Source organism: Centrocercus urophasianus, unplaced genomic scaffold (assembly GCF_019232065.1).
Source record: "Centrocercus urophasianus isolate 14NV4802_14NV808 unplaced genomic scaffold, USGS_Curo_1.0 seq_20, whole genome shotgun sequence".
NCBI classification, from domain to species: domain Eukaryota; kingdom Metazoa; phylum Chordata; class Aves; order Galliformes; family Phasianidae; genus Centrocercus; species Centrocercus urophasianus.
This window is the reverse complement of record NW_024884756.1, coordinates 1,087,090-1,158,676: the sequence shown is the minus strand read 5'-3', so window position 1 is coordinate 1,158,676 and position 71,587 is coordinate 1,087,090. Positions and strand designations below refer to the sequence as shown.

General features: G+C 46.8%; 1 protein-coding gene and 1 pseudogene across 2 annotated transcripts; one reads left to right on the top strand and one right to left on the bottom strand.

Moving 5' to 3' along the window:
• Positions 1 to 14,342: 14,342 nt before the first annotated feature.
• On the top strand, positions 14,343 to 44,592 carry TWIST2 (twist family bHLH transcription factor 2). 2 transcript variants are annotated; one of them, XM_042822698.1, is made up of 2 exons: positions 14,343 to 15,082; positions 43,895 to 44,592. In XM_042822698.1, the coding sequence occupies exon 1, from the start codon at positions 14,564 to 14,566 to the stop codon at positions 15,044 to 15,046; it is 483 nt and encodes a 160-aa protein (XP_042678632.1). In that variant the 5' UTR covers positions 14,343 to 14,563; the 3' UTR covers positions 15,047 to 15,082; positions 43,895 to 44,592. The 2 variants fall into 2 exon arrangements, with proteins under 2 accessions (XP_042678632.1, XP_042678631.1); XM_042822697.1 differs by having other exon boundaries at positions 43,766 to 44,592.
• On the bottom strand, positions 17,491 to 70,042 carry LOC122162217 (annotated as a pseudogene).
• Positions 70,043 to 71,587: the final 1,545 nt, after the last annotated feature.

Sequence of the window (71,587 nt, the reverse complement as noted above, 5' to 3'; positions counted from 1 at the left end):
GAAAACCGAGCGTGGAAAGCCCTTAGGATGGAAGAAGTCCTGGGTGAGGACAACTTTAGGCCTGTCTCAGAGAGGAGACAGACCACAGTATGGCTGTACCCCACGGACCAAAGTGTCCCCACACAAGGATATCCTCTCCTGCGCTGTGCACAGCCAGCGGTGGATGTTACCTCCGCATTCACCTTGCTACACTAACAAAAGTTTTGGGAGAAGCTTCCTCTTCCTTGAGCTTTCATTTTGAAATGAAATACAACACGGAGACGCGCTCAGTAGGCAATTGGCCGAGTTCCTATTTCCTATGGAATCCCACCAGTTCTGTGGATAGAGACTGTCTTTTCACACCCTTTACTAGCACACAGTGATTTTTTATCTAATTTGATTACTGGTTTGTCTTAAAGGAAAGCAGTGTTTTGCTCGGGCTTTCCTTTCTCTCCAGTGAGGCCTCATGCTCCCTGAAATACTCAAAATCGCTGACACAGTAAGCTCCTCCAGGAATCCAGAGTCTTTCCCACTGAGTTACAAGCTGCCAAGGAGGCTATACTATAACAAAAGAAGTTTTTATATCCTCCTGTAGGCAGAGTACTGGAAAATACCATGAAATGTACATTATCTGAACGGTATTTGTTGATGGCTCGAGTCAACTTATTTAGGAAATTTCCAGCTGATATGTAAACACGTCATGGAGAAGGACAGAGACAGCAACTGTGATGCAGGCAGCATCTGAACTCTCTTGGCCCCACTCCTGGGACTTAATATCTTAAAAACCTTGTCCACATGAGTCAGTGCAGCAAAGGAGCCAGAATTGCTTTTGTCACATTTGGTAAGTGGCTTGAAATGCAGTCATGGACTGGACAGTGACTTGAAATGGAGCTGGATGGAACATCTCCATCACAACGGAAGTGCCGTCATCCACTAGGGACCACGCAGGGACATTGAAATGCAACTGAACCATCACCAGCAACAGATTTGTCAACTTGAAGCCACCTTCTGAGAGTGAAGAAGTGTTGGCAGATGATTTACAGACTGAGGCAGCACCACAGTAACAACCTGGCTGTTCTGGCCCCATTCCTTACAGGCACCCAGTGATCATGGGACAACCCACGACCCTTAGACAGCCAGGAGTCCTGTACAAGTGGCTTCATAAAGCAAACATACCCCCTAGACCTGATGTCCATGAAATGGGAATAAAATGTTCTTTTTTCAAGAGTAATCAGACTGTGAGAAGAAGTTGCAGCCTCAGGGTCTTTCAAAATCTCTGAACCAAGACATGCTACACTCCTCAACCACTTCTCCCTCTCTTCCTGCTGCAAAAGGGATGGGTAGAACCTAATTCAGAGATGGTGATTCTGCCTTTTATCCTGCTTTCTTTTTGCTGGAGGATGAGTGGAGAATTGTTTAAAGGGTCAAATAAAAAATGGCACAGGAAAATGTGTAAAAGTTTGAAAGAAGTGAAAGAAACAGATGGGAACTGCAAAATATTAGGTAAACATCAGTGAGCTCTAAACACATATAAGAGCTAAAGTGCGAGAGCTTACCGTAAACAGGAGGTCAAAGTGATCAGACCACGATGGTTGCTGCACCTAACCGTTCCCTCTAAAATGAAACATAAGCAGGCAAAACAAAAGACTGGCAGAGGATTTTATTATTGATCAGCCCAACTGATCAATCCAGAGCCTAAAGATCAGGATGAGTGAAGTCTCACACATGTTTTGCAGACCTCAATCCCTTTGTATGCACAACAGGTTGCATATTAGAAAAAATTTCTTCCCAGAAAGAGGCATCATAACAGGCTGCCCATGGAGATGGGGGGGTCACTGCCCCTGGAAGTGTTCAAGAACTGTGGGGATGTGGCACTGAGGGACGTGGTTTGTGGGCATGGTGGGGTTGGGCTGGGGTTGGACTTGGGGATCATAGACGACTTTTCGAGCCTTTATGATTCTACCGTACAGTGGTGTCTTTGAACAGAAGCTGGTGGCACAAAAAGAAGCAGGGATCTAGACATGAGTTTGGGGCGATAGAGGTTGGGGGCAAACCATACCAGCTTCCTCTCTTTGCTTCTTTGAGTCTTAGACTGCAGAAATGATCTGAAGACACCAAAGAAGAGCAAATCTGAAAGTAAACTGGTGGTAGCGTGATTCTCAGCAAGCAGCTTTCTCTTGGGAGAAGGCAGCTCTTCTCGCATATCTGTTTTGCAAACTCTCACAGTGATTTTGTAGCCAGCAAAGTGTCTGTAAAAACAGCACCTTCTGAGTCATAGGAGCTGCCAACTCCTATGCAGATGCGTGTTCTGGAGCTGCAGGTTTGGGATCACTCTGAGACAGGGAGCTGCATCACCCCCTGGCTCCCGCCTTCCCATGCTAACCAAAATCTTCCTGCAGAGTCCAATTGCTGGCACAAATGTGGGAACAGGAAGGAGCCCTGTGAGATATTCAGGTCTCAGCTCACATTCTGCAAAGTAAAACTGGGGCTGGCCAGACCAGCAAGCAGATCTCCCCACCCCCTCAAAAAAACCCTTGTGTGGTGCTTTCATTTGAAACTCTTCATGAATTCAATTTCATTTCCAAGAGGTGGGGATAAAAGGCGAAAGGATCTGTCATGCATGAGTGCTCTCCACTGCCTCTCTCTGATTTCCTCTGCTCTATCCCTCTTCTGCTGACAGGGAGACCCTTCTGAACAGAAACCAAAGAGGAGTAAAGCAAAGGTCTGAAATAATTTGTTATTCCCCATGTTTGATTCTAAGCTTGGGAGTCTTTTACGTAGCTATTTCAAAAGTGGGAATGATGCTCCTCATGAAAAAGGCTGAGGATTCGGGAGGGGTTCCCCCCTTTTAAGACGTAAGAAAGAAAAACACAAGAAGGAAGATCTCCTCCACATTTCAAATTTCATCGTTCCCTTCGTTGGGAAACGGAAAGAAAGTATAAATTTATTTCAATTACCAAACTAAAAAATGTATCATCATTTCACTACTTCCTCTTCACTTTGAAACACCGATGGGAAAACACAGAAAACTGGAACTTGTGAAAAACTATCTAAATTTTTGTCTGAGATGTATTTTCCAGCAAAACCAAAATAAGGCTAAACAAATCTTATCAGCGACGTGTTTTGATCCCCGCTATCCAACTGTCTCTTTATTTGTAACCCAAGAGATTTGTATCTGGGTCAAGTGTCCGACAAACTGGCCTCCACCCACGAAACAAGATTCAGCCTATCATTTCTCAGGTTAGAAATGCATTTTGCAAACTCTCTTTGGGTCAGCGATTAGGCAGCGTTTAGGGCCAATTCATATTCCATACGAATTAGTGGGTCCATTTCTGGTGACAACAGCCAAAATATCAAATATACGACAAAACTGGCCTACTTAATGATATTTAAAACATATGGCACGACAATATTCTGCACATTTCCATAGCTTCACGTGTGTGCGTTACTGATACGCTTCACATTATAATGAAAATATTAGTACACTTTGGATTGCCATCTCCCTCCCCCTTCCCCTTCCCTCCACGTGGAAGGATTTCGTCATATGTCTGCTCCAGTCTGACTTTGTTATTCATCTCTGCTGAGTGCCTGACAGATGTTGGCTTGTGAATTTCTAAATCAGTCTGCTCTGGACTTGCATTGCTCCCACTGCATGGGGAGTTTTACCCCATGTGTGCTGGGAGAAATGCAGTCTGCCTACCGCTGCCTGCAGTTGGATTGATCACTATGGCATCAACATCCCTTGAGAAAGTTCCTGCATTAAATGCCTTCATCTGGTGACCAAGGGATTTAGGGAAGGACCTCAGGGCTAATAGATGGTCATTGTGTGTCATGTTTCTATGCACCTTCATTGTAGCAAACCCCACCCTACAAAGATTTCACTTCAAAATCTCTTCCCATCCCTCTCCACGAAAGCACAGAGAAAGAAGACTGTATTTAAAAAAAAAAAAAAAAAAAAGGAAAAAAGCAGTCACACTTTGAGGTTTTAAAAATTATTCCATCTATCTGTGAGGTCAGACTGAGGATTCATCTTTTGCAATAGCAGCAGTGAGCGCTGATGCCTGTGGCCTTCTGCTTTCCCGCAAATCAGATTTCTCATGCTTGTGAAAACTTCCCTTGGATAGTTCTTAACTTCCTTGAAAACAAGTTATTTAATTTTCAACCTTTTTTTTTTTTTTTTTCCTTTTTGCACTCTTAATCATTTTTCATCAAAACAGCTGCATATGCTATCATCCAAAAAATCAGATTCCACTAAAAATATCACCGAGCTCTGGTTGTAAAGCATGTAGCAAAATGCTGACTTTTCTAGCTTTGCCTCATAAACCAGAAGGTATGTGTCCCACCACCCCACCACACGTTGAAAAAGTGCTGCTTCTGTTTTTGGTGGTGTTGATGTGGCAATCCTGTCTCTTTGTTAGCTCCCCGGGTTATTGAAGCGAGGCTGAACCAGGGTCAGTGCTGTTCTTCCATCTCATTCTGGAGCAGGTCCTCCTCAGGCTTAGGCTGAGAGAAGAGCTTTCTGAAGAACATGGTTTAATGGACATGAGCTCTGATGACTGTTCGTATGTCTGTGTGTAGCTTCTTGCTTGCAAGGGACGTTGTATGGAAATGAGGTGACTTCACTGGAATTTATTATAAACGTCTGACCTGCCTCCTGGTGTGGTGCCAAAAAATAAAGTGTGACTAATAGTATTTCCCCAGTCTTATTGTGGATCTGTGCTGTCCCTACTGCAGAAGGAAGACAGAAGACAACCAAGAAGATCTGGAGAAACAGAGTGAGACGTTGTAGGGTGACTGATGGGGGGAATAAACCCTTGCAGAATCATCAAGCAAATTCACAATCACTTGAGCAGTCTGAATGAGTGATTTCATCCCTTCCTGGTAGCCATGTCCCCGTGTGCAGTTCCCAAGGGCAGCCCTGTAATGGCATCCACAACCCATACGTGCCAAGTCATCAAGAGATGAAACCAGAGCAAATGGAGAGCCAGACCACAGCAAGCCACATGGGCTCATCTGCCAGAGCAGGCTCACAGATCAAGATCCCTTGAAGAAGCTCCTCACCTCCTGTTGATAAAGGGTCCTAGGAGACTGGAGGTTCTCCGAGGGACTGCCCAATCCTTTCAGCAGTTGACAGGCCAGCTGTCCTCCTGCTTGGTTGAGATTGGCTCTACCTCCAGTTGGCTGCATCTCCCATTCTATTCTCTGCCATCCTCAAGAAAATTACTTATCTCACAGCTTCACCCATTCCACTTAGCCAAGTGAGCAACTCTGGGAGTCTTCAGTGGAATTCTTATCAGAGCCCTGAAACAACTATGACTCAGTCATGATAAAACTACCCTAAAATCCCACTAGACCCATCTATTCTTGGAGCCAGTGGTAACGTCTGCAGCTCAGCTAGGTCCCTCTACTGCTAATTCTTTCTAAATGAAAGGCTGCCTAGCAGCATGCTGAAAATTAAAGCTTTGATGCCAACACACAACTCCCTGGCCTATTATTGCTTTTTCAGATATACTCCACTATATCTAAATTCTGCAGATGGGTTCTGTCACGAGTGCAAAAGCAATGGTTTCGATGTCTTCCCCACAAATGAAACGTAAGCCAGCTTATAGAAAGGATCTTCCAGTTATATTTCCTCCATGTGTTATTTTTATGTATCATCCAGGGAAGTGCAACTGGAGAATTTGAATTTAATAAGCGTGGGGTATGGGGGACTATTAAGTCTTCAAAGCACAATCAGGCAACAGCGATGGATCAAAGGCCTACAAAAATATTGCAAGATATTATTGGCCCTTTAGGAGACTGAGATATGACAAATGCCTACTGGATTCATACTTCAGCTCCCTTGGGAGGCCAGAATTATTGAAGGTCGCTGTAAAGCCTGCTGAGAGCAACATAAAATTTTCTGCTGACTTTGCAAGTTGTGAATCAGACTCCAGGTCACCTGATAGATAATATAGTGGAACTGACAGTAAACTTTATCTTTGCCAAAAGTGCAAAATAGAAGGAAATGAAACATCACAGTAGTGTTGATGCTAGGGAAAAAAAAAAAACAAAGTTGCAAAGCTCAATTGATAATGAAAAAGCTGGGGGAGTTGCAGGCTGAAGACAGGTATATTTTATAGCTCTCCTCCTGCAACAATTAAATGCAAGTTAAAAGAAGTCTTGAGGAAAATGCAGGAAAATGTAATACTTTGCAACTCACAACAGGCTGCGGTATTCTTCCCTGTGGCAAAGAGAGCTACCTTGCAGTACTATTTTTCTAACTGAAGTATTTTGGGTGGGTGGATTCGATGATTTCTGGAGGTCCAACCCCTACAATTCTGTGATTCTGTGATTAGATACCATGGAAGGTAGATGACATCCATAAGGCCGCAGTGCTGCCCATATCACCTAAACAGGGGCTGCTCCTGGAGAGAATCTGAGCACATGCATCACCTACTTGACTTCAACATAGTGCCTTACGTGCTTGAAGCTGAGCCATAGGTGATGTTGTGCTCATGCTCAGTAACGTGACCAATCCTGTAGAATTTACTGGTGTATCCAGGCCTGCAATGCATCTTACAGCTTCATCAAAAGGAACATTACCCGAAGTTACTTCTCATCTGAGATGTTCAAGGTAGGTTATGCACAGCTGCAACGGAAAAATTCCATTGGAGTACTATTGGAGCACCACATTCCACCAGCTAATCCCAACACAGCAAGTATTTACAACCTGATCTAGATCAATAAGACTTGGTCTGTTCATTCAGGATACTCCAACAGGCAACACGGTCCGCCCAGATAGAGGTTGTTACTCTTGAGAAAACAAACCAATGCCACTAATTCATATGTATTTTTATGACTGCTTATTTTAAATTCTACAAACCTTCTGAGATTTTGTTTAGGTTGAGAGTTTGTCATCTAATTGTTTTTGAAATAAATGATTGGGCTTTCCTGCTTTTTCTCAACAGATCTCAATAGGAATGCCAAGCTTGGTTTCCCATGGATAGGCAGAGGATTCCAGAAGTGGAACCTGATCTTTTGAGGTCCACTTGAGTTTTTAAAAAGTTCTCTTTCCTCCTCAAAGTTTACTCAGGTGCTTGAGACAAGCAGGTGTTAGTAAAGACAAAGAAGTTTTAATCAGACTATGAAAAATAATGTTCTCCCTCAGATGAGCAGTTTTGGTTGAATGTCTTGTCTGATGCTCTATAGCTACTCAGTGACACGTGCTTCTTTTTGTTTCTTTTCCCACTAGAAGCTTTCAGCTTTTCAGCAGTAAATGAATTACTGAAGGGAAGACAAATCGACTGATAGCTAAGCAATTTCATCAGGATACAGAAGTCCAATGGGCTTGTAGGATTAAAAGTAAGATTTTTGGCTTTTTATCTCCACTTGTGAACATGGACACAGCAATTCTCTTGCTGCTCAGCTGCTGTGGTTTGTTAGTACGTGGAGACACAAGGATACTAAACTGAAGCACATAGAGGTAAGGGGGTCAGAGTCAGGGTGCTTGGTTTTCCAAAATAAATTGTACTTTCTAAGGAATGCTTCATGAAATGTTGCTCTTTTTGAAAGTCAAACATTTTTTTTTCCCTCTGTGACCAATTCTGTCAGATTTTTATTTATTTAGTTGGTGAGAAATTCACCAGTCATCCACAGGGTTTTCCAAGGTAAAACCCCTTCCCTCTTCTTGGCCATTTAAATATATAAAAGCAAAGAAAAAAGAGAACTGTTCCAGCTTAACTGAATTTTTAATTGGTTATTGGAGATATCCTTACCAGATCTTAGACAGTAAACCACAGAAGATGTTCAACAGCATCAACCCGTTCAGAGTGTGAGCCACAGCTCTTCTGAGGTTATGGGTTAGGCTCATATTCTTCAGACTGAAAGTAATAAACATGTATTTTGTCCTCCTGCTTGTGGGAATGTCACTAATACCTAGAGCTGCACAGAGAACATGGAGAAATACTGTTGGGAGAGAATGGAATAAAAAGTTAAAATGTGATTGAAAGAGATGAATAAGAAAGGAAGAGTGAATACAATTTTTGAGCAGAGTTTCCAGGATAGGGAAGAGGTTAGGCATTTGTTTTTTCCATCAAAGCATGGAAGAACAGCTGTGTTTTGGCTCACAGCAATCTTTATAGCCACCGAGGCAGAAGGTCTAAGTTTCTCTTTAAAGTGGATGAATATTTAGGGGAGGTTCAGCCCAATTTCTTGAATTGGTCCAGTGATGGCAAAGACCCAATGGGTAGAAACCTTCCTTTCTGGTACAGGAAACCAAGATCCCATCTCTAGGATACCACTACCATGTTGACTGGGAGTGGGAACACTTTGAAGGAGGGACTTTTCACTATTGGGAGCTGTGATGAATGACCTGCCACTCAGCAGTGACCCATCCAACCCATCAGCAATTGCTGCTAATGAGCTGTCCAGTCTCCCTTAGCCAGAAGACACATGCAATGTGATACACGGACTCGATTATGGCTTAAACCCTGGAAGAAATGATTGGAGAATTACAGTGTAGGGGGATGAGGAGTGAGGACAGATGTTGCCTGTTTTTATCTGGGCAGAGGAAGGCTTGAGGGTTTACAATCTCACATATTAGCAAAGCCAAGGTAGAATTCAGAGCTGGCCAAGAGTCTACAAATGGCTTAACTGACCCTATTCTCTTCAGAAAAATTTGGCTTTCTACACTTCAGAAATATTAAAGAGTTTCCTCTTGTTTCACCCTTACACTCAAAATTGGAATTTTCTAAATTCTGAAAATTCCCCAAGTCCTAGTGGGCTCCAGCCCAGCTGTTTCTGGGGCTGTGCTAAGGCCACCAGCAGATGCATCCAGAATCCTGGGAGGGGTTCACCTCATCCAGGCAGAGATTTCTAATATCTGTCTGTGTCCAAGTCCATTGTTTTGGCTTCCCTTCTACCCAAAATCTGAACTGCCAGATGATGGCGGTTAAATTCTAGAGGCAGCTTCAACAGTTAAAATTTGTTTGGCTAAAGCTCAGGGCTATTAATCCCTCCTCGCTGTGTGCATATCTATAGAGTGATACATCCAGGCAAACAAAGCTACTTCTGGATCTGCCTTTCTGCATGTCATGTAGTTTTTTGGGGCACAACTGTACAGTTAGAAGGCATTTCTCAGCAACAAGGAGGCATGTCACACATCCCCATGAAGCAGCCTTCAAAGACTGTGGTTAATCCTCAAAAATACTGAAGTTCAGGAGTACCAGCAACAATGCTTTGGACTTGGTTTTCACACTGGGATCCTGCTGACCTGTTCAGAGAGGTCTGTGGGGTCTGTGGAAGACGGCTGAAAAAGTAAGCCTTAAATCTTCCTTATGGGATCAGTGCCTTCCTTGCACTGCTTCTGCAGTTTCACAGATCAAAGAAGACAGCAACGGGCTGGCCTGGTGCAGTCAGCTTCTGCAGACATCATTTGTAGTCCAGAGGACAGTCCCTCTCTCCATGACCTGGAAATGGAGATGGTGTCAGTCTCCCTACACTAGCACCAGCCTGGACAGACTTTTCCCAGATAATAACCTGCATTTTGAATTGCTCAAGTCAACCACAGTTTCATCTCAGGAGCAAACCCAGACTCCATCCATGATCTGGAGCTGGAGAAGCTATTGAGCAATGTCAATAATACCAGAAGCCAACATCGATGTTTTTATGAATTTACCTGCCTCAAAATGGGTGTTGCAACCCAAAAATTGAACAAAGCCTGACCCTTTCAGCAGCGCCTGAATGCTGTTGGAACAGCCAGATTGGTTTTGGATTCTCTCTTGCTAGGAAGTCCTTTCTCCCCTTTTTAATGAGCCTGGAGATGTGGGAAGAAAAGGCCAGGCAAACAAAAAGCTTAACGTGCTTTGATTTTTCCACTTCATGAAAAAAATATTTTCATTTTTCCTAGCCCAGGTTTTAAGCTACAGTTATTGCTGCAGCAGCCACAATTAATATTTCACCTTCCAAAAAGAGGGAAAAAAAACTGTCTTCCCTGTGGATTCCCAGAGAGACGTTCCGCTCTGATCTGCAATTAGTGGTAGCCTCGGGTAAACGATCTAAAATAGAAATGTTATTTTTGGAATTGTGATAGCTACTACTTTTTACTCCCCCAAATGCTGGTTCTTTTTTGCTCTGCACTGTCATTAAAAATAGAATCCACAATTGCATTGCCACTGCGTTTCGGTTTCTTCCTACAGCAGGACGCACACTATCTTCGCAGCACTACTGACATAAGAAATTACACAGATTTCTAATCTTGCCAGCAAATGGCAATCAGACTTGAGACAGCGAACCAAGTGTTCAAGGCAGAACTGGATCTGGTCTGAATTATCCCTATCCCACTGACAATGGAGCGTGGACTACCAGGAGCTGTGAAATTGCCCTCTGTCTGACAGTGCAGTGCGTCAGTCCCTCACCCAAGGTCTGTTGAATCCACTGAAGATCTCTTTTCTTATTTCAGAGGGCATTCAGATCAGAAATTTAGCATATATGTCACTGTACACATCTGCTTGTGCTCCACAGGAGCTGACTCAGATGCAACCCTCCTATCCGAAGCACACTGTAGTGCTTTGCAGAAACCAGATCGAAAAAAGCTATGAATTACAACGCCATTCACATTTTCTGAAAGTTGTTTATGATTTGCATGCATCATTATTACACTGCAGACCGTCTGTCCTGGGACTGTGAACAGCAAATAAAGCAAGTTCTTTATAGTCTGAGAGAAAGAAAGACAAAAGGCGAGTATTTGGGAGATGCAGGGCTGGGTAGCCATGGATAATGCACATCTGTCCCAGCATTTGGGGTTGGTTGTTCTTCGGAGCGTGGCAGGAGGGATGTGAGAGCTAAGTTATGCTTTTGGAAGCATCGCTCGTGAGGAAGCATGATGAGGGGAAAACGGCTCTTGTGATCCATGTGCTTGACCAAAGCTTAGGCAGAGCTACTGGCTTCATAAGGGGATGGAAACTAGGAGATGTACAACCCTTTGGTACATGTGCATGTCCTTCTCCTTCTATTTTCTGGGCCCAGGTCAGCCTCTCCTTCACCCCTGTATGCCGATCTGCTGCTTAGGGGTTTTATATCCAAGAAAGCAGAAAGAAAGAACGGGCACATCAGCTGGTAACAGTTCAGAAACAGATGTACATTCCTGCACAAAACTCCAACATTAGCGGATCCAATTACTTTGAAACTGTGCTCTGCTCCACAGCCTTATCCCTAAAGCCTCACACTCCTTACCTCCTGCCTCTTATCTCTGCTGTTCTCTTGCTTCTTTGCTTTTGATTATAAACTTGTCACTGCGGTGTTTGTGCTTTGGGGAGCGTCCATCCACTGTACCTAGCCACTTTTGCAGCACAACAATAAGGAAACTAAGTCAAGAAGCAGAAGTACAAGATGAAACACGGCTGCCCTTGTGCAACGACAGCACGGGGAAGATGCCTGCCCCAGGTCACATTTACTGGCTGCACAAGCATCAAGGAATTACACCGTTTCTAAGTCACATCCAAGAAGAGAGAAAAAAACAGCTTAAGTAGGCCTGGCTGCAGCAGGGCCATCTAATGCTGCTTGCAATTTGCAGGTAGGAACAGCAGGAAAATCCAGGTACTCTCCTCTGCCGTGCAGAGGGGATGAAGGGTGATTTGCTGACCAAGCCCTGCTGTTGGGATAGCCTGGACCACAGCCTTTATATGGTGAATAAGCACTTCCCCTAAAGCCCAGTCTGTATTCACAGTTCTCCTTTAGGATCAAGCTAGTGGAGCTGTAGCAGCATCACAGTGGATGTCACTGTTTAAACAAAGTGTTAAACGTTCACCAAAGCTTCTTATAAAATGTAGTTTAAACCAAAACTTCTTATAATGTAGTTTTAATTCTGTAACTCTTTTCTTCCGTGTTGAAGCATCCACCATCCTCTTCCCCCAGAAGTACCCTCATACCATGGGACTGTGCCACAAGTCCCTCTGATTCTTCCTTCCTCACGCTTCCCCCGGCTCTGTGCCCATGCAGACCGTGGCTTTGGTCTGCTCCAAGGAAACATCTTTGCCGTGTTGTCAACACCACTCCTAGCTCTGGCACTAAGTGCTGCTACAGGGCAGACGTAAAGAGAACACACATCCACAGCAGTTCTGGAGCAATGCTAGCTGGAGCCGGGCTTGCAGACCTGTAATTACAACACAACAACATTTCACCATAAATTTGTCCTAGTGAAGCCCTTTGGATACTAAAAAGCTTTGCACATTTAGAGGCTTTGCCCCCTTAGGGAGAAATCCTGCCTTGCTTTTTCATGCAAGCAGTCCTTCGGGTTGTTCGAAGGAGCCAGGCAGGGGGCTGGGGCTGCTGTGTATTTATTTAATGCAGCCGTGGCGTGCAGGATGCGGAGGAGCATGGGGCCTCTTTCGCTTGCTCTGCACTGGAAGCAGCCTGGAGGGGCACAGATGAGAGCACAAGGAGCAATACTGCAGCCCGAAGCCCAAAGTGTGGTGCCCAGGAGCTGGCTGTCACCGGGGTGAAATGGTTATGCAAGCTGCGAAGTGCGCGTTTTGGGGTACAACCCCGCAGTCTGCCCCAAAACCCTTCTGTCCCCCATCCCCAGAGGAACTAAGAGTCACTGGTAAGAAACCTACTTGCTCAGAAAACCCTGCCTTTTGTGTTGGAAGGCGGAGGTGCCCCTTCATACTTCGGTGACGATCTCCCTGGCTCTTTGTGTGATGTATACTCTTAATATTTGCAAATGATCCCATGCACTCAGAAGACTTCTAAATACCTCCAAACTGAGCACCGCTTACTAGCAGTTCTTTGCCCTCCAAGGCACAGTTATCATCAGGACGTTCTTACTGGGACCACGGTATCGACTGTAGTTTATTTCACACACTGGGCTGCCGCTCAGCTTTCCCAGCACAAATGCCATTTGCCCTGACTCAGCCGAGAGCTGCGTCTGCCCACAGACCTCCAGGTCACGACTGCAGAGAAGTGACCAACCCTTGGACACGTCCGCAAGCACCGAGCCCTTCTCAAAGCCTGGCTTTGGGGTGTGAGTGAAGGCACCGTCCTGCCTGACCCAGCAGAGTCTTAAATTGGATTAAAAATCTATTTGCTGAACTGCCTTGCTTTCCGACTTCTGTGCTGCACCTGAAAACCTTTCCTTTTGAAAGCAAACACAGGCTCTCCCCAGGGGCTGCCTGGGGAAGTCTTTCCACTATAAACATTACCTACCAGTAGTGGAGTCAGCCCCAGGCAAGCCAAAATTCCTTCTCCGACCAAAGAACACTTTCCAATCAAACCAGACATTATTTTTTCCATTAATGAGTGTTGATACCTACTGGAAAACTCCACAAAGAAATCTACTCCAAACTAATTCTTCTGATACAACATCTACATTTTACGAGTTTCTTTTGTTTTTCTTTTCTTTTTTTTTCTTCCGAATTTATTTTATTTTCCGGTGCCGTATCGAACACAGGATTTTTGCTGCTCAGGAATGCATCTGTTCCTGCAATCTGGGCTTTAGCTGGAATCAGAGGTCCAAATCCGAATGTGCCTCCACAGAAGCAAGTGGAGTTTTCCCACATTTTCCCCAGTGTGCTGGAGAGAAAAAATAGATCTTCATCTTCTGTTCAATGCATCAGAAAGACAGCCCCCCCCCCCCCCTCCCCGCCATGATGTATATACTCTATATGCCACAATTTCAGCTGTGGGGTAGGCTGTAGGAAAAGATGTCCTCCGAGGTTCTGCAACACTCGCTTCCCAAAAAGGGCTATGAGTAGAGGAATGGGGAGAAATGTGGGGAGAGCCACGGCAGGCAGGCGGCTGCCTGTCCAGGGCGTGCAATGCAGGGTGTTCCACAAGCCAGTGCCTGCTTCTTGATGGTGCAGAATGGTCTTCCCAAGTCCCCCAAAGTGTAGGCATTGCACCCAACCCTCTCCCCTCCCAGTGTCCTTCTGGTGTCACCCGTGGGGCATGCAGACAGATCCCCCCATATGTTGGGGCATAAAGGTTGTCCCCAGAGCACAGGGAGCAAAACTGGGGGTTCTTGCTCAGTGTGGGAACCTGGGGAGCACACAGGGAAAGGGGGCAGAGGAACTTGAACAAAGCACGGTGCAGTGGGACTGGGGATCCTCCCCCAAATCCCCATGTTTGTGGGGTGCTCCCCAACCCTGCGGCACAGTGAGTATCTCACAGGGCAGGGGTGGGGGGTGGTCGCGAGTTATCTTTTATTCGAGGTGCTTTCCCAAGATTTTAGTTAAGTGTAACATAAAACTGTGAAAGTTTAGCAGGGGAAAAGCTTTCCTCCCACTGACCTGGCCGGCCAATCAGAAGGGAGCCCCGCACCTCCCTCACTTCTGACAACTATTTAGCAACTGAGCTCAGCTAAAGTTTCCAAAAAGTTAGAATAACTTCCTCTCTCCAAGACCTCAATTTTTTGCACAACTCCGTCCTTGAAATAAGAGCCCTTCAAGCAACCTGGAAAACGTTTGGTCAGCAAAAAAAAAAAAAAAAATCCTCCTGTTTTTCCAAAGGATCTGTCTCAGGAATTTAAAGCACATTTAAGACACACACACTCACATAACATAAGGAGGGGGGGAAAGGCTCTTCCCCTCCCCTTCTTGCAGAAAGCATGGAAGAAAGCTCCAGTTCTCCTGTTTCCCCTGTGGATAGCTTGGGGACCAGTGAAGAGGAGCTGGAAAGGCAGCCAAAGAGATTTGGCAGGAAGAGAAGATACAGTAAGAAGTCCAGCGAAGATGGCAGCCCCAACCCAGGGAAGAGGGGAAAAAAGTCCAGTCCCAGCTCCCAGTCTTATGAAGAACTGCAGAGCCAGAGGATCCTGGCCAATGTCAGAGAGAGGCAGAGGACTCAGTCGCTCAACGAAGCTTTTGCCGCCCTGAGGAAAATCATCCCCACGTTGCCCTCTGACAAACTCAGTAAAATCCAGACCCTCAAGCTCGCGGCGCGGTATATAGACTTCCTCTACCAGGTGCTACAGAGCGACGAGATGGACAGTAAGATGACGAGCTGCAGTTACGTGGCTCACGAGAGGCTGAGTTATGCCTTCTCAGTCTGGAGGATGGAGGGTGCATGGTCCATGTCGGCCTCACACTAGCCACCGCCGGAGCGAGGCCAGCACAGCCGCCAAAGGGTAAGGAACCACGGGGCTGGCAGGCAAGGGGACACTGGGATGGGAACGTGAGGATGGAGGGGCCAAACCTGTGGGAATTTAAGAAGAGAAAGTCCCGTGTGGGCAAACTATCAAATACATGGCAAGTTGTTGTTGGGAAAATTGTTGTCTCGCTGCTCCGTGAGGGTGGGGGGCAATGAAGGGGGGAAGCATCGCTGCATGAGGTTTGCCGGAATGCGGCTGCTTTGGGGAAGGGTTGGAAGACAGGCTGACAAGGGGATCCAAACCAGCTGCTGCAGCACACGGAGGGCGGCTGCGCCCCAGGCACCCTGGGTTGGTTGCATCCTCCCCGTGTTGGGGGCATGAGGTGTTCCGCAGGACCCTGCTGGGGCTGGGCGATGAGTTCGTCCCGCTGCACCCCAGGTTGGGTTTTTCTTAAGAGAAACGAGCTGCAGATGTCGGCTGCCCCCGGGCCCCTTCCCCCTTCCTCAATAAACTCAAACAAAGATAGAGGAGTCCTGGGGAAATTTTCATCTGGTTTAGTTTCCCTTCCTCAAAGTGCCGGTCAAACAGAGGTTGGTGTTGGGCTTTTGTTGGCTGGAGCGTAGTTTCTGATTTACTCTCGGAACTAAACTCTTCCTCATCGTTTTCCACGACGAGAAAACCTCTTCCTCTTTATGTCGCCTTTGTAATATTTGAGGAGGAATGAACAGAAAGGAAAGCAAAACCAAACAGCTCTTAATTACGCTCTCATCCCAAGCTAATTAAGGCGAGCAGCTCTGCGTTGTGTCAGCCGCTCTGCGCGGGGCCGCCGCTGCCCGGGGCTCGGTACATGAAGCAGAGCTGCTATCTCACTGTGCCCAGCACATGCTGCTTGCTGCTGCAGGATGCAGGCAGCTCCAAAGGGAAGTTTACCCCTGCAATGTGGTGATGCGAAATACAATAATTTCACCCTTTGGGGAAGCAGCTCCTTGAAGATGGGAGGAAAGCCTTACCCCACCAGCCCACTGGGCAAGGTTTTCAAGGCAAACTCATTTTGTTTTAGCGGTGATCAGTGGCTGATTTAAAATCCTGATGCAGCCATGGGATGTTATTTGGAAAAGGGCTCAAGCAGGGCTTACGGGTGGTGCAAAAGGGTTGAAACCATTTTAAAAACCACTTCAAGCAGGCGCTTCCCTCGCGCCCCAACGCAGCCTGTCTTTTGGGGCTGTAATTAAAGTTCCTCCTCGCTCACACAGAGACCTCCAAAATGTCAGGCTGAAAAAGAGTTGCTCTGCCCATTGCACGTTTTGCCCTGCCTGTTGTTTGGCTTTGCTTAAGCAGGTAACGCTGCTGTCGTGGTTGTATTACAAGTGTTGCTATTTTTGCATTGCTGTGCCCCGATTTCAGCTGCGAGAAGCCTAAGCCGAGTCACTTTTAAGAAGTGCAAGCTCTCTGTTTGTAAAACTGAGTGTCTTTTCCCATGCTAATCTGGCTAAAAGGGCTTCAGCAAATAGATTAACAAAACATACGCAAAACCCAGGCTCCTTGTCAAAAACAGATGTAAAATGTCCCAAACACATATTTCTTCAGCAGTTTAGATTGGCTGAATACTAAAGTGCTGTGATGGAACAATGCATTAATTCTGTTGTTTCCTAAACGATGTGCTGCCATTAGCCAATGGCTTTTTTTAAACCTATTATCTAATATATATCCATTCCTCTGTATCGTTCAATGCATTAGTGGCAAACCCTGAGTTTTTCTACCCCCACTTCAGACTCCTTGTCAGTGCAAATGTTGTTAACAACGCTCTGACAAGGCGGGCTTTGTATGCAGATGCTCAGAGACTCTGTCCCTGAATAAAAGAAATGGGGAGAGACATTTCTGGGCTGCTTTGAAAACCTGTGTTGTCAACCCAAATCCCACAGCGTTTTTGCTTTCTTTGGGGTCAATTCACACTCGATGCCTTCCCCACTCCCATCTTGGTGGTGAGCAGTGGATTTTGCTCAGCACTTGGATGTCTGGGGGGGGGTCATGGCCGCCCCGAGCCCCCCAGCTCCCTGTGAGCCTTCCTCCCTGTCTGTGTATGCGTGCACACGCGTGTGGTTGAACTGTTGAAAACACTGTTGACAAATGGCCTGGTGTAGTGCGGTGCGGTGTCAAATTCTGTCCTCTATGGTGACAAAAAATTATGTCCGCCAGCATAAAAAGCCCTGATGAGATCCTCAAGAAATGCTTCAGAAAGCCGGGTGGCGTGGCATAGTCTGTTGCATGTGCCTGTCCGGAGCAGAGGTATTTTAAGGGACAACAGGGGATGGCAGAAAGTCTAAGAAATGGCTGTCTGAGTTTGGGAGCCGTTCGTGGGGACTGAAGAGTTTGGCATCTGTTAGTGAGCCCCGTTCTGCCACCCTCCATCTCGGTGGGTTTGAGAGACGTAGGAGAGGAAAGGCTCAGTCCTGGAAGAGGCGGTCATCCGGCTGCAAAGATCAGAGGAGATATTTGATTAGAAAATCAGAGTCCTGGGAACTGATATAATGCCACCTGGCCGCTGCCAGTGCCAGTAGGTTCGTGCTGCTCACTGTGGTGCCAGAAGAGGTTTTCCTGCTTGCTGGCCCTAATTACAGGCAGCTCTGGTAGTTCCAAGGGAAGCAGGCGCAGCTCTGCCCTTCAATCACTGCATAGGTAGTGGGATGTTTCAGCAGATGTCCAAAGCTTGGGACTTGGTGAGCCTCCCTGCCCACCTTCCCTCCTCACTGCCAGCACCTGTGTCCCTTCCCTGCATCCAACTTTTCCTTTCCCCTTGGAAAGCCCATAATGCTATAAACCATCAAAGAAAGAAAAAAGAAAAAGAAAAAAGAAAGTAGGTTTCCCATTATTCCACTTGGTAGGAAAAATCGTGTCCAGTCGGGAGTCGGGGAGCATCAGCAAAGTGCAGAGCCCACACACTTGTGGGTAAGGGGACTCTGCCATCAGCCCTCCCTTCCCCTCAGAGCCTGTGAGCACTTTGCCATCCCTGGGCTGACACTTGCAGCCACAGCACCTTTGCTATCAGTCTGCTTTGGGGAATCCACAGATAGCACATGCCTGGTACTGGTGCTCTTGCAGATTTCCACTGCTGTTTATAAAATGTATTAAACCCGAGCATCCTATTTCGTTTCGTCCTTAAAGAAGCAAACAGATGTTATCTCTGCTGGCCTTGGGAACAAGCTCATTCTATGGTTTATGAGAGCAGGACAGTTAGCTGGGGGTGCTGTGACACTGGAACTAAGCCCTTTTTGTCCCAAAAGCCCTATTTTTTTTTTATAAGCATCCTTAGAAAATGTAAATATATTTCCTTGACGGGAAGGATTGTAAAATTTGGTATTTACATTGATAGGTTTAAAGTGGTCTGGGTCTTTTTTTTTTTTTTTTTTTTTTTTTTTTTTTATCTCAGTGCATTTAAAAGCTCAGCAAAATGCATTTTGGGTCTTCTGTTTACGTTCGTGTCATTTCTTGGGAAAGAATAAATCTGTCGGGCAGCGAACAGCAAACACACAGCAGTCAGCCAGAAAGCGCTCGAATTCAGAGCCCCAGGAAAGAGAGGATGTGAGGAAAATCCTCCATTGAGCAGGCACGCGAAGGCAAACCAGCCACATAAATTAATTAATGATCATAAGGAGTTAGAAACAGGCGCAGAGGAGAGATGCGTTGGATTAAAACTGAAGGATTGCTACGAGGAGCAGTAAAGGCAAATTTTAATTTAATCCACTTGAGCCACTGCGGTGCTGTCCGTCTTATTAGGAGAGATGTGCCTTGAAGGGTCACTGAGGAAGCAGAAAAGGCACGCGTTGCTGCAAAGCGGTCCTCGTTTGTCTCCAAATCAGTTGTCCTCACTTCGCGCAGAGTATCTCTGGTGTTAAGAGCAGACAGAGCTTCATCGTTAAAACAAAAGGGAAGGGATTGCAATGCTTTCCGAATACCTCGCTTTGCATTCCCCTTTCAGTGTTTGCTGGGCTTGTTTCATAGTTAGAGGTGGTGGTAATACATCAGACTTGTGGATCGCAGCAGCGATGAGACAGATCCTGTGGCCCCAGATTAAATCTCTTTCGGGGACGTTTCTTGTCACTTCTTCCTGCTAGCAACGTAATTATTTTTATAGCTTCAGCCTGGGAAACATTTCCACGTGATTCAGTACATCTCTGAGCCTGAAATCTCCTGCATTTATGTCATGCTGTGAAGCAGTAGGAATAGCCTGGTTGGGGAGCATGTTGGGGAGCACCACCACAAAGCAGAGCACAGAGCGAGCTCTACACACAGCCAGGAAATTACTGCCGCCGCTCGGGGGGAGCACACAATTTTGGGCACTGTTTTCTCCAATCTTTGCAGAAGATTAGGGGAAAAAAGCTGATCCAAAACCTTCTGTGCCACTAAAACCACGCTGGGCCAGGTTCTGAGCTGCTATACACAGTGGGCGATACCATCAGAGATCTCAGTGTCACTCCTAGGAGCCCTAAGCACCAGCACTCATGGTTTACTTCTTTGGCGGATCTGGAAGTGAGGAAAAACCAACAAGTCCTCCAGCTGGACACCAGCACCATCATTCTAATTAATGATTAGTTCTTGAGAATTAAAACAGTAGAAATATTTGCTGGGGAAAAAAAAAAAAAAGGGGGAAAAAAATACCCTAGACACCCTGGCATTTAATTAGATTTGTAGCTGTAGAAGATGACCACTCAGCAGCGACAACTGATCGTACACAAACAACAAATTAACTCAGCCAGCCAATAAATCACGGCATGGCAGCCCTTACCCCATCCTCGTCTCTGTGACCGCTTCCATGCTAACCCAACCTGGATAAACTCTTATTCCAGTGCCTCCCTCACACAGCCCCGGCTTTGCTGGGCTCTGCCCAGTCTCCCAGTCACTGCTGGGTCACATTTTCACTGTAAGCAGTGGGTGCTGTTCTGGCTCTCTGAGATGTGCTTTCTTCTTGTGCTAAAACAGGGATTTCATTGCAGGGAGACTGGTTAAAACAGGGAACTCTCAGTGATTTTTTTCCACAATCTGTCACCCTGAGCTGTCACATCATGGGAAGCAGCACCAGGTGAATGGGAGCGCTCAGGAGGGTGTGAATGGGACTCCTTCCCTGCAGGAAGGCAGTACCCCCTATACAGTCTCCTAATAGAAATATTAACAAGCAACTACTCTTGAAGTCCCACTGTTAAATCTGGGTTTCAAAGTGGTTTACAGCCATCGCATCGCATAATTTGGGATTACTTTTTGGCTTCCACACTTTGGCATCTTGGAATGCACTCACATTTTGTTCAGGAAGGCAGCAGCGAGGCAGACCCTGTCCTGCACTGCTTGCAAAGCCATCAGACATCGAAAAGAAAACAATCTCTTTGCAGAATGCCATAGGGTGAGCTGGAATTGAGCGACCATCCCTCCTCTCCCTCCCCCTTCCTTCTCCTCCCATCTTCTTCTCCTTTCCATCTTTTAACCACAGCTTGGAAAACAGAAAAAGAAGTGAAAAAAGAGACAGATGTGGGCTGGTTCAGCATGATATATACTTGCTGGAAGAGATCCAGTAAGCCTGTGCTAGCTTTAATTGAATTCCTAATAAGATAGTTTTGCTTTGTTAACTGTCGCCCGCAAGAAGCAGCTTTGCCATTTCCTTTAGGAGATACCAGACACGCCAAGCGCGGGCTTTAGAACATACAAATTAGTTCTGGGATGAATTCAGCCATCAAAAAAAAAAAAAAAAAAAAAAAACCCACAGGAAGTAATTTATGTGATTATACCTTTGGTTTAAGCTGTGTGGGCTGCCTTAAAAATCACACTTTGGTGCTCAAGCTTAAATAAAGCTCAGAATTCGGGGGGTGGGAGGGAGCGGGGGGAGGTTGTTGTGCAGGAAGCTGGACTCACTGTGGGTCAGGGCTCCCCGGCATCCCTGCTGCCCAGCATGGCCATTTTCTGCACCTGGCTTGTTTTCTCCCGCGCTGATTAGCTCCTTAATGAAATTAATCTGGCAGTAGGATCTGCATCAACCACAAGCACACGCATAGGAGACTGAAGATAGGAAAATGGTAGGAATGCTATTAAGAAGCAAAGGGCCAACTCGAGAGAGTATTGCCACTTCTTGCCAAGGCGCTCGGAGATGCTGTGGGAAGAGCAGGCATCCTCCGCAATGGCTCCCGACTGAATGCAAGCATCGTAACAAAAAACAGAGTACTCATACAATACATTCATGTCTATTTTGACACAATAGATAACAGGAGCATTCTGCCGAGTCCATTTTGCTATCTGTCATTGGAAGTGTGATGCTTCAGGCATCTCTGCGCTCATCCCACTCGGTGGGGTTTTCTGTGCCAAACAAGCAGATGATTTGCGAGGGGATTTTCATCCTTCACCACTAGAAGGGCTGTCTACGAAGCGCCTGATACTACCAGCACTAAATAACTTCTTTCGTACTGTTTGTATCTGAAACATTCATTGCTGGAGCACAGCTGAGCATTTGCTTTCTAACCACCTTCCCCATAGAGAAGATACAGGATCACCCCTAAATTTTGGAGCATAGAGGTGGCTCGGACCAGCCGGTTTGGAGCCTCAAGAGAAAAGATGCTCAGGATGATCCTATCCAGTGTTCCCCTTGGAAATGCTAAACACAACCTAGAGACCAACATTTCTTGTGATAATTCAACAATTGCACACTGTGGTGTTTCCCAGCACCATAACTTCACCCATTTGTGTGAGTTGGCTGCGGTGCGTTTGCTCCCCGGCGCAGTTTGACCCTAATCTGTTGTTTAGATGCTGCCATATGACTTCTCACACACAGCTTTAGCAACACTTGGCTGTTTTGTTTTGCTTTGTTTTAAATAAAAAACCCTCTTTTTTAGAGAGCGTGCCCCTTGGAATTACTCTGAGGTTGCACTGACCACTTTGCCCATCAGCTCTTATATGTTTTGGGCACGGTCTTAAAATTATACACATGTTAAATGTTTCAGAATGAGGGTTTTTTGGCTGTTTCTGCCACTCCACACCACAGGTTCAGACTGAGGAAACACCCAGAGCCCTTCCCAGGAGCACCTCCACACAACCCTTCCCGCAGTCTTCTGGGTCCAGAAGACATCAGAGGGGGCTGAGAGGGCAGATGAAGCTGCCCCTCCAATTTCCATTTTCTTAGGAAACAGCAAATTAACCAAAAGAAAAGAAAAAAAAAAAGAAAGAAAGAAAGAAAAATGATATTTGGCAGCAAGCAGAGGGTAAGGATCGCTGCCAAGGCCTGGACAGCTGTACCTTCTTCCCTAGCAAGTTGTGCGATCAGCGCGGGCTGTGCTGAAAGCCAAGAGGAGTTACCATAGCTGCCACATTGCATTGCACTGTTCCTCCCTCTGGGAGACACCTTAAAGAAACAAATCCACCCTAACAGCTACGCTAGCGCTCGCGCCTCACCGTGCATCAGAGGAAAACTATGGGTGACCTCTCAGGCGTGCTGCTTTGTTTTCTTCTCTTTTTTCCTTCCCCCAAAACCCAGCATCTGAGGGCGAGTGTTGGCTCCAAAGCAATGGGACAGGGGAGGAGGAGAGACACGCCAAACTTTTTCTGCTTTCTGCTCATGCACAAAAACTCCGCGTGGCTGCAGCAGTGCTCCCTCACCAGGGCCGTCTTGGTGGCTCAAAATAACCCAGGAAATGGAGCAAAACCCAGAGGGGGTTCCGAGCAAAACCCAGAGGGGGTTCCACCCTGTGATGCATGGCTCTGTGTTTGGGAGCAGGTGCCCCAGCACAGGTTCTTAACTGGTGTCTTTGATGCATTACAAATCTTGAAGTGTTTCCTGGATGGGGTGTTGAAGTTAATGCGATGGAAGGGGACTTGGGAGAGGACACGGAGCATCGTTGTGGGTGAAACCTCCACACATAATGTGATGGAGCACTCTCAGATTTCTTTTCAAACAGAAACAGAAAGTTGTTCTTTCGTCAGGGCTAAAGCAAGAGACCTATTTCAAGGTATCCCTGCTCTATCCATTCACAAAGTGGCGTTTAAGATTTTTAGGTCATGGTCAAACAACATCCTGGCTTCCAAAGCTGCCTTTCACAGAAGCCTGCTACGTGTGCTTTTGCTGCCATTAAAAACCCATTTTCCTTGAAAACATCTCCAGAATCTGTGCCCACAGCCCTACCCACACCGTGCCATGCCAAGCATCCTCCCTGCTGTGTTGGGAATGGGCAGAGGGACACGGGGTGCCCAATTGGTTACACAAATTTGGTGATGTACAGAGACCAACCAACTACCTGCTGCATGGGCAGCAGCTTCCCAGGCTCAGAGAGGTGTGTGATAGCACAGGTGAACAGCACAGCCCCCCGTTCCTTGCTGGCTCAGCATCTGCTGGCACTAGAGGGCAGGATGCACTGCATGAAAGAGCAAGGTGGACCACGGATTGTATTCCACGGGCACACCTAACAGAGAGCAAACCAGAGGCATCCTCACCGTGCAAAGCAATGAGGACACTCTGCAACAGGCATCAGTGCAGTCCTATAGGTTATTTAGCTCAGGGTCAGGGTACCAAATGGCATCAGAGACTGTTTGCTGCTTTCCCAGCCATGCAACTGGGGGTGAAGCATTTTGCCTTGCAAGGGGATGCTCTGAGCAGTGTTTGCTGACAATGCATAGAAGCTTCTGTTCAAAGGCATTTGGTGGATCAGCGCAGCAGGCACAGACAAGCTGTGCTGCAAATGCTGTAGCTCACACTCTTGGTGGTAATGTTTTCGTTGTGTACCAACCAGCTAGCACTCAGGCTCTTTAATGCACTCTTCCTATATAGAAAATCTGCATTTCTGTTGGTGTTGTTAAAAACCTCATTATTTCTATAGCACTGGTATGTTTTTCCATGTATGCTATAAAGTCTATAGCATCCTCTCAATAGGAGATTTAAGACCTGCTCCAGACAAAACAACTATGGGTTTATCCAGTTCTTTATTATAGACATCCGCATCAATAAATAACCAATATTTTGAAAGATCGCTTTGGACTGGCCCTGCTGTGCAATACTTCCTTTAGTGAAAATCTGTGGCATGCTAGATGTTGCAATTTGTGGTCTGAACACCAGGAAAACTCCTCCAGAGCCTTGCAGCTGAAGGTTGTGCCTGTAACCCTATGCTCAGCTGCAGGTAGACAGTGGATTACAGAGATGCAAGTGGGTGAAGGAGCCCTCTCACCCATCTGCTCTGGCTCTAGCCCATTTTGTGATGCAGTTTTTGGTGTGAGCTGTGCACATCTGTGCCCCAAGTGCCACAAGGTGGTTGGGCTCTGGTCATCAAGAGTAAAAGTCAAACCTACTCTTGGTTCAGATACAATTTGCCCATGTAATTTTTTGTTAATGCTTGATGCCTGCATTTCCCCCTCTGCAAAGCAATGCTAATGCTTCTAGTGCCTCTGTTGCCTGCCAGCCTTGTAACCCCCCCTACAAGACAGGAGCTCTGCATGCAGTGTGTAGACAGGGAAGGGACCTGCAGAAAGCAACACTCTGATTCCATTGGGGCCAAGCCCTGGGTTCAGCACTGCTGCCCGCCCCGTGCCCCCAGCAGCTCGTCCTCCTCTCTGCATGGATTATCCATCCACTCCCTTGTATTTTTAGGTGCTTTTTTGCATCCCAGGGGGACCCAACTGCTGCCAAATGGAAAATGGCTCTGCACTGGGGCCCTTCTGAGAAGCCTATCTACAGCAATTTGTATGCATTTCACAGCTCCTCGCTCAGAGATCTAAATTGCAGATGTGCTCTTCAGATTTAGAAAGGGACAAAACGGAAGTAAAGAGGTTAAGCAGCGCTGTGAGTCACTCCAATACACGACCTACTGTTGATTTAGAAACCTACCTCAGCAGTAAATACAGAACAAAGTTCTCCAAAATGTTTAACCTTTTGCATCCTGGCCAGTCAAAAAAATAAACGAGAACAAAAATACCCTCACCAGAGTCAGAAAACCAACAATCTGTGGTGGGGTTAGTAGCAAAAAGAAAGTGACCCGAATGAGTGACCTACAGATGAGGGGATAAAAAAAGAAAGAGGAGCAGACGGAGAAGGCAGAGAGACAGGCACATGCATTAGCTGAGCTGATAATGAAGAACACAGTGGATGAAGACTGTGCTGCTCCCTGGGAATGGTTCCAGGCCACAGAGAACAGCAGACACAAGCAGCCATGTCCCAAACGAGCACAGGAGACCGCTGGGCTTGAAGTTTAGGGCACAACAGGGAACAAAAGAAAAGGAAATATAGTCCAAACTATGCTTCTGCTGAAGACAGTCATAAAACTTCAGTCCAAGAGGCAAGGGCACCCACTCTGTAGGGGAGAGCAGTTCACACCTGCAGCTGCATGGACTCAATGAGGAACATCCAGTACAGTCTCAAATTATCTGCCCACTGGCAGTTTAGTTGTTTCTTTCCGGGGGTCTGGAAGCCTAGGTTGAATGTAAAACATGTCTGAGGTGTGTAATTCAGGAAAAAAACTTGCTGCATAATTGCAAACAGGCGTAGCATGCAGGCTGACCGACCTACCAGAGAATTAGCTGCTCTGCAGGCAGAGCAGAGGTCTTACTGTGCATGCAGGATGTGTGTGCACTGGTGTCAACGAAGCTCTGCAGAAGGCCATGTGTGCATTGAGGTGCCCTTACCTCAGCTATGGGAAGCCCTGCAAAAATGAAGACAGCTGAACCATGCAAACCCCTGCAATCATGCTGAATGTCTCTATTTCTGCCTTTAAAGCACAGGGTGTATCAGCGAAAGGAGAGCATTCCCTGGGATTTGAGGCACTGAGTGGGAGTTAAGAGAAAGGCCAGCATCTGCTGATCTCAGGGTACCATCAGGAGAATTCTACACAATGATATTGAGGAGTTCATTTGGGCCAGAGCCATCCCGAGGACTCGGTTGAAGCAGAATTGCTGCAAAGCCATGCAGAGTCACCAGGGGAACTAAGAGGGCTTTATAGTCCCAACAGTTGCAGTGATCTAAATGAAAACTGATGAGCAAGCATTTGTAGCATAAATCAGACTTTCCTTAAATACTGAGATGTGCTTTAAGTCAGAGGATGCTGCGCTGTGGTTTGCAAATCACCTAAGATTGTGTGGAAATGGAGATGCATTCAAAAAGGACCATTTTGGTCAGCAGGAGACTTCAAGAAAATGCCAATAAGGAAAAGTTAAGATTGATGTAGTAACGGCAAGAGAGGTTTCTGGTGCAGAAAGGAAAGCAGGTTGCATACCAGATGTTATTGAGCCAGGAGTGTTCCTAAATTGTGAGCATTTTCAGAGATGCATTTCTGTACCCTCCCTTCTGTATCTTTTTCCTTTTCTACCTTTTGATGTAGATCCTCAGACAGTGGTATTTGTCTGCAACAAGTGGACACAAAACTTGTGGGATTCTCTCTCTTGCTGCAGCCCATCTTGAAAAATGCAACGAGATCTCAGGAAAGACCTTCACCTTTTTGCAGTGTAATCAGAGCATGTGACAGTGGTGGTGGGATGGGAGCCATTCCCGGAGCATTAGGTTCCAGTGAGCTGTTGTCAGCTTTCTCTGAGGTGGGACTCACCACACAAGGGGGAGGATTTCTTGCTGTTTTTGGGAGGGAGGATCATTAGGAAGTGCAATCAGTGAGGTTACAGAGAGCTGCTGGAGCCTGTGTGCTCACATATGTGTCGCTGGTATTGAACCTAAGCACCAGCAAAGAGCCCAAAACTGGGTAAAGGAACAACACGAAGCAAAGGCGGGGGAATGTGAAATGAGAATGGGGCTCATCTCCTCTGCTCTCATCTCCTCTGCTCTCATCTTGGCCACAGCAAGTGATGGAGCAAGGAGAGCTGAGGGAGCAGCAGGGCAGGAGGAGCCTGGGAGGCCTTGAGCAGAGGAAGCAGGAGGCCCTGGGGACCAAGAATGAGCCGAGGGTAAAAAAGAGCTGCTTGGACTGGGCTGTGTCACAGAGGGAGGCTGAGACCAAGCAGAGAGCAAGCTAAAATGAAGAGCCTGCTCCCAGAGCAGATTGCTGCCTCGCTACGTAGGCTGTGATGTCTTGTCAGCAAAGGAAAGGACTAACATGGCCAAACACAAGCTGGAGCATGAAAAAATTATTTCATCCTCACTGTGTGCAGGTGCCCACTCTGCACCAGAGCACCCAATAGAACTCGGCCTTCAGATTGCCACTATCACTTTCCTCTGCTCTGTTATTAGGGAAGTAACACACTCTGATGGACAGACTGGAACTGGAAGGTGAGGTTAAGAAGTGTAGGGCCCCTCCAGAGTTTATTTTTTTTGTAGGAAGAGCACTGAATTGCTTCAGCCCTTTAGAAAATACCACCCTATGCTTGCGCCTGAGATTCTTGATATTTCATAGCTTTTTCAATAACTTTGAAAAGCTTCTCTAAGCTGTAATGTGCAAGACCAAGATGAAGAGGGATTAAGCAATATTTGCATGTTCTTAAGTGTGCAACTGGAACTCCAGGAAAAGTCACAAGCTGGTGCAGAGCAGACCCTGTGTATGTCCTATTACTGCAGCATCCCCAGGCCATCTCCACAGACATCAACCACCACTTCCCTGCACCTGCAACCAAAGAAGACTTCCCACCAGAATAGCTTCTTATAGTAGGAGGCTCCTTGCCCAAGGAGGCTGTGGATGCCCCATCCCTGGAGGCATTCAAGGCCAGGCTGGATGTGGCTCTGGGCAGCCTGGTCTGCTGGTTGGTGACCCTGCATGTAGCAGGAGGTTGGAACTACATGAGCATTGTGGTCCTCTTCAACCCAGGCCATTCTATGATTCTATGAATACTGGAATGCTTTGTTGCCTGAACACAGACCTTTGCTCCACCTGGGCAGGGCAGCATTATTACTCCTGCCTGAGAGAGTACATGGAGATGCTATAGACCAGAAGCAGCACCCAAGTACTTTTAGCTTTTACCCAGCTCATCTGAGAGCAAAGCTGCTTCACCTTTACTGCAGTGAGCAAGCAATCCTCTGGTGTCTACACCAAATCATAGCTCCCTTTCCTAGAAAGGCAGTCCACAAGAATCCCCCTTGGCTCTCTCGTGCCTAGAAGCAATCCTCAGCGAATAAGACAGCTTACCTGGGCCTCAACCCCACTCAGGTCTCCTAGAAGTGGAATTGTGCTGATTGTATCAGAAGTGGTCCCCTGGTCACCTTTGGGAGTCCCCAGAGCTGAGTGCATGCATGTATTCTCCCCAGACAGATACAGACCACCAGTTGCTACAGTCACAGTCTAGCTCGTGTAACCAGGCACAGCTCCAGTAAAAGCAATAAAGCCAACTCCTCCTTTGGTTAATAAATGGAAGTGGTTTGCACTGGAGAAACCTGACAGCCCCATCTCCTGGACATAAGCACATCCCATGGCCAGAAACAAAGAAGACAAGCAAAGTGATTGGAGCAGGGAGATATACTGTTGGAAAGAAAAGTAAAGGCAGCAATGGGGTTGCTGTGATAGTGCTCATTTCAGCTAGTTTTCTTGTCTCAGCAGTAACCATTCTGGGGGCAACATGCAAACATGTGAAGAGGAGTATCTTCCTTTACATCCATCAGGATGCTTTTCCAGCACTCCAATGGAATGACTCAGGAGTGTTTGCTAAAGAGGGACTGCGGGGAAGGGGAAGGAAAGGAAGAAGAAGGTATTTAATAACTCCCAAATCATTTTTAAAAAATCATTAGCTATTATTTCAGCTGTGTGACCTCCTGAAGGGACTTTCTAGAGGGCCAGATTATGCAGTCAACTAAAAATATAAATAAGTAAAGAGAGGGCAGAGATCACTTTGCTCAGCCAATTTGTGTGGGATGTCAGGTTAAGCTTCCTGTAGGGTGCATGCATGTGCTTCCTGGACATGAGTGTGGCCCGACAGCTCCCCTAATCTAAGGACACGTCCCCAGTCAGTTGATATGGCAGAAGTAATGAGTTACCATTTTCATTTCTGAAGTGCTGGTTTCCAAATACGTCTTGCCAGTCCTGCAGGAAACAGAGCACATCACATTGCTGCAAGATTTCCAGCTGCAGTTCAAGCTGTCTATGGCTTCAGATGCTAGCTCTCAGACAGGCATGCTTCTCTGGGTAAACGTCTTTATCCCTCCAGGCTGAAGCATTCATTATGGGTAGGGGAAACTTTTGAACTCCTTCCCATTCTATTTATGGTTATACCAAGGGTCCTGCTGAACACACAGACCTCTGTGCTATCCCTATGGCTACACTCCACCATAGCTGCAAAAAGCATCTTTAACACTTGAGAAGTGCAGAGGAGTGAAGTTACTACAAACACCTTGTGCTCCTCCACATCTACAGTATCACAGATGTGTAGGAGCATGCCTAAACATTTCTCTACATACAGATTGACCATCATTTCCTCATACCATCCCTTCATAGAATCTGATTTCTCACTTCTGCTGCTGGACTGAATGTGCAGCCTCCCCCACCCTTCACAAATCAATCTGCACATAAGAAGCTGAAGGAAACATTTTCCTGCACTGAAAGCACAAGCTGCGTGTAAAACTTGATTGTACAGAGTGGAAAAGCTGTTCAGCACCAGTTGCAAACACAGGCAAGTCAGATGAGAAACATGTGAGCAGCATTTACAGGGAAAGTCCCTGATTTAAGGGAGAATAGGCTTAGCTCAGGTCTGCATGCCCTAGGACTCACAGTCTGCGTATCCTAGGGCAGCTTGTGAAATACAGAGAGGATCAACATTGCCAAAGTCAAAGCACAAAGCCTTTGTTTTGAACAGATGCAGAGAGCTCCTCTCCCTCCTCCAGAAAGGAGACTGCATCAGTACCACTGTAATATGGGTTATTAGCTCAGTAGGAAACTAGCAGGGTTCAGATTCAAAGGCTCAGACAAGTCCAGCTTGCAGCTGGCAAACCTAAACAAGACCAGCCAGCTGGCGTTGAGCTGAGTCATCCACACAGCAATTTGGTAGAAAATGTTGACTTAACCCATTCATATAATTACCCAAATCCAAAAACCCTGGCAAGTAGAGTCAAGGAAATGTACATCTGCCTTCTGCACAATGACAGACTGGAAAAGATCGTGTAAACCAATTTTCCAGGGCTTTTTATAGACTTTTGTGTTCGTGTTACGTACAATTCAAATTCTTGGTAGTCATTTGTTAGGCTGCTCTGATTCAGCAAAGCACATGACACATCCTCAGTGCATGTGCTAAATGCTGCTGAAGTCATGGGGGCCAGAGGCACTCGGTTAGAAATCAGGCATGTGATTGAATGCTTTTCTAAATGAAGGCAAACTAAGGACAAGCTGCCTTTCTTTTTTTTTTTTTTTTTCTTTTTTCTTTTTCTTTTAACAGTCAAATTGCTTCTTAAGCAGAGAAGTTTCCTCTCTGCATGTTTCTTCCTCCAGGAGTTTGAACTTGTTGGAGTGAGAAGGTTTGATCGCCTTCTTAAAAAGCAGTAAGTGAACGATTGGCTTCTTATTTCTCCTCTCCAAGCCAGAAAGTTTAGATGTGTGGTGGAAAATTCTAAAAAGAGCTTTAAAGTGTCTGCAGGATAGCTTTTCTATGCAAACTTGAAACATAGAAAGCTGGTAGATGGCAATCAGAATATACCACCTTTGCTGCTCACTCGCAGCTCACTGATATGTGAGCCTTAAGAAGAGGCTGTCAAGGAGGAAGGGTAGAAGAAAGGAGACATCAGGCTTGCTTATAAACACCGGGGAAAAAGAAGAGTGGCACCTGGGGCAAGGTTGAAGAATGAGCTCTAGAGGGCTGGTTTTAAGCTTTGACAGTGACTGTAGAGGGGATGGAAAGGGTTGTACATGCAGCAAATGCTGTAAGAACTGATGTAGTAGTGATGCACAACAGATGAGGGCTCTTGCCAGGCTTACAAGCGTGTTAATGTAGCTGTTGGATCCCTGAAGGCAGCAAGAAATAGCCTCTGGCACTAGCAAACCATGTACTCTACCAGGATATGAATTCAAAGTCATGACAGTCACTCCCCAAGCATGGGGACAGCCCTTTATGGGGTGTCCGTAAGAGAGTGCAGCTGACCTGTTCTGCAGTGGGGCTCCTGCCCTGAGGCTGATGGTGGCATTCAGTGAGCTCTGCTCACCCCCACCCTGCACGTGACCCATTGGCTGCCTGAGGCACGTCATGGTTAGCATCACTGCTGGAGTGCCTCATTTGATGTCAAGAACTTTTTACCACGGCAGGATTGTTTGGTATATAAAGTGCAACTCCCTCTGCATGAGGGCAACACCCAGTAACCCCACATATTTTAAAGAGTTGGACTATTCTTGCCATAAAAAAAGATCAGAGTGGCTTTATTGACTGCAGTGGAGTTAAACTGGTTTATTCCAAGTGAGAATTTGGCCCCTTGACTTCAATGAAGCTGCGCTGATTAATCCCAGATGGAGACCTGGCCTGGTACAATCCCGTCCAAAAATCCTGGCAGATTAGTAACACACACACTGAATCACCACTGTTACTCAGAGTCTGGGTGGTTATCAAAAACCTGCACCTGCTGCAGTGGGAAACACTGCAACTGTGACTGCTGACTTCAGGGACCAGGGTGTGGTGAGCGAGGGCACATTCTTCAAACACTGCCTCATGCAAGGGAGGAGATGCCAAAGCAGCACGCTTTCCTCTGCAAGTATTTAGGAACGTGGTCTGGGATGTAAGTCCTGGCTCTGATAAAACCCAGGTATGGTGGCAGGGATCTTGCTGGGCAAGGAGATGGGGAGATTCTGCTCCTTCTCACTGGGTGTTTTCTGCGATGCTCTGTAAAGATCCTCAGTATAAAAACTGAGAATGAAATCCCTTCAGCTTCAGGGAATCTGTCCTGGCATCAGATTGAAGCGCCAGTTGTGAATGCAGCTCCAAGCAGCAAAGGGGAAATTTTGCTGCACTCCAAGTCCCCACTTCAAATACAGAAATAGAAACACTCAAGAAAGCACATCTTTTTGCAGCAGTCATCCCCATGTTTCCCTCAGGGCAGGCACGGTTTTGCTTCCTGGCATTCCAGGAACAAGTGCTGTCTTAATGAGGAATGGATCCACTGAAAACCAAAAGGACTTTACTTTCACAGCAACATGCATACATCCCCATACAGACACATGTGTAGGGAGACACTGAAGCTGTGCCTCGTGTTACACTGTGGAGAAATACCAAAATAAACCTCTTCAGAGACTGATATTGATGTCTTTTTTGGTCCCAGGTGGTAGAAACACAGGATGAGCAATACGTAGCACACCTTCCCAGCACATTACCTATGCACAGATGTTACCCATGGCTAAAGGATGACAATATTCCTTCCCAGCTGGCTGGCTGGAGGTGCCCCTCATTCGCTCCGAGACAATGTCACATAGGTCAAGGTGATAAAAAAGGGCTCAGCATCGCGTGCAGAGAAGCCACGGCATCACAGTCAGGAAGAAGAAATGCCTAAGCTTGCAGTTTGCTTGCTCCAGCTCTGCCTTACAAGTGTTTCTGAAGTCAGGCATCTGGAACGTGATGTAATCTGAAGATTGATCAGCAACAGCACACGAACAGCTGTGCACATCTGGCATACAGGTGTTTCGGCTGCTATTTGTCAGGAACTGTATCAAATATTAAAAAGCATCTCGAGTTCATAAGGAAATCTTACCTGTCCTGCAGATTGTTCACAGGAGCACGCAAAATGCCATTGATTCTACGCAAACTCTTTCTGCATTTTAGTGGGTGGTCCAAGTTTGTTTTTTTTCAATATTTAATAAGGAGGTTGAACCAGAGAGATTCCTGTGAAGTGGGGTTTTCACTGTTAATACCACTGGCATTAAGCCACCAGTGGAATTAGTTGAGTTAGTTGTAATGGATAGCTGCTGTCATCCATTTGCTGATTTTCTCTTAGGAGGCAGCACTGTTAAGTACTCGTACATGGCCTTTGTGCTGCACTGATGAATTTAAAGCATCCAGCAGTACCCTTTCTGCTTGCCTACCTATAGACACTGCAAGGCTTGCTCCAGTGTCCCTGAGCCACAAAATGACATTTCCTCCTCCCCATGGAGATGCTGCCACTGAGGAAGTTTGCAGACTGCAGCGGAGTATATGCTGCAACCAGGAAAGAGGAGGAGAGCAGGGAAGGTGCTGGCTGAGCCCCGAAAGAGCTCCCTTGGAAGAAGAATAAAGCTGCAGATGTATATATTTATTCTTGGAGTAGGTGCTTTTCTTAGAATTTCTGTTATTTTGGCAGGAGGGGAGAGAGGGAGAGGAGAAAATGCTTCCCTTTGTCCAATATTCATTGCTTTTCCAAAACGGGATGGAGGCAGGAGGTGTTTTTACAGCCCGTGTTGTGCAGAGAGGGACCAGAGACATTCACTCTGACCACCAGCACTGTCAGAGCATGTTGCATATCATGCTGCATGAAGCCCAAGCCGCCCACAGCCACAGCTCCACATTTCCAAAAGCAAGGAGGACCTTGCCACTACTGATATTTTCCACCTGGATATTCTCAACCAGCCTACTAGAACACGATATATTTTACTTTGTGTACAACTTAGCACATATATATGGTCAGTCATCATAGCTGGGTCAATAAACTGTAACAACAGGTCATGCAGCTGTGTCCTAAAGCACACTAAGCCCTAGCTTGCAAGCTGGATAGGATAGGCATTGCACAAGTCTGTATCTCAACAGAAACGTATGGCTCATGCTTGACCACTTCACCTTCCTTATCCAATATCTGTGCAGTGTATTTCCACCACTTCAGCACTAATCTGGCTGGTCCAAGCACGCAGTAGGAGTTTGTTTCAGGCAGGGAGAACCAAACGCCTGCCTGGAATTGCTTATGGGCTGGCAGTTGAAACCCATATTGATATAGGATGCCTCAAGGCTGGAGAGTCAGAGAGGCTCAAAAGGCAGAGGGAGCAAAAAAAAAAAAAAAAAAAAAAAAAAAAAATCAAAAACTGCACTCATCTGCACAAGCTTCATCAGCTTCAGAGCCATTGTTTAAGGTTGTGTGCATCTACGCTACCTCCCTCCCCATCCCTACTTGTTTTAGTGGAGCTGCCCAAGAAGAAAATCTCATTTCCTGCCTTCTCCCTCTCCCTGTTCTTCTCTCTATTCCACACCTTTCTGATGCAAAGCCAGGCTTGTCTCCAAGTGCCCACAGGGAGGGGAAGAGAGGAGCCAGGGAAGCGGTGTGGACACAGGCTTTGCTGCAGCATCATTCAGGAGAGCTGGCCCCTGACTATCCCTTGCTCCTTGCACCGTGGGTTCTTGTGCGAGTCAGGAGACGCTGCTGGTGTCCCCAAGCGCTCACTCTTCAGAGCCACCCACGAGGCAGCTGGGCAGAGCTGAGGACAGAGCTTACACGGTCCTTTCAAATTTCAAAACAGCTCTGCTTTTTCCTGCTCCAACTGCTCATTAACAGCTTCCGGCTTTTGGCAATTTCTAGCAGCGCTTTCAGTGATGTACTGCCAAGATTTTAACAAGGGGCTCCCACAAACCTACCTCCTCCTCCAGCTGCGACGAACCCCACTGCCCCGGAGAGGCCAAGGCTTGGACTGTGGAGGAGTGCAGGGCTGAGGGAACTGTTCCTTTGGGGGACTCTTTCCTGTTTAAAGCTTTTATTTTTCCTTCTTTTTTTTTTCTGGCAAGGGAGGGATGCAGCACCTTGGAGCAAACACACTGACTGCCAGGAGGTTGCTGCAGAGAGGCAGGACATAACGCAGAAACCCTGAGAGTCCCAGCAGCAAAACACTTCATTGCAGAGCCCTCACTTGTCCTCCCTGTTAAGAGGCCAGCCCCAGGCAATGGGTTTTATCCGGGCTTAAAAAAAAAATAATAAAAAAAAATCAGCCACTGGCCAAAATGCTGAAGATGTGCCTTTCTCTAAGTGCTCTGAGACCCCAAAGGGAAAGATTTTTCTGCTGGAAGTGGTTGAATGCATGAGTTTGTGTGATTTTAAGTGGTAAAGATAGAGTGTACTTAAGTGATAAATGGAAGTTGAACAGGAGCTAAGGGAACTTTGAGATCAGAGTACGCAGAGGTGTTATGCTTGTTTGTGAGAGATGGAGATGTTTCTTTTACCCCAGAGAGCTCAGCCTAGCAGCAGTGCACCTGACCACAGAAGAACAGGAAATCTCACTTTCTGCCTTTAAGTAAGAACTGGGTGCAAGAAGGACAGCTGCACGATGGACGCCAAAACTGTAAATTATGGGGCATTCAAAAGACAGCCAAATGACTGCTGATGTAACACATTAATAGATAAACCTATAGCTTATATATTCATATGCAAGTATTAAATGCATCTTGTTCTAGTAAAAACTACAGCAGGAACTTCACTAGATCCGTGCAAACCAATGGTATCTTGTTAGCTATTAAAGTATTTTCTGTATTTTGTTCAACTCCTTTTTTTCCTCTTCATTTAATTGAAACTATTCCTCAAACTAGAAAGACAAACAAATACTTTGCAGGACTGTAAAACTGGACTTACAGTGTTGGCAGCTCTACAGGGATCACAAGCCCAGGTGTAGATAATGCCTATTGAGGTAGGTAACCACAGGTACAAAAGAGCCATCCTGCAGGAGAGTAAGAAAAAAAAAAAAAAAAAAAGAATTAATGAAGGTTATTTAGGGGGGCTGGAGGGCCCAGGGTTGTGGGCTTGCTTTTTGGTGTTGCATCTTTAGGATCTTTCACCACAAACAGTGAGGTGCGAGCAAGCCTTCAGCTTTTCTTAGCAGTGGACAAGCTGGGCTGGTGAGACAGAAGCAGGCTTGGGGAGAGGAGGATGGAAAGGATTAAATCTCCTTCCAGACAGGCCGTACGTTTACTTTTTCCACCTCCCTGTCAAACAGTTAGTCACACCCCTGATACCAAACCGGGGAGCTGTGGGACACAGGGAGGATATTTTCTCTTGGACAAGCCATGGGCAGACAAATCCTGCAAGGTCTGGAAAGCCTGGGGTAAATTAGATTAGAGGCTTTCCTCTAGACATTGATAGGCTCTTCAGGTGGGGGTACATTTGGAGAGAGCAAGGGGGGCCCTGCAACTTGGGAATGAACAACTGCGAAGGATATGTTTTTAAATGGTTTCCCAGCTGTAAGATGCACATAATTGTGGCTTTCCTTCATCTGGGAGACTTCAAGAGCGGATGGTTGATAAGAATTCATACCAGCAAAGGCAGAAAAACACAAGCCAAGGTATCTGGTTTCAGTCTGTCCGTACCCGCAGCATTAGATCTGATTTTGTCCTTCTCCCCTCACTGCATGTACACAATTATCCAAATTCCTTTCTCCACTGCTTCCTCTCCTCTGAAGTCTTGCAGGCCGGCCTTTGTGCTTTTTCTCTGAGGGCTGTACTTGCTCACTGCATTAGAGACAGCCATGCAATTGGTCTCTCTCCATTCAGGGTCAATTTTTGCCACCATAGTGCTGCACCTACAAGGACCCATGCTCCCTGGAAGGCAGCGAGCCACCAGGGCGATGGGAACTCACACTCCATCCCCATCTTTTAGTCTTTTTCTGATGGGAAATAGCCTGTCTAATGACCTAACTACTCAAAAGTGCCACTCCTTTGTGCCTTAGTTTACCCTTTGTTCCTGTATTCTGCTATTTGCCTGCAGCTGTGCTCAGAAAGAAGGCCACAAAGCCTTGTACTGCAAATGGGGCATCTCAAGGACTATTCCACCATTTTGGGATGGTTTCCTGGACAACTCTGTGGGCAGTAAAGTAGACATGCTTGAGGACATGGCCTAAACATTGCTTTTCCACCTCAAACAATTGCACCATTCTCCATACCCAGCAGCCCTGTGGTTGAGCAGAAGAGGGACCTTTCCTGACATTATTCTATGGGCAAATCGGCGTCCCAAAATAAGACTCTCGATCCTTCTCTGGGATTGCCACACACCGGTTTTCCCCCACAAAGGACAGCACACAATTGCCTGCTCACAAAAGTCTTAGTGCTGCTGTGATATTTTTTCCTGAAAGGTTGCATTTTTGATCTAAATGACAAAAATGACAAAAGAGGTTGCATCTAAATGACAAAAAAATGTTTTAAATATAAACTACTGTCTGCTTTGTCTCCTGGGGCTGCTGACAGCTCTGTAAGATGATTTGAGAATACCTCTTTGGTACAGATGCATCTAATGATGTGAGGCATAGGTGTGTGTAGATCCTTTCTTCCTTAGACTTTACTACAATACCAGTTTGCATATAAACTGTGCATAAATATGGACACTGTATGTACGGATACGGGTTTCCAATCTCTACACAGACTCATGAACACACCTCAAGAACTGAAGAATTCAGTTTAAAAATCCAGTGTGTTTTGATTTTGGTTTTAGCCTATTTCATCCAAGTTACACATAGAAATGTCAGCACAGAAATTGCACAGAAGAAAATTATTTTCATAATTGCCTTTGAAAACTCTTCTGATGTCCCTCAAGTCAGCACCATCAGAACAGCATCTCATTGCATGGGGTTGCCCTTTACCCAGGTAGAGAACAAACCAAAAACCCCAGCACTCTCTTTCCAATCCAAAGGACATAGGTCTGTTGCACATGGTCGTCAACAGTGGTTAAAACTGTTCTTAGGAATCCTCTGTTTCACCTAAAAGTGACCGTGATGGACAAGATGCACAGGGGAAGGGCTCACTTCAGTGGTGCATGGGCCCTGAGTTAACAGGGGTTAGACTGCTCTGAACACTGGCCATAGGCTACCAGCTATGGAGTAATTGCCTGGAATGAAGGAGGACAGCATCAGGTTAACAGCATCAGGTTAGCAGGTTCCACCATGAGCATTTATGCAGCCCACTCACACCCCAGGGGCAGGTGCAGCCTGCGGTGGGCAGCAATGGACACTCAGATAGGCCTGGCATCATCTGCAGGCTGCAGAGCTGGCATCAGGGAAACCAGAAGAGAGCCCCTGCTTAGAAAATGAGTACTGCCTTGAGTTTGAGCTGGTTACAGGCTTTTCTCCCCTACTTTCACCCTACACAACAGGAAATCAGAGCAGTTTTCATCTGCAAACCACTGCTTGCAGTCCACCTTTGCTCCTTTCCAGCTTTCCTAATCTGCAGGAGCAAAAGCAACAAGGAGACAGCTACGTGTTTTGCCTCATCCTAAGAGCATCAGATAACCTGGTTTGCCTTTGTATGTCCCCCTGTGCTGGCCATGAGGCTCCTGGCAGGTAGCACCTTGCCTCCACCCTAACACCTCTCTCCTGCAAGTTTAACAAATACACAATAAAATCTAAGCCAAAAAAATCCCCATTCCTTCTGCCTCAGGTCTGCTTCATATAGCACATAAAGACAGTCACACTGTGTGTTTCCTGCAGGTAGGACACTGCTTTGCAAACTGGGTATATAATCAAAGAATATATGGATGTTATAATTAAGAAATACACAAGAAAGTTAGGCTAAACAGGCTATCACACTAAGGAAGAATAGATGGAAAGCTTATCCCTGTCCTGGGCTCACTGAGAAGACTCCAAGAGGATTGGTCTCCAAAAGAGAACCTTCCCCAGTGGTAGTCAGCTCTTAAATGGGGCCTAGGAGAGGTGGAGCAAGGCTCCACTCCATTGCCTTCACCTGTGTTCCCAGGGCTGACTCATTACTTGCCTCAGGTGGTCAATCAGAGGTTCAGGATTCAGCAGTTCCCAAACTCTGGGCAATTGGCATGCTGCCTCCAGCCTCCCACCCATCACCAGCACAGCACTCATGAGGAAGCTCTTAGCATTTTGGAGCACGGCTATTTTCCACTTTCCCTTTGCTGTGAAACAGCTGGACTATTTTTTGCCTAGCCTCCAGACAACAAAAAACAACAAGAAGAATCACCTTCAGGCAAGGAAAAGTTTCAGTTCAAGCAGCACAAGCTTCAGAAAGATATGAACAGATAAAAAACAGGAGGCTGGAAGTCAAAGCTTACAGACATGACCATGCACATGTCACTGATGTTTGCAGTATGCTTTTTTGAAGCTATTATTCCCAAGACAGCTAGAAGTGGTGGCCCATAGCTCACAAAGCCCAGGGATGAGCAAGGATAAGGGTTAGGATGGGTGTTGGAGATCAGCCTTACTCACTGCACTTGGTGATGGCAATCCCTGCTAGGTTAGGTGATTGCTGTGTCCCCAGCAGGACCCTCCTGGGTATTTCAGACCTCTGCATTTCAAGCTGCCACGTAGGATTTAAGGCTGTTTTTATAGCTAAAAGTAGTAAAAATTTAGGTTTTCCGGCCTGAAAGTCATGGCATTGAGATCTGTTTACCCCTCCAACCCGATTTCTGAAGCAGCTTGCTTTTGGCATTTCAAAAATTCAAATCAGTTCATGCTGACCTTTTCTCTCCAAAGGCATGGGGATGGACACATGCATCCCATGTCACAATTTGCATTGTTTGCTGTTGTTCTCCTCATCCCCAATGTGCCTACGGGGCAATGCACACGCAGTGCTTCTGTAGCAGGTGGGCAAACTGGGGCTATGAAATAATGCAATAACCCATCCAGCCACATCTATTTGTTTTGAAAAATTATTAAGGGCAGCTACTACTTTGTGCTGATGGAAACATTTTGCTGGTCTTCTAGAGCAAGTGCATCTCCTTTTGTGCTGTAACCAAGCAGCGTTTGAGCTCAGTGGTAGAACTTCTCCAGAATAATTTGGCTACATCATATTTTCCCTTCTCTTTATGAATATAGAGAGTCTCCAACCCTGAAAATGCACACCTGGGTAAGAATGACTGGAGAGGTCACTGTCTAAAATGCTTGCCCAGTCTTCCTCAGGTGTTATCTCCAGGCAATCCAGGAAGGGATTTCTTCTTCCCCGTTCACCCCATGACATCTTACTGCCAAGAGAAGGTGGAGAAAGGAAGGAACGCATCACCCATGGGGAAGGGAGACCTGCAGCTTTTCCTTGGGCAGGTGAACAGGCTTTTGGGTGGATGGCATGTGTTCTATGGAGGAAGACTGCAGATTTCTTTTGTCACTCGTGTCCAGCATCATTGCATGCTTTCCTCATGCCCTACCTCATGACTGCAGGCAGCCCTCTTGCTCATCAGTCACCTAGCAGAAAAATCACTTCCTGCTCTAAACCACCGGAGTCTGTCAGAAAACAAACTTTCAAGTTAACATCCCATTAAAAATGAATGTTCTGAGGATGCTTGAAGTGCAGGCACGCTCTGGGCAGGGAGACTTCAAAGGAGGCAAAAACACAGCAGTGGAGGCTGTGCTGAATAGGCATTGCAGCTAGGACACCATGTAACCTGGTTAGTCAAGACTTGTGCAGCTACATGCAGGGCCAGTTAGGTGTGTGCCTGCTGATATAACTTGTAAGAAACCCACAATTGCAATTCAAGCCCCATTCAGCAGCAAAGGATGCTCAGTCAGGAGCTGCATCCCCTTCAGGGGCAGCATCACCAACCCAGGAGCACAGGCATTATGTCTTGCACCAGCACACTAAACAGTGCTGAGGTCTCAGCTTTGACCCGTGCTGCTTTTCACTTTCCTGAGATGAAGAAGAACAGGGAATAAAATGGTCTATGAACTTCTCAGTGACTGCCAAAACCAGTACCAGGTGGTGCAGGACAAGCAGCTGGCATTTCCTGCACCATGCCACTATTTGTGCTTCTCATCTGCCTTCTCACTGCCCACTCCCAGCATGGCTAGAAGCACAAAGGAAGGAATAGGGCATACATGGTCACAGGCTGGGCTGGGACCTTCCTGGTGGAGTTTTGTCTGGCTGAAAGTCACATGGAAAGAGAGAAGGCAGGTCCTGTCTGCAGAGCCATTTTTGACATTTCCAACTTTAAAACCAGCTCAAAAATCATCCTTATGTGTGTGTGTATATGTATACACACACACACACACACACACACACACAAATACTTACACAAATACTTAAGTTTTTCCAGTGATTTCCTGTTGCTTTTGCATTCTTGGCTGGGTCATGGAAATGATTTCAATCCCTTGTAATCAAACCCAACCCTAATGCTCTATAATTGAAGACCTCAGGGACCTGTAGCAAAAATTTCCTCCAGTCAAGGCCCTGTTCATACTACCTTACATCAAGCCTGCAGCTCTCAGCTGCTGTGGTTTCCATCCTGGATTCCTGAGCTGGGGAATGGTTTAAAGGAAATTAAAAAAAAGAGGAGCAGCAAGTCCTCAGTTGACTGAATGTCAGTCTGTGTCATAACAAAAACTGCACTGGGTCTGCAGTGCACAACAGCTGTATTTTGCGTTCTATGCTGTGGGATAACAGAATTCTTGGAAATTATGTTCAGCAGAGGGCTTCATTGTGTACCAGCTCAGTCCAGACACTATAACCACGCATAGCTGTTGTGTAATGTTATGCCCTTCAGCTGAAGGATCACAAGCTGCTTTATAGGCACTAGTTAATTCTAACCCACATGACTACATGTAAGAGAAGTGGGGATGTACAGTGATTTCCCATTCAAGGAAACCAAGGCACATGAAGAGAAAGAAATTACATAGGCAAACTGAGTGAGCTGGGATTAAAACTGAGCTCTGCAAGGTCCAGCTCCCCTACCCCACCATCTTAGTGCCATGCCAGGAAGAAAATCTGCCTCATCACCATGAAATCTGCTATGGGAGGCCAGAGCCAGTTGATGGGTACAAAGGCATAAGGCACCGCCTGGGAGGAGACACGACTCATCTCACTGCTTCTCTGCCTACCATGAATGCTTCCACACACCCCACCACCAAAGCAAGTCACACTGCAAGCTGGATGACCACCCCCTCCTGTTACCATTCCTATGCTTTCAGTCTTGCTTGATCACCTGGTCTTGTGCTTCCCATCATGGGGTTTATGAAGCATTAGTGAGATGTATGACTTCAGAAAGGGACTCATGCATACAAACCCAAATCACAGACTCACACACGAGATGGGGGGACAGCAAAATGAACAAAGGAACAGGCTGCATTTGACTTGTTACTTGCTTGTGAAAGTGTTCCATGGTAGCACTACCACACAAGATGGCATGCTATTTTTTATCTAGGACTAGTCTTGGGATTAAAAAGAAAACAATATGGCCTGTGCTTCTGTCCTTCAGCTGGATCCACGGCAGCACCAGACAACACTCAGCTTGTGTAATGCTATAATGGGGTGACAATAGCAGCATGGCAAAGTCTTTGGCTACAGCAAATGAGAATGATCCCAAATACAGCAGCCACGGATACAGAAATGAAGGAAAAGAACTGCTTACCTTTAGAAAGCCTCAGGTACACAGGGATGTCCAACAAGAGATACCTTCACCTCTACTGCCAAACCTTAAATGAGGGCTGGAAAGGGCTGGATCCTGACTCCATGCCTTCTGGTCACTCAAGTGCACTGCATGCAGCTGAGCTCCCCTGGGTTGGCTCTGCCTTCCCAGGTGCTCAATTACTGCTTCAGGCCGTGTAGCACTGCCACTACAGCTTGTTTGACCCATTCCTACAAACCTAAAGTGTTGGAGATCGTGCTGTACAGAAGATAAGAGATTGACTGCTGCTTGGTCTGATCTGCTAACTTTACATGGTAGAAAAAAAAAACCCAAAACAAGAGCATGGGAGGGTCGCTCCCAAGAGATAAGTGGGCTGCGAGTTCTTTTGGCATCGGTTGTCCAGGAATATGTGACCGTGTCCATTCTGTGAATCAGAACCAAAGGAGACAAGGTGTCCTCCCCCTCCCTTTATTTTATATCTCTTTCAGAGCCCCTACATGCCCTCTCGCTGGAGCTGCAGCAGTGTGAGCATTAGGAAGGGGCTGGTCTGCCATCCACAGGACATGCACACATGCAAACCACTGCTGCTCACACACCCCGAGCAGTTCAGCTTTCCTAAGTGGTCCTGGGAAGCCTGTCAAATCCTGAGCTTGGCTGCGGAATGTGGTTGTAATTAGATAATTAATAATTTTGAGAAGGAAAGGAGAGGAAATAAGCTAAATGGAATCTTTCCTCAGTGAGGAAATAATTATATCTGCTTTTTGATATATGAGCTGAGGCGGCTTTCTGGAGGCAGCGCCGGCAGCTTGCATAGAAAGCCATCCCTCCCCCAGGTTAGATGGGACATCCCATGGGCACAGGCTAGCAGCAGCAGGTTGCTGCAGACCACAGCCAGCCCTGAAGGCAATGTGGCTCTGTGACATGCAGCTGCACCTTGCCACCTCTCTGAGAGCAGAGCAGAGCAGTGACAATGAGTAAGGTCAATAGGAGCCGTGTGGATCACAGCATCACAGCCCTTGGGTCTGGAGGAGCTGCTGTAAGCATAGGGGGTTTTCCATAGAAGCATTACTCCTGCCTATGGGTTTAGCAGACTGCATACTCGTGCATTATAACCATAAGCCAAAGGAATTGTTAGGTTTATGTTGACTTCTTTCTTTCTGTGGATGTTCCTGGCTCTTACATAAGTGTGTTACCCCAGGATGGAAAGAAAATGCATTTGCTTCCAGCATGGCCTGCCTGGTTTTGCAGGAGGAGCTGAGAGGCACCATGGGTGGGATTGCTGAAGCACGCCTCGGGTGAGAGCACAGTGCTAAATGCAGCAACAATTGGAAGCAGCACACGTGCTGAGCATTCAGTCTCTCTGTTTTGCTTGTCTGAGAGGCCACGAGGGCTTTTCCTGGTGCAATGGATCTGCTGCCAGATTAACCATGTGCCCTACACCGCCTGCACCAGGCCTGGGTTAGGGCTCTTCAGAAGCACTTCTTTGATTTGCAAAGGAAAAGAACTTACACAGCAATGTGCATCTCACATCCTGTATTCAGTGTATTTATTTTCCCTTCTTTTCCCCCCTCTCTCTCTAGACTGTCCGGTGTCTGAGACTGAAGTGGAATTGGGATGTATCCAAGTTTGTAGCTTCTGAAACCTTAACAACCTCAAGTAAACTGGTCCAAAAGACCCTTCTTGACCTCCCTCACTCTGAACTCTTGCAGAGCACTTAGACTGAGCAGGAGCCAGCACCAAAGCTATGGGTCTGAACCTTCGCACCATCTCTCCAAGTGACTGATCACAGAGAAGCGAGAAGCAACATTCCTGACTGTTCATCTGTTCATCGTTGTTGGGTTTTGTCTGTGTGTCCGTCTGGGTGTTTGGTTTTAGTTCTTTTTTTTTTTTTTTTTTCCTTTCTCCTTTGCTGAAAAAAAATCTTAATTCAGGAACACATTTATGAGAAACCTTTGGGTTCGGATTTTACTTCCCCTTAGCTGTATTCTTTTTGTGTGTGCGTCTACTTTTTAAAGCTCAAAACCTGATTTCTTGTACAGTAATGTCAAAACTGGACCAAGGCTCTCAGAAAAAAGAAAAAAAAAAAAAAAAAAAAAAACAAAAAAAAAAAAAAAAAAAAGGAATTAAAAAGGCCACAATGTCCCCCAGCTCCCTGCATGATTTGTTTCAAGTACAGCCTGGATTACAGACTGCCTTCCACACTCTACTGCCTCTTCCTTGTTGCTCCATGATTTGCTACCACTCCTGATCCCCCCACTTTTTTTTTTTTTTTTTCATTTTTCTGTTCCAGTGTATATGTTGCTTATTTGTTTTATTTATTGAGATATTTTTAACGAGCTAAGAGACTGCAATGTCGCTGTGTATACTGCTTCTCTTGCCAGTAAAAATAAAGATGTCATGCAGCTACTGAGGGTATGTGATTTATGTTCTGACTGCACAGCTCCGAGCAGAAGCCGAGGAGCTGAGCCACTTCCTTGCACCCCACCAATGTTTCAGCACTCACCAGTTCAGCTAACGTCTATTTCCCAGGTTAGCAGGCAATGGGCACAGCATGCATCCTGCAAGCCCTGTAGCACGGCAGCTGCAAGAACTGTGGGAGGGGCTCACGCCTGGACACACTGCTTGTTGCAAACTGCACCTTTTCAAATAAAACCTTCAGCCTTTCCACAGAACTCTTGGCAATAGATGAGTTGTGGATGCTCCATCCCTGGAGGTGTTCAAGGCCAAGCTGGATGGAGCCCTGGCCAACCTGATGTAGTGCATGATCTGCTGGTTGGTAACATTGCTTGTGGCAGGGATTGGAACTAGATGATCTCTGAGGTCCTTTCCAACCCAGGCTATTCCACAATTCTTTGAATTTTATGTAGATGGGATGCAGTTCAGCTGCTCAGCCTTGGAACTCCTATTCATTTATGGACTGCATATTGTATGCAGAAGCGATTCATAAAGTGCAAAATATCACAGATGCACCACAACAGTGGTCACCTGGGATTGCTGCTCTGCTCCTCCTTCCCCCTCACCTTCCACCCTGGGACCACCAATAGGCTCTGCTGGTGCTCATCAGCCTTCCTTTTCTGTCTCCCAGAGCCCCGTAAGGACTCTTGGGCATGCAACATGCTGAAGTGACATCTCAGTCTGAGTATTTTGTCTCAGCAGAGCCGAAAGTGCCATGTAAGAAGGTGAATTTAACAGATGTCATCTAACACTGCATGTCATATGGCAAGCAGTATTTTTTCCTGTGGGTACGTGTTAGTTTTTGCATTTTTGTGAATCTTTAATGATGCTGCAAATTGTGCCAAACTTATTTCACCACAAGGTGAGGCACCATCAAAGTACAGACACCTAAATCTTGCTTCAGCCCCATTCAGTTTGCCAGAAGAGTCTGTTGTGCTGCTTTGCTTTCCCAAGAAATGACCAGAACCAGCAGACAGCTGGCGGGTCAAACCTGCTAATCACAGAACCATAGAATCATTAAGATTAGAAAAGACCTCTATGATCTCCAGGTCCAACTGTCAGCCCATCATCACCATGCCCACTAACCCTGTCCATAAGACACTGCCAAGCCACAGATGAGATGTATGCAACCACAGCAGTGCCACTGTGGTTGCCATATGCCTTCCTTAATGCTTACCAAGGATCAGAACTGCTGAATTTTGTCCTCCAACATCATGCATGCAAAAACATGTAATGGCAGACCAAAGCATTAGCACTCTCTCTTTACCCCTGCACTAGCAGACAATGCTAGGTGAATAGTGACAATAAATGCTCACAAGCACTAGTTGGCTCCAGTGAATTCTGGAGTTGACCAAGTTTCTGCAGCTGAACAAGCATGGGGAGGTAAATATGCAGCCCAGAAATAAATTCAGAGTACTAGGATACAATATTTTTATTTTTAGGCAGAAAAAGAGGTAGTTATGTAAACTTGTTCTCCCAGGTAACTAGTGGTAGGATGCGAGGTAATGGCCTTAACTTGCAATAGGGGAGGTTGAGATTGGACATCAGGAAAAATTTCAAGTCCAAATGAGGGGTGAAGCTTTAGAATGCGGTACCTAGGGAAGTGGTGGAGTCAGTGTATCTGGAGGTGCTCAAGAAACATGGAGATCATAGACTCATACAATCACAGAATCATTAAGGTTGGAAATGACCTCTAAGATCATCCAGTTCAACCACCAACCCATCCCACCGTGCCCACTGACCACATCCCTCAGTGCCACATCTCCACATTTCTTGAAAGCCTCCAGGGATGGTGGCTCCACCACGTCCCTGTGCAGCCTGTCCCACTGCACTGCCACTCCTTCTCAGCAATTTCTCCTAATATCCAACCTCAACCTCCCCAGGAGATGTGGCACTTAGGGACATGGTTTGGTGGGCACGGTGGTGACGGACAGTTGAACTAGATGAACTGGGACTGGGACTAGACGAACTTGGTCTTTCCCAACATAAATGATTCTATGATTCTTGTCAGACAAAAAGACAACAGTGCTGTGAGGCTCCGATGAGAGGTTTCAGCACCAACATATCAAGCTAATTTGAGAGCTGCAAACTCTCTGAATATCACATTTCAACCAGGAGACGTTTGAATTGATGGATAAAGAGACACATGTTTCAATCAACTGCTGAAAAGATGAGTTTCTCTTTTACAAGCTGCAGCCCATAATCAGCACCATGGGGCTGATAGGAAGCAGCCAAAGACAAGGTAAAATCCAGATCCTAAAACTGCAGCTGTGTTGTCATGTACAGCACATGAAGATTTATTTAGTTTTTGTTTCGTGTTTTTTTGTTTGTTTTTTGCTTTTGAATATGTAGCAGCTTTTTCAATAGGGCACCCCGCTCGTCAGACTGTGACTGACTTTGTCCTTCACAATCCCATCCGCCCATGAAACCCCACAGCTCTGTGGGAGACTGAGGGCAGGGACAAGCTCTCCTATGCAAAAGGGAATGAAACCACAACCCCTAAGGCACCAGGTTCAGCCACACAGAACAGATAGTCAAAACAGGGACTCCTCCAAACCTACAGGGCCTGGCTGATCTCGGCACACATGAGGTCCTGATGCAAGGAGTGTGGGTGTTTAACTCAGTACCAGATCAGCTAGGAGTTGCCAAAGCTCCCATTTGCAAAAGGGAAAAAGTTTTCATCTGCCATTCACAGCCACTTTACAGCTAGAGCTCCAGGCCAAATGAACAACTACAACAATAACAACAAAAACCCCAAACAAATCCAAGCTCAGAGTTCCCCCTTGGGATCCCTCCTCTCTATGGCCTCCCCCCCAGGCCACCCATTTTCACGCAGCCGCTGACAGCAAGGAGGAGCCAGGGAGGGAAAAGTGCTGGCAAATCTTCCCAGGGATAGTTTGCAAACTTGGGAGTCCTCGCTTGGCTGGGACCACCCAGGCACCATCTATGGGATGAGAATTCAACTCCCCTTAAAAGATGATGGCTACAAGAGGTAGTCGGTCTGCGATGGTTAGCACCATCTTGGCAGAGACTTCAGCTAGAGCAACACACAACATGACTGGGAGAAGAGAGAGCCCTTGAGGTTTCAGATGCATCCATACAAAGCCAGCTGTAAGATCAGGATAAAAATACGCTCCTATTCACTTCTGCAAGGGAGAAGAAGGGCTGCTTTGAAACACAGCGACAGGGCCTTTTTTGGGGTTAAACAAAGATAAAACTTGGATGCAGAAATTACAAGAAATGTGAAGTGCCTGAGAACTTTGCCAGAACTAATATTGCATGTCACCAAGGAGAAACTCACTATCTTCCCACTGGGACTTGGCAATGCCTTCTACAGGCACTGAAACTCGCTTTCTAACCTCTGAGAAGCCACACTGCATCCCTGATTAAGAGAAAAACTGAAGTCATCCTCAAGGCCTTCAATTCTCTCTCTGTGTGCACGCACTGCAATCAAATATTTACCCCAGTGAGACCTGCCCAGCTCGTCTCCATCATCCAAACATCTGACCTTCAGAAGATCAATCCCCAAGTGGCACAAGCAGGCTGTTGTCCCTTTGGCAGTTCATCGACCACATGGGAATGCAAAGGCCACCATGATGCTGATAATGGTGTGTCCCCATGGGAGAGCATCGTCACTAACGTAGCCCAGCCAGGTGTGGGGAACAATGCATCACAATTGGTCATCCCATCTTCAAGGCCAGGTTTCATGGGACCCTGGGCAGGCTGATCTGGTGGGAGGCAACCAGCCTGTAGTAGGGGTTGAAACTGGGTGGTCTTTAAGGTCCCTTCCAACCCAAGCCATTCTCTGGTTCCATGATTCTATGATTCCATGATCCCTATTCCGTATAACTCATATTGCAGTACTGGCATGATTGGGAGGAGGAAACCCCTCCCTTGGGGAACTTCTTCATCTTCTCCAGGCAGAAAAACCCCTTTCCAGAAGCTGCTTCTGCATCAGATGGACTGCCAGAAACCACGGAAGGCAAAAGGAGAGGTCAAGCACAGAAGAGGACCCTCTCATACAGCCCATTTCTTCACTTTCATCACTTAGACATGCTGTCTTCACAATGTGCTTAAATATCATGAGGTTTTGGAGATGACTTTTAACACTTCCTCCCACCTCTAGCACCGAATCAGTAACCATAGCTGCTCTCCTAAGCCCCAATGAGAAGCAAGCACGACCCGCTACCAGCATTTCATCCATGTTTTAATGCAATAATTCAAGCTGATGTAGAGTTTTCAGCTGTGTTTTGATGCTTTTTGTGGTTTCGATGCCACTCCACTTGCCTTTGTAGTCTCAAAATTTGTTTTGAACATGGTGAAGTGCACTCAGCCCTTTTATGATTTCCTGTCTTGTTGCAGAGTCTTGCGCTGAGAGACTTTAGTTGCCTCCTAAATCTTTTTCCAGAACTCTCCTGTCACTTTAAATATCGGCCAGCGTTTTGTTAGCTTCAAGACTTTGAAACAGTATCAAAGTAAACCTCAAAGGAAAATAACGCACTGAAGGGTAAGGTTGGAGCTTAATTCATATTTAAATAAAGATCTTTCACTTCAGCTTGGGTTGTTGCGTAAAATGACTGGGAGCAAACGGATCTTTTAAAGTCCTTATTCCCCTGTGGGTCTATGGGTCTATTTTAAAGTGAGTGGAGTTAGCCTAGCAGGCAGGGCAATGAAATTGCCTTCCCATGAAAAATTCTCTGACACTGGGAAGAAAATGTCTGAGGTTCTCCAGAACCAAGATGGACTTTTTCCTCCCTCCCCTCCTAAACCGTGGTCCCAAAGGACATCTGTAAGCTGCGCTCTCGCCCTGCAGGCAGACAAGAACATTGTCAAAGCTTTTGCAGAAGGAAAGGAAGCGCTAACGATTTATTTGCAAGTAAATATAGAGCTTTAATAGCTTCTTCTCCTCTCCTCTCCTCTCCTCTCCTCTTTTAATAAACCACATTTTTATGAAATGAGACCAGGAGATTTGCCTTGCCACCCCTACCAGAATGCTTTCAGGATAGTAGGGGAGCTGGAAATTGATTTCCTACAAACATCAGCACCTGACAGGAATTTTTACAAGGCCATAAAGGCAGATTTGCAAGCTGAGTGCCCAGCACAGCCAAGCATACAACTCCCCTTGACTTTACCTGGGGATCTTTGATATTTGCCTTTAAGCTGCATATCCTGCTGCTGCACAGAGAAAAAGTGGTGATGCATTTAGCCTTCCACATACCCTCTGCCTTTATTCCTTAATTCCTATTCAAGCCCAGAGAACAGTGGGTGGGAGGGACTGCTTTTGCTAACGCCAGCAGCTCCAGATCTGCCAAAACCCGAAACAAAGTTTGTGAGAAAAATATTTCTGCAGGAAGCATTTGCTGAAACATGATTCATTTCTTTAAGATAAGTCACATTTCCTACGGCCGACACTTACCGAAGGGTTAGCCTCCCTCACCCGTACTTCAGCCTGGATGATGAATGGGGCTGAAGCACGTGCTCCCAGTTGAGCCTCTGGGATGCTGGCATGCCCACTCGGAGCTCGGCTTGGTGCACCGTTGCAAACCTGCTCTCACGTGAAGGCAGTTTGAGGCTGGGGACTTTGTGGCTTTGCTCTGCTTTGCAGCTTGTTGCCTGAGACACCCCAGCAGATCATAGAGTGCAAGGGCCTCCTCCCCCCCTTTGCTCACCACCTCCTCAAGCAGCATTGTTTTCAGACATGGCCTGACAGCCCTGCCTCATTCAGCGTGGCTTTTTCACCAGCTCGTACAAACAATGGGCTCTGTGGGTCATTTGCAGTTCATCACGTCTTTCGAGTTGTCCGGGTAGTTATTTGAAAAAACCATTCCTGCTTAGCACATGGCCGCAAGATATATAATGATATTTCCTAATATCCGTTATTTCAGAAACCTCTTTCAATAGCAGCCTGCCAGACTGCAGCTTTCTTTCCCAAATTAGTGATCTGGTGGAAACTCAGCAGGATCTGGGCGACAGCCCAACTGGCACAGCCTTGAAGATGTGCGAGGCAGTGGCTTGCAGCACGCCATGGGAGATGGGGACACACACACCATGGTCCCCCAGCCCGCCTGGTTCTCACACCAGGACACAGCTTTAGCACCTGCATGGCCCATTTTGGACCTTGGCTGCTCATCTTCTGACAGCCTTCGCTTTCTCAGCTGGCACGAGGAGCTGGCTGAGTTCCTTTCTGTTCTTCCCTGCTCTGGGCTCTCAGCAGAGGCTGTGTGAGGCTCTCTCTCCCAGCAGTGCCTATCAGGACATGAAGTCCTGGTGAGCTGATGGACCCAAAACACTGGGCAGGGAGCACCACAAGTACAACCCTTCTCACTGGTGAGGCTCTCACTAGAGCTGTAGAGCCCATTCATAGAGCTGGCCACACATCCACTGCATCCAGGCACAAGCCTGAGTCATGGCCCACCTCAGCCATTCTTCAGTCACAACCTTAAGGTCTATATAACTACTAGAAAATGACCTAAAAATTGGCAGTAATTGTGATGAAGGGTTTAGAGAGCAAGACATGAGAGCAATCACCTGTCTTGCTGTCCCCACATACAGGTGTCCCCATGACCCATTACCCGGCAGTGATGGGTTTGCATCAAGCCATCTACACCAGTTGCTGGTCAGCCACATCTGGCCATTGTGCTGCTGCCCCAGCACAGCTCTGGGCACACTGCCACAGCTGGGGACATGCGGTGGCCAAAAGAACCAATGTGACCCACTTGCATCAGGGTTTGGTCTTGTGCTTTGGTGACCTGCTGTTGCAATGGGGCATCCTTGTCTCATCAGAAGCCCTTTGTCCACAGCCTCCTCTGATCCCCTGGGCTAACACAGCCTGGTGCCCATCCATCACTTGACAGGGAAGAGGCAGCAGCCCTAGGATCCAGGAGGGCTGAGCCTTTCCTCCGTATCTATCTGATCAGTGCTGGATGAGCACTGCCTTCCTCAGCCACAAGGAAAGGAACTGTGCAAGAAGGAGGTGCAGAGGAAGAACAAGGTTAGCACACGGTGCAGAAAGGAAGGTAAGCAAAGACATGCCTGTTCTTATAGACAGCACATGAATTCATCATTGAGGAGAGGGATAGGCATTTGCCTCAGATCCATTTTCCATGTCTTGAGTGCTGCTTTCAGGTTAGACTTTCATTCACACTAAGCTCACTGTTCTTTTACTTCAGCAATGCCTTTGCAAAACTATGATTTTAAACCTCACATTAAAATCAAATTAAATCCTGGTGGTTTTTTTTTCTTTTGTTTTTTTTTCTGAGTTTTTATTTATTTTTCAGAGAGAAAACATCCAAATGCCAACAGTTCTGTTGCAAACACCACAGGATCAATGCTTTCCCACTAAAGCACTGAAAAGATATCATATGCTATTAAAAACTCTTTTTTCCTGCCACCCATGGGCTAAGCAAGAAGTCCCTAAAATGTCCTCCAGAAATGCAGAGCTCTCACTCCTCACACCTGAGGTCACCAAGAGTGAAATCCTCAGCAGATTTGTCCTTGCCCTACCCTCCAGCTTGCAGTGCAGGAGTTTCTGTCCCACACAAGGTAATGCTCAGGGCAGAGACTGGGGAATCCAGCCTCAGTGCAACATCACATAGTGGGAACAGTTACTTGTTAGGGCTCTGCTGGGCTGTAATCAGATCTCACCCCAGTGAACCTCATGCTGTGACATGTTTATACGACCAGGCCCTTTCTCCTTCATTAGTATTGGGGTCACAAGGAGCCAAAGGTCAGGCTTGAAGCCAGTGGTTTCACTTCTAAACACAACCATTGCCTCTCTCTACCTTCCTCCTCAAAGAGCTCGGCTCATAAATTTTCATTTAGTACCCCTGAGTGGACTTTCTGCCTCACAGTCCCTCTAACAAGAGGGATATTTCACTCCCCCAAAGCAGAGGGCAGCTCCTTATTACTCCATGTCCCAAGCTATTTGGGGATCTGGCTATTTCTCAGCATCCTGCCCCATGCTTCCACTTACAGAGTACCAGTCAGCATTGCTGGAGGAACGAAGGTGGCAGAGATGTGACACATAGCCCCAGGCCAGCCTTGTAACCTCACGGCCCTTTCTTGCCTGATCAGCAGTCCTGCTGCCTGGCTTTAATGGCTCTGCCACCGATATTCCCACAGCATCAGCTCCCTGCTTGACACCCTCGGGCCTGGAATGTGCAAAACCAAACCCCAGCAAAACCTACCGCTGTCAAAAATGATCGTGCTTGCTTCACTTTGAAGAGAAAACAAGGGAAAAGCAGAACATGCAGCTGGCTTTCAGGTTTGCTACTTGCAGTCATCCCCAAACTCCAGCTAAAGCACAAATCAAATCAAACCCCCATGAACCAACGTGCAGAGTTTCTCTTTGGGAAATGGCACGTCCAGGAGAGGAATGGGACTTGTGTTGAAAAGTTTTCCCTCTGCTGCTGCGGACACCTTTGAGACTCCCAAAGCATTCAGCCTTCCTACTGCTTTACAAGGATCCCAGCCTCTCTTGCTGCATATTTTCAACCATCCCAGCAGAGATGTTTTACAGTGCTTGCTTTTCTGTGTCCTTCCTATTGCAAGGGAAGCTGAATCTGGGGTGAAGGGACCCCCATGGCACAGCTCTTGCCAGGACATGTTGCTCTGCTGCTCCTGAAAGTGTTGGAAGAACCAAGGAGATACACTCCAGGCCAAGAAAAACCTGCTGCCCGGACTGCTTCTCCTTACAGCTCCTAGCAGCCACATTAAAACAAATCAACAGAGAGTGATTTCTGAGCCACAGGGTCATTATCCTCTGAAGTCCCCTGATAATTTCAAGCAAAGAGCACACATCTTTCAGCATCAGCCCAGCCAGGGAGCAGATTGCTGTGGATGACTGCTCAGCAGTTCCGCAGTTCCTGCGGAGCCCAAGTTTTTTAACTATGCCCTGGTGAGACGTAATCAATGTGAATATTTGCCCACTGCAACATGTGATGAATTTGCTAATGGTGTTACTTGTAGCTCCCCCTCAACCAGGAATGAATGTGTGCAACTACCAACCAGTGGAAGAAGAGGGAGTGATATCCAGCTCAGCTGGCTCTGCTTTTCCACCCCACTTGGCCTTTGTTCTGTTCAGGGCTTTTGAGGAGACTTTCTCCTGACTAGCCTATCTCCATCTCCCCAGCCTAGCTCAGCATGGAGGATAGTGCCTGCAGGTTAGTGCCATCGTGTGGATACAGCTGCAATGAGAAGTGGGAGGAAGGACATAGAGAAGAACAAATTTGGTATTGTCCGAGCCAGGGTCTCAGCCTATTTTTCCTCCTCGTGATATTGATGGGCTTACATGGGACCATGCTGCTCCCTCCAGCAGGTTGAATAAATATAATAACAGCGAAAGCATATGTCACCTGCACCTTATCTACCCTGCAACATCTCCAGGTGCTGACAGCAGGTCTTCAGAGGGAATTCTCCCATATGATGCTCTAATGAAAGCAACAGCAGTTGAGATTAAGATCTCTGCTACGCTCAGAAGTCTCAGAAGCCAAAATGAAGCAGCGTGTGTTATACTCACTGCGGCTTAACTCAAACCTTCGTGTTTAGAAATGAGGCTGGAATCCACAGATGAATGTATCAGCCCCTACAGGATCTTCAGGACTGTCTGATCTAATGGCACAAATTTACTCGTGAACCTGAAGGAAAATCAAGCTGTGGATTTTGGCTAATGGCACAGGGTGGGTTCTTTGCTCTGAGCTTTGCATCCTGTCCTGGAAGTCACACAGTCCCCAGACTCCAACTCTCTTGCAAAACTGAAAAGCAATCTGAGCCCGGATAAAAATAAAGGGTCCATGGGGCCCTGCCACAATGGGGTCAACTGATGCAGTGGACGTGCAATCAAGCTCCTTCATGTAATCTCTCCTCTGCCTTTTACAGGCTGAATCTGAAACAGAGCCAAATGACGAGCGAGGGGATAACGAATCATGAGGCTGGGGTTTCCTTTGTACAGTCCAAATTCCAAGCCAAGTCCCGCTGGCTGGGACGTTCCTGTTATCTTTCGGAATAGAGTGCTGAACTCCAATGGGCTCCTTCCAAAACCCCATCCGCTGTGATGAAGAGAAATGTGCCCCATCTCCTTCCTGGATGAGAAGGGGGATGAGCCTGGTTCTCACAGGGAGGGGGAGGAAGGCTGCTAAGACCCTGTCCAGGCACTGCTCGGCCTCCCTCTCCTCAGAGGAGGCAGCCATGTCTCCGCGCCGACCTTGCACCTCCCACACACACGCTACGCCTGTCCACCCTTATCATGTTTTTGGCTTCCCCCGAGTTCGTGCTGCCAAGGCCTTTGCAAAGCCCTTGTAGCAGTGTCACTTCCCACTCACAGACGCTGCCAGGATGGTTCTGGAAGAGCTCTAGATCTTGGACCAGGAAGAGTTGGCCACTGGGGGCCTCCTTGGACATGGTGTGAGGGACACGCAAGGTGGCCAGCACTCAGCCCCAGCACGTGGATATCCCACGTTTGCACGGTGCTGGTGGTCACAAGTTGGACCACCAGCCTGTGGGTGCAAGTGGGAGCATATCTGTTGATCAGAGCACACCAGGGTGTGTGGCATCCATCCTGAACCGGTGCTTCGTTTCAGCTGGATTTCACAGCGTGTGGATGACTGCATCCAAGATTCATTAATGACCCAACCCCATGTTGCTGTTTCGTATTAAACTGTTCCCTACGCTATGCGTTGTTATTTGGGAAATGTACGAATTTTTCCCATATGTCTTTGACCTATAAAATGAACATCCCTCAAAACTGAAAGGTTATTGCCAACGACGACGTGTTTTCATTTCTCATCTTTAAGCACATTTCAAGGTTTGCCAAAACTTTTTAGGAGGTTGAAATTGAAGGCCTCGACTCAGGAAAGCACTTCAAGCATGTGCCAAATAGGAGTTATGCGCACACTTGCATCTCAGTACATGCTATGGGCCTGTGCTGAACTTTTTTTCCCAAATGGGTGCCAAAAAAATCTTCCTCTTCATTAACTCCTAGATTCTCAAATTCAGTTCCCAGCTTTATTGACAGTCACCTACAGGTGAAATTTGGCTTGCAGATGTAGAGCTCCCAGATTGCAGCTAGAAGATAATTATTCTGGGATCGCTGGCTGGAGCTTGGGGAGGCCATAAAAAGCCAGATTCAGTAGAGCTGGGTGATGTTTTTCAAATGGATGTTTAAAAGAAAAGCAGTTTGCAGTGCTTTAGCTGAGTGGTGGGTTTTCACAACAAAATTTGGCAAATAAAGTCAGCAAACTTCAAGCCTTTCTAAATTAAAGCTCTGAAAGGATTTTGATTCCTATTTTCTTTTCTTTTCTTTTTTTTTTTTTTTTAAGTTTTACAATACAGAGCATTCAGTGTCCAAGCAAGGTATTTAATTTGAGGCTTACATATCATGCATGACCAAAAGTTATCCTTTTTCTCTTTGGTTGGCCAGAAATTTCCATTTCCTTTTTCAGTTCTCCCCAAATCAACATTTCAACATTTTGAAATTTCACGATCCAGCAAGTCAGCTGTTTCTCATACATTCTTTCATATTTATCTTGAGAGCTGTAAACAGAGGTAGGTAAATGAAGAGAGAGAATGCAACACAATCCCACACTCCTAGTTTCATGTTTGTCTTTAAGAACTTGCAAGTCACCTGGGAGGAATTCAAACGATGGCACAGATGGGTGTCAAAGGACAAGGGAATCTCTACCCCACTTCCAGGAAAGAAACATTTCTTAGTTTCAAGGAGAGTACTGGATGGAAATCAGCCCACTATGAGCTCTCAGCTTTCCTACCTGTACTTCCAAAGGTTGATGATGAACCTCTTGCAGAGTGCCTTTTATCCCAGTGGCATGACTCTCGGCATGAAATAAAACACGTATTCTGTTTCGACACGTTTCTAACATGGTCACTGCCTTAACACAGAGAGTGCAGTTCTTACAGATGAGGAGTGGGTGACAGGAGCTTCCCTCTAACTAGCAGCTTTCTGCCTTTTCAAGGTGAGGTCCCAGCCCACGACAGCAGACAACCATAGTAAGTAACGTTTTGCCTGACCTCCCCAGCTGTAGTGAGCAGGGAGAGAAGAGCGGTTGGTTAAGGTCTATTCATGACTTTCCCCACTGCTTTTTTGAAGGGCCACCAGGGTGTGGTGTCCTTTCCTCCACCAAGACCAGCCCAAGAACATGGCTGCAAGATTGGATTAAAGGATGGACCACATGAACCATGGGGAATCCCACTTCTGAGCCCAGTGTGAGCAGGCTGGGGAGTGGACTTCTCTATCAGCACTCACTGCCAGTGCTTTGGAGGAGATCTTGACCACGCACAAAGCTTGCATCAGCAGAGCAATGGAGCTCTTCCACCCATATGACTATTACACAACAAGATGGCTAAAGAGGGCAAAAATCCCAAATCACAGGGGATTTTTTTTGATCCGTAAAAAGTTCAGTCAATTAGAATTGAATTAGAAATGGAGAGGCTTTAATGACGATTTGAAAGAAGTGGTAGGGCGGGTCACTTGTTTCTATTCCTATTGTCAAATGGTAATATTGTTCTCATATTTAAGATGTCAAAAGCCCGTGAAGCAAACAAACAAAGCAAAGCCCAAAGCACCAACTTCCCAATGCCCGACCTTAGTGAGATGTTCATGACACAAGGAAATGGGCTGCAACAATCGCAAAAAAACAAACTGCCGTGAGAAGGGCATTGCTAAAGTTAAGGGGAAAAGAGGTTGTAAGCATTTGTGGGAAACAGTGCTAAGAGGGAAGGAGAGAGGAGAAAGAAAAAAAGAGGCAAGAGTGAGAGAGGACTGGGGCTAGGGGCTGTGTCAGTCAGGAGGGATTTGGCCGGATGATGGTTTTACTGCATTTAAATGTGTAAGATACACTTTGATTAATTCTTGTAGACTACACCAAAGTCATACTTGCAACTCCCAGTGCACTAATTATGGAGAAGAGGCGGACAGTGACTCATGTTGGAAACTACCCAACTTCCAAAGGGAAAAAAAAAAAAAAAAAAAAAAAGAGAGAGGAATCTCAGGCAACCAAGACTGTCCCCAGATCTGTGTGCAGTGCTGGGAGAAAGGTCAGGGCTCGTGTGGCCACTGGAAAGCAGCTCAGGATGTTCCCAAGAAGGGCTGGCATAGCAGCCACCAAGGACTGGGTGACTTCAAAGGGACAACATGGAAAGGCTGGGGCTCTCGAGGCTCCATTTGTCAGCCCTTTGTAGTTTCCTTCTGTGTCATACATAAGAAATAAGCTGTGGGTGATCTGGATAGATGCATGGACATCAGACATTGGGACTTGCTTCAGAGGCGGAAACGTGCAAGGATGCATGGGGAGCACAGTTGGGATTTCTTCAGTCCAACCCCATTTCTAGACTGCTACAATCTCCTTGTTTGCATGTCTGATTCCCACGGGCACAAAGACTGGTAGCTGAAGAAAGGACAGGCAGAGGTGAGGCTTTCAGCCTCCCTTCTTGCTTTGTCCTTTCTCCCAGAGCAATGAAACAAGACCACCATGTCCTTGGTGGAGGCTGGAAGGCTCTGACCCAGGCTGGATAAGCAGAAATTTCAAGGACTCCTCTAAAAGGTTACCAATGGGAAAACAAAGCCACAGACCCCATGTAAAGACCTAGACTGTCCATTCAGTTCCTGAATGGCGGGGAGCTCCCTCCCTTCTGTTCGTGTGATGGTCACATCTATAGGCATGCACACACACGTTTGCTTAGCAATGATTCCCATCAACTCTTAAACACCTCTCTGGGTGACAGGGGAGAAACTAAGGGGGGTACTGGCTTGATGTTTATCATCCCATCTCAGCTCCACTCTCATCCACTCATTTTTAATTCTCTGAGCAGCTGACAGCATCAGAAACTGAAGCCAGATCATCAAATTAACAGCATCTTTCTTCTCCAGGCTTTCGGCCACGTATCTGAATTTGTTCAGCCCATGAGTAAAATTGAAACCTCACAAGCTTGAGACAGGGATGGGGACCAGGGGCAGGGGCAAGGCACGTTTAAGGCCTAATAGCCAATCATAGAATCCGAGGGATAAAACAGAAGGCAAAGTGTTGGTTTTCAGAAGACAAGAAAGGAAGCTGCAGGATGTGACTCCCCACATCCACTCTGCTGGCTCACAGCTTAGAGTGCAGCTCAGCAACGCTGCCTGTGAGTGCATCCCTCTCAGACCAATCAGGTACCCCACTTGTGGCCTTCGGATGGTATTAATGATTAAATGAGGTATTAATGAGACATTACAATGTGCTCTTCCACACCTCCTGGACACTACCACAGCCCCACTTGGCTTCAGAACCGATTTCCTCTTGTGTGTTCTCCTGGGAACCATGGACATCAGAGCACTGGGGAGCTCTGTGTCTGCCTGGTGCTTCGGTAGGCCTCCAGATAGGCCAGGCTCAGGCTAACTGCAGTGCATAGTGCATCACAGCATACACATAAGGATTTCCCCGTCACCCACAACATCAGTACAGTGCTGAAGGAGGCAGCAAATGGAGGAGCCATGTGGGCCATCGAGCCTGTTCTCCAGAGAAGAGTGGCGTGGTACTGGCTTTCCAGCTTAGATACCACAGTAATAACAACTGGGGAAAGAAACCCCTTTGGGTTTCTTTCAATTCACAACCCCTGCAAAGGTCCAGCTGAGCTTTCCTAATTGCCATAGCAAGGAGAGGGTTTACTGAGGAGCTATAGGAGGCCAGCTCTACCTCCCTATGTCCCCCACCTGGTCTGGTTACACCTAACAGCATCCACAGAGCACAGGCATGGGCCAGAGGTCACCACTATGACCCTACAAAGAGCTGCTGATATTTACAGGGCATGGTCATATCCAGTTCAACACTGGCTGGAAGTCGCAGTCTGCAGGTCATAACCCCTCCAGGCTGCTGGAGATACTCTTTGCTCTGCCTCCCTTTTTCCTGCCCCATCCTGGCTTCCCTCCTTGCTATTGCAGCTGTGGTGCAGTGCTGATGAAACAGAACTACATCCAGTCTCAGTAATTTCCCAGCAATTAGTTTGAGTTACCAGAGCAAGGACACCAATGTTTTCTCTGGTGGCTGTTGAGTCAGGTTCAACTCAACCACAAGTATGCTGGACTGGGCTCTGAGCAACCTGGCCTAGCTGTAGGTGTCCCTGTTCATTGCAGGGCAGTTGAATTAGATGACCTTTAATGGTCCCTTCCAACTCAAGCAAATCTATGATTCTGTGCTGATGAATACAGGTGACTCTGGTACGTGTGAGTACTGAGCCTTTTGCTCTGGGGTGGGAGATGTGCCCTGCTCCTCATGGCATCTCTTTAGCTCCCAGAACATCTTGTTGCAAGAGGGAACACAGGAGCCCATGACTTCAGTGTCTGATCCAAACTCTACTAACACTGCCATTGTAGATAGAAAAATAGAATCCTGGAATCACCAAGGTTGGAGAAGACCTCCAAGATCATCCAGCCCAACCGTCCACCTATCACAGATATTTCCCCCTAAACCATGTCCCTCAGTTCAACATCTAACCGTGTCTTGAACACCTCCAGGGGCTGTGACTCCACCACCTCCCTGGGCAGCCCGTTCCAGTGCTGACCACACTTTTGGAGATTTTCTAATGTTCAACATGAAAAGGGCTTGCATTCGTTCCCTTGCCTTCCTCCTCTCTTCTGGCTCCTTTGGAGCATGGGTTGTTGCTTCCTACACTTCTGGCCTGAAGCCAGCACAACAGGCCCTTTGCTCCCAGCTGGGTGCTCTTGTGATAAATCTTCACTGGAGGCAATAACATTCAAACCAAGCACCAAAACCTATTGTGTAAAACTGCTATACCTCACAGGCCACCCTTGGGTCAACAGCAATACCCAGAAGTGGCCACTGAGGGAAGGTGAACAAAGCTGGATGATGAAACCCAAACTGGACTTACGTTGTTCTGTGATTACAGGCTCCAGAAGACAGTGCTGCAAATAGATCACAGAGAGCTGACTGAAGGATTTCTCTACAGATGCATGGATGGTAATGAATTTATTCATTCCTTCATTGCAGTCAACTTTGGTTTTAGTGAGGTCCCAGATCTCCATGGTCCCCCATCCAAGATGGCATAATGACTTCAGGTCGCGCAAGCAGTCCTCTCACTGCAGGACTCAGCAAGCTGTAAAAATGTAGTAGGGAGGGAGAGCTCTCCAATGAATGCTGCACTCCTCTGGCACCAGAAAATGCACGAGGACCTGGTAGGAGCAGCCCCATGGCACCACCAGCAAGGATAGCACACTGGCTGGAGGAAGGCAGTGCAGTGAGCCTGCAAATCTCCTTCTCATGATATTTTTACAAGAACAGGTCTTTACTTCAGGATACCACTTTCCAGAAAGTGCTGTGCTTGTACATCCCTGTCCTTCCATCCCCCAGCACGCTTTTCTTACTAACACAAGCTTTGAGGAACCACTGGAAAGCAGGAGCAGGACTTCTCACTGAGCTCTTCCCTGCTCCCCACCAGCTGCATCCCTGCTTACTGACTCCACCACAGAGGACAGCTTTTATCGGCAGGCACACGAGGAAGCAGAGAGCTCTGAAGCGGAGTAGTTGGTTGCTTGACTTCATCACTAGCAAACCGTTCAATATTTTGCTCATTTGTGTGCGTGTACAATTATCCCTTGGGTCACCGAAACAATTCACTGCGCTCTGAAGAGTGCCAGCCATTCTGCTTGGTTGTGGGAGCTCAAAGCAGCCTCCCCCCAGAAATACTCCATATATCTTCTCAAGGTGATGGGGTGGGGCTCTGGTGTAATCAGAGTTTCCCCTTTTATCTCTCACCGATCTGTCCGAGCAGCTCTGGACTCCATCAGCCCCGTGATATCATTTCCTTGGCACGGCTGCCGCCGGCTTAATTTTTGCTAGTTTTAATCCTGTAAACACTCACAAGGAATCACAGCGAGCCCTTGGGGAAGTGCTTTTTCCTCCTCCCCTCCTCTTCAGAAGAGCTGCCCATTCGTCAGAGCTCACTGGGAGGAAGAGGAGGGACAGGACGCCGAAGGCAAAGCAGCTGGGGAAGGACCGCGCTGTGGTTCCTCCTGGTGTGACGGAGCAGCGAGGACAATCTTGACGGCGATGGAAAATAAACAAGTCCAAGGACAAAGGAGCCAGCTGGGTTCTCTGCCAGCCGGATGGTTTCTAATCTTTTATTTTCTCTGGTTGTTGATGCATTTATTGAAAAGGCTTTTCCTTGGATGTGTCAAGAAGCACTGAGAAGCTCAGGGCAGCCAGCACACCCAGCTGGGACCATCCCTCATCCGACAGTGCTGTACTGGTTACTTAAAAAAACAAGGCTGACAGGATGGGTATTAGGAACAATTTCTTCTCAGAAAGGGAAGTAAAGCACTGGCACACCATGCCCAGGGAATGGTGGGGTCACTGTCACTGGAGATGTTCCAAAACCATGGGGATGTGGCACTAAGGGATGTGGGCAGTGGGCAAAGTGGGGTGGGATGGGGTTGGATTTGGGGATCTGAGAGGTCTTTTCCAACTGAAATGATTCCATAGTTCTATGACTCTGGAACAGAGGGAAGGAAAAGAGCCTCTAAGCACCTTAAAGATTTTGGTACAAACAGATCTCCCAGAGCACTCTGGGAGCTGGGAAGATTAACATTCCTAAACGAGGAAGGCAGAGGAGGGGCAAAGCAGCACCCTCCTGCGAGTCCCACCTTCCTGTGTCATCCCCTGTTGCCATCTGGCAGATTTACTGGACCCAGTAACGTTGCTCCCACTGATACAATGAGGAATTGCAGGCAGGGCTGTATTTCCTCCTTAATGTTGCTTCCATGCCAGAAAAGTTCAGGTCTGGGTCAGATTTTTACATAAATTTATCCATATAAAAATACATATATATATATGCATACGCACAAATGTATCTTTCTTTCTTCTTTCCAACTGATTTCTACTTTTCCCCATCTAAGGACTCATTCATCCTCGCCTCCCCAAGAAACCTCATTGGTTTCAGCAGTAAGTGATGTCCAAGCCCATTCTGTTGGGACAATAAGCCCAAAAAGCTGTTCATAGGTGAATTTTGTTAGGAGTATAGGCTCCTAGCACTGCTACTTCTCTATTAATTAGAGGTCTGACGACAGTCTGGTGGTGTTGGTAATGCTTCTCATGGCTGAAGTCTTTGGGATAATTATTTGGGGCACATCCTTAGGGGAATGTATCACCCCCACTGATTAAGGATTTCTGTTTCTCTTCCATTTGACCCTGGGGCTCTGGGAAATTTTCAGTCACAGTGCTCACAGGTTTTCTGCTGCTCAGAATTAACTACACCTGCCTGGTGGAGGGATGCAAGCTTTACCCAGAGGACTTTCTCAACCGAGGGCCTGTTGTCTGGGCACAAATAGGTGGTTAAGTCTGCATTTCTTCAGCCTCTGTCTTTAGATCTCACGAAGCACATGGCAGTGACTTCCCGTGCATGGCTCATGTTGTCTCAGGTGCCACTTTCTCATGTCCCGTGCTACGTAAATCCTTTCCTGCTGGTACAATCTAACCCACCCTGCTTATTCCTTCTTACCGGCATTAAGCAAGAGGTCATTTTAAGACACACCTCAGTGTTGTTTCCTGTGACAGGGAGGTGTTCCCTGTGGTTGGAAGGCCTGATGGAGCCAAGACAGAGGGACATTACCTGCATCCCCATTCTCCAAGCACGTTTGACTTGATGATCCTTAGGGGTCCCTTCCCACTCAGGATGTTCTACAATTCTACATTCCATCTGCTGCTGGAGACCCCAACCTCCCCCCCGCCAAGCTGAACAGGGTGAGCACCTTCCTCCTCCTCACAGAACAGGAGGTGGAATCAGAGATCAGAGTTCCTGGCTGATTCCTCCTCCAACTCGTGCTGTCCATATTTTCATGAACACGTTCTTGACCGCGGAAACCTGGATCACACCGCCAGGAGGGGAAGGAAAGGACTTGCTGTACTTGAGACACTCCAGCTCCATTGTGAGGAGAGAGTTCTTGTTAAATACGAGGCTGTTCCCTTGAAAGAACAGCAGGAGCCTTTGCCTCTCCAAACACCATCCCAGACCAAGTCACACACCTCCTCACCGAAGCCTGGCTCTAAGATGCCTTTTCCCACAATTTCAGAGCTTTACAGTCAGCGTTCCTCATTTTCCATGTCATTAATCTCCACGGGCCTCAGTTCCAAGCAGGCTGGAGGCCAGGTCCTGCCAGACAGATTTCAAGTGAAATCCAAGTTGTCTGGAAAAAAAAAAAAAAATCAGCTAAAAATGTGAAAAGCACGTGAACCATCAGCTGCTGCCCAGCAGGGCCAGGGGGAGGCTGCCCAAGCACACAGATGGCTTGAGAGGCAATCAGAGAACCTCTTTAGAGGCAATCAGAGGACTTTTCCAGCAACCAACCAACCAAATACTGGTTGGGTTAACATATTTTTGTTATTTTGCCTGGGAAAAAAAAGACTGGGAGAATATTTTTGAGTTTCTCAATTAGGATTTTCTTGCTTTGAGAACTTCCATGGAGCATTGCAAGCCAATACATTTTTCAGAGCATATTTTCACAGTGATTTCTTTCTCATCTCCTCCTTTTGGCCTTTGTCTGAGCTGCTCTGCCATGAAGCTCCAGTTCCCCAAGGTCCAAGAACTGAGGAAGAGGCAGACAAGAATTCCTTCAGATGGGGAGAGGGAAACACAGAAAACCAGTCCTGCAGTGGGATAAGGGGAAAGGAGAAAACTCTCTTTCATGGACATTTCTAAGAGGTGTCTCGCAGACACCAACACCATGAGCAATTCTGACCTCACCTCTTGTTCTGCAGATGACACAGAGCTTGCCATCTTTTGGGCATCTGCCATAAATCTGGGATTCTAGGCAAGAAGTCCACCTGCTTTTGGGAGGTCTTTTGTTCTCAGGGACTTCTTTCTGGCACCTCCACCCTGACAAGATGGCCCTCGGGGTTTTGGCGTGGGATTTGTTCAGCCTCTCCATTGACCCTTGATCTCATGCCAGTGCCACTGGGATGCCCCTCTGGCAGGGCTGGCTCCTTGCAGTGCTGCGCGGGTACCTGCTGCCCGCCCTGCTGATGAACTGGGGAAGCAAGCTGCTCTGGATTCCAGAATGTAATCATGGCTCAGTGTTTTCAGGCTAGTGGGAGGCTGTGAGCCACGAATCCCCGTGGCTGCATGTTATATTTCTCCCTGCAGAAACAACTGCTGACATGGTTCAGCTAGAGGAGTTTCATGGCGCTGCACCAGGAATAAATTGCTAAAAAGAGCAGCAGCACCAGCGTGCTGAGGGGATCCTTCAGAACAGGAGCTTTGGCACACTGTGGTGTGATCCATTGTGCCAGCCCTTGGAGCAAGGCTGGGATGCACTTTGGAGGCATCCTAATGGACTCTGCAGACACTTTGCTGCACTGCTGCATCGCTCTTCCTCCCCCCCGGCGTCCTCCCAGGCCCCTTCAAAACAGAGTTTGGAAGCAGCCTTGTGATGCTTAAGTCCTTAAGCCCTGCCTTTCTCAACTCATAAAGGGAACCAAAAGGAATTGTTTTGAAATAACAGTGCAAATCAAATTACCCGTCACAGATAAGGGGGAGAGAGGTGAAATATGAAAAGGCTTTAGATGAAAGAAGAATTAGCCTGCAACCCACAAGGAATAACTCAATTCAAGTCTCATTTTCAGCACCCCCAGAATCTGGCGCACCAGAGGTCCCTAATGAAGCCCAGCAGATAAACCTGGCCAAGGCAATTTGTTACAGCACTGAACACAGAGCCATTTCACCAACCACATGCTAAGCATCAACCGTCGCATAAAATGGGAAAAGTATATCAACCTATTAGAAGCCATCATCAATCAGCGCAGAGGAAACCAAACCGCCCTTGTTGGGTTCCAGCCATGGGAAGCCACGCTGTGGTTTGTGCTCACAGACATCCAGCAGCCTTGTGAGCATCCTCCCATGCTGCATCCCCCAGGCGTGGGGTTGGAGACCTGCAGATGTCCCCAACGGAACCTGGGATGGAAAGGGATGGAGGCTGCAAGGCTTCTCCTCTTGGCTGCAGCAATATCAGCCCAGGATTCCTCAGACTTGGCAGGGTTACTGGTGGGCTTGGGATGCACCAAGGCCTACTGGGCAGGGGGGATAGGCAGGGACCCTCCTCAGCGCTGGGACCCACCTGGTTTGTAAGCAGCCCCCAGATCCACATGGATTCCTGCCGAGCCTACTGATGGGCAGCTGCTAAGCTGAGCTGGCTGCGTTATTCACGGGGATTGGGAGGATTGCAGAAATTGCTCTGTGCAGTGGGGAAGGAGGGATTTTGTTTTTCTTCTCCGTCAAACTAAAACACGTAATTGAAGAGTGAAATTTGGAAAGCTTTCTCAAGGACTCTAGATATTTAATCCGCTTTAAAACACGGGAATTGCTCCCCGTTCTCTGCCTTATTTAATGGGAAACAGGTCTCTTGCTCCCGCAGCCCTTCTGTAACTGCTGACCGTTTGATAATTCTGCCTTGACACAAAGACAAATGCACTGTGCTGTCTGTACATGCATCCCCAGATCCTCCCAAATAAAATAAAAGGTTATTTTTCCTTTAACATATATTGAATTTGCAGATTCTAAACCTTTCCTTTCATGAACAGCAACTTAGCAGAATGGAGACCACAAGGAGCAGAAATTGTGGCTTCAGCACATGCTCCAGAGCTGCTCTCCTTGCACATATGGAAGATGCCTAGGCAATGTGCCATCACCCCCAGGTGGCTTCCCAGATTTCTACACAGAGCCATAGAGCAGTCATTTAGGGTCTATGTCCTTTAAGATCAGGAAGTCCAACTATCAGATTGACTTACTGAGTCCTATGGCTCTTGGTGCCACAGCCACATCTCTCAAATACATCAAAGACTCCCATCACCTCTCTGAGCAGCCCCTTCCAATCCCTGACCACTCTCTCCACAAAGAAAGTCTAACATCCAACCTAAACCTCCCCAATGCAACTCGAGGCCATCTTTTTCACATCCCATTTCCTGTCACCTGTGAAAAGAGACTCCTCACCTATCCTTAAAACCACCAAAGAGAAATCCCACAGACAAACCCAGCGAGTCCCCACAAAATACAGAGATGATTGCTTTTTTCTCAAAGCCTGTAATTAGTTCTTCTGGACTTGCTTCTTCTCTGCTGAAACTTTTCATTAGCACAGCCTGGGAGAGGCTTTATTTGCACAGCCATGAAATATGAATATATTCTCAGCAGGAACTGTTTGTGCAAAGTTTGCTGTTGCAAAACAGGGCAGTCAGTGGCTTCCCCACAACCTATGGAGGTTTCCCTTTTATCTCTCACTCAGTTATTAGAACATACCTAGTGGTTGGCAATCCAGCTTGCAGTGGGGGGCTGAAACCTGATGATCCTTGAGGGGACCTTTATTTAAAGCACAGTCTTGACTTCCTCTTCCTCCTTTAAAGATAATCAGGTGCCGCTGGTCCCATGGACACCAAAGGAGGCCCTGTCACAGACTGTCCTCCAAAACTCCAAACCCGGCCCTTCTAAGAATCCTCCCTCCACCATCCCAGCTTGTTGGGTCTCAAGCCCATCACTCAGCAGTGGGCATTTATGAGAGCCCAAAATGCACATCTGGCTTTGCAGAACGAGACCTGGGGCTTCTTAAAACATTAACAGCTTCTGATGAGCATGCTGCACCCATACTGAAGATGTATGTGAGCATGCTTCACTCTGCCATCTCCAGCCCTCAGCCCCAGGGCTAGATCATCCCATGGTGGCAATCTGCAGCTCCTGAAGCCCTTCCCACCTTGCTGTGAACTCTGGAATGCTGTTCTGAGGGCTGCCCTCCAGGGCAGATGGCATCAGGCTTGTTCTGCAGCAGTTTGCATATGATGGATCTCTCCACTCTGCAGATGTAAACGAGCCTCAGCTCAAGCAGGAGCCCCAGGGACTTGTCTTCTCCATCCAGGAGAATGAAAATCATTCCAACAATGAAAGCATGAAGTGCATGGTCTGAAGTGCAGCTTGCCTTGAGGTCAGATGATGCGTCTGCTGATTAGTGGGGAAACAGGACTTCGGATGGTTCAGAGAGCTCCAGACACAAGAAGAAAAAGACAGAGGCTAAAAGAAAGAAAAAAGGGTGAGTCTGCTGCACGCACTGAGATCCTCAGCCCTGCTCCTGGGGAAACCCATGAAGGAATCACAGAATCATAACATGGCTTGGGTTGGAAGGGACCTCAAGGATCATCAAGCTCCAACCCCCCTGCTACATGCATCCAGGTCCTCCAAGACAGGATCCTCTTGAGAGTGGAGCCACTCCCAAAAGCCAGCCCTCGTCAGCTCCTCTCTCCCAAAGGACGACACACCTGTGGTTTCATTTGCAGTGAGTGAATGGGACGTGCCACGATCCTGAAAATGTGCTGTGGGACTGCATGGGTGCACGGCAGCTTTCACAGAGATCTTTTTTCCTTCTTACAGACTCTGCACGCAGATGGCTGGAAACAGAAAGGAGACTGGGCAGAAGCTGCAGCAATTCTCTTTGCATAGATATCATGGTATACACCTGGATATGAGCGGATCAAACATCACAGAATGGTCTGGGTTAAAAGGTGCCTTAAAGCCCATCAATTTCTAACCCCCCTGCTGTGGGCTGGCTGCCTCCCACCAGCTCAGGCTGCCCAGGGCTCCATCCAACCTGGCCCTGAGCACCTCCAGGGATGGGGCAACGGCTCTCTGGGCAGCCTGTTATGATGTCAAACACGACACGAACCCGAAAGCATCGGATGAAAAAAAAGATCAGGCACAGAAACAAAGGTGTTACTATAATTAACTTTTTCTTTTTATTTACACCACAAGAATAACAAGTTGTCATAATGTGGTACAAAATACTGGACTCCTAATAAAGTTGAAATTGAAGTCGGTACTGTCAGAGAAAGACACCATTGGCCAGTTAAAAAAAAACAAAACAAAACAAAACAAAAAAAAGAAACCAACAACAACAACAACAAAAAACCCCACGAAACCAAAAAGAGAGAAAAGAGGAAAAAATAAAAATAAAAAAAAAACAAGCAAAAACAAGAGTGAGAAAAATATTCCAACTCCATCAAGTAAAACAAAGGACCATCAGAAAATTTAGCACAAAGAATGCTACCATCACTCAAAGAAGGGTCCATACAATAAGAGTGAAATTGTGTCTAAATTACAGCGTAAACCGGTAGCTGCTACCAATGGTGACGTCATACTGAGCATGTATAGGTATAAAGTAGAATATAATATAGTTACAACTTTTTGATACTACATATCTGTAATAAGCTCTCGGGTGAATAATGTTTCAACCCCTCCCCCCACTTTTATATATATATTATATATATAAGTTTGTCATCCTCATAAATTGGAAAATAGCGCCTCCACTATGGAGCACAGAAAAGTGTTAATTTATTTTCTTTCAATAGGATACTTTTTCATCAATATCAAAGACAAAGTGAAGATGAGCTGAGAACGAGCTCAACTTCGTGACAATGAAGAAACATGATTTTCCTTTCGATGTAAAGTCTTGTTTTAAACCACAGTGTTGCACAGTACACGACTGCTTAAAGTGAAACCTAGCAAGACAGCATGTAAAAGTAATTGTAAAAAAGTTAACACAGCTGTGCTGCAGAGTTAACTCCTTAAAGTCCTCGTCATTCATCACCTCAGAATTAATGACTGCGTGTGTTGACAAAGGGTTGCATCCGACCTCCCCACCCAGCCAAGAAATCAAAATAAAATACCCAACCAAATTAAAAAAAAAGAATAATAATGACACAGGCAGCTAACTTTGTGTGTTCTGCGTAGCTTCCCTAAAAACACTGTTTCCACATAAATACAATAAACTCTATTATTGGTAAGTCACAAGTGCTAGATAAACGTCTTTTTCTTCTTCTTAAAATGAGAAATGTTTAAGTAGTCCTTTTTAACTCTTTCTTAACAACAAAAAGCACGATCTCTTAAGTTCACTGAGACGTGACAAACGTTTCCCACTCTCCTTCCTTTGTGTGTGTGTGGGTGCGGGTGCGTGCGTGTGACAAAAACGTCCCAACCTCAGTCTCCGCAAATGCCACGAGAGGAAAAAAACAACAGGAAAAAAAAAAACAAACCCAACAAAAGAAGGAAAAACAAAACAAAACCAAAAAACCAACGCAGCTTTTTTTTTTTTTTCCTCCGTTTTCAAAGCTGCCAAGTTTGGCGTGCAAAATCTGTATACAATATAAAGACATGCCAACCTTACAGACCATGCAACCTCAAAGTGTAGGAAACTTAAAAAAATATATTCATATATATTTATATATATATTTATATATATCAATGCCCATAAAAGACGTGGGCCCAAAAAGTTTACAAAAGGAAGAATGGAATGAATACATGACCAAGACTAATAAAAAAGGAATGTTCCGTATCGAAAGTAAAAAACAAATGGTTACTCGTGTACTGCCAGCCATGCCGGCGGGGCCGTGCCGTGACACTGGCACCCGAAAGGAAGAAGCTGTAGGCTCAAAAAGGGAAAAATGCCTCAAAACAAGGGCTCCTCCTCCACTGTGCTGCCCAGAGCTGGCCTGGGCCACGGGCACAGCTTGGAAGCGGATCCACGTGGGCTGGGATGGGGAGGAGACGAGCTCCGGAGCCTCGGGAAGCCCTTCTCTCCTTGGGCAGGCTCAGAGAAATGATGGCAAGAAACAAACGTGGCATCCTGAAAGCCATGGGAGGCCGGTTTTGTAAGAAACCAGCCCAGCACGGCCAGCTCTCAGGAGCGCAAAAAGGTTTCGCCCCAACGGAGAGTGGAAATACAAAACCGCCAGGAAGATCTGACAACAGAAATGCTCATGTAAACGTGGTCACTGCCCACAGCTCAGAAACGGCCAAAGGAAAATGGAAAGTCAGTCACCAGATCCTGCGGCCGGGTTGAGTTTAGATCACAGCAGCAAAGTGGTCATTGGAAAAAACAGCGCCTGTGGGCACGCCGTGCGTCCACACGGGAAAGGCTGCGTGCAGAACGCGCCGAGGATGGTCCTAGTGACCAAAGCTATTTGTGACTTAAAAACGTACTTGGGTCTGCAAAACTCAAATACAGTAGTGTCTGGTTTTTCAACTGCATTATAAACGGAGAAACAAAAAACAAAAGCCTCTTGCATTTGCTCACACGTATGGTATGCTTCAAATTCCTTCCACAAGCGAGTCTTGAACGGAATGAAAACAGCCCCTTCAAGAACTGGAAAAGAAGTTACTAGAAATGACCCCGTTGGCTCTCCTAAGAACAGAATAAAAGAAAAATCTACCCTTGGTTGTTCAGACGAGGGATCTGTGCTATCCTACGCTGCTGCAAGAAGGTACACTCGCCAATCTGGTCTCCTCTAAGCTGCTCGCCTCTTCCTTGAGCCAGGGATGAGGGGCTGCTCCCGGGGCCGCGTTCCAGCTCGGCTTGGAGAAATCGCTCAGGAAACAGTTCTTCAGGCAGCTCGAGTTGCAACTTCTTCAGAAAGAAGGGGAGAGGGGAAGAGTACGTGGGGTGTGTGTGTGTGTGCGTGTCTGCGTGTCCGTGTGCATGAGAGAGAAGATGCCAGCTGTCCCACGAGTGTCTGACAAGCTTTCCGTATGATAGCTACTAAAGCCGCGTGGAATCCTCACTACAATCCACATGGAGGATAAATACGTCACCCATTGTAATACTACTATGTTGAAGGTAAGAAAACTCCTTATTTTCTTTACAGAGCTACTATAACAGAACTGAGGAAATATACAGTCGGCGGTATTATACAAAAGAGCTCATTGCATTCCCTCCTCCTCGGTAAACGCACGCCTTCCAAAAATAAACTCTGACAATCTGCAACAATTCCTTACGCCTGCAGAAAGCTGCTCACTGTACAAAAGACTTAAAGGGGGAGGGGAAAAGGGGGGGGGGAAGGGAGGAAGGAAAGAAAAAGAAAGAAAATAATGTACAAGCAAGAAAAAAAATGGGAGGAGAAAGGTTTGGACACTATTGCCATTCG

Excerpts from the sequence above, each read along its gene's own strand:
- TWIST2 (XM_042822698.1), top strand. The coding sequence starts at position 14,564 with ATGGAAGAAAGCTCCAGTTCTCCTGTTTCCCCTGTGGATAGCTTGGGG.